Source organism: Sorex fumeus, unplaced genomic scaffold (assembly GCF_029834395.1).
Source record: "Sorex fumeus unplaced genomic scaffold, SorFum_2.1 ptg000003l, whole genome shotgun sequence".
NCBI classification, from domain to species: domain Eukaryota; kingdom Metazoa; phylum Chordata; class Mammalia; order Eulipotyphla; family Soricidae; genus Sorex; species Sorex fumeus.
Genome location: NW_026606060.1, coordinates 61,221,802 through 61,293,056, shown reverse-complemented (window position 1 = coordinate 61,293,056; position 71,255 = coordinate 61,221,802). Strand labels below are relative to the sequence as shown.

Sequence of the window (71,255 nt, the reverse complement as noted above, 5' to 3'; positions counted from 1 at the left end):
ATTCAATATGCCAAACACAGCAACAAGTCTCACAATGTTACTGGGCCCGCTCAAGCAAATTGATGAACAATGGGAGGACAGTGACAGTGACAGGACTGGAGAGGTAGTTTAGCAGGTAAGGCGTTTGCCTTGCACCTGACCAGCCCTGGTTCCACCCCTGCCACTGCACATGGTCCCAGAGCCCCACTAGGAGTGATCCCTGAGTGCCAGAAGTAAGGCCCGAGCATAGCCAGTGTGGCAAAAAGAACAAAACTAAATAAAGAAAATCTGGGCTGGAGAGTTAACACAGGTAAGGCACTTACTTGACTTGCATGTGGCTGCAATCCAAGGTACCACATATGGTCCCCTGAGCGCCACCAGGGGGCACTCCTGAGCACAGAGGCAGGAAAAGCTGCTGAGCACTGCTAAGCATGGCCCCTAAAGCCATAATAAGAATGTCAAGTCGGGGCCAAAGTCATAGTCAGGGGGTAGGGCACTTGCTTTACACATAGCAGACCAGCGTTTGATTTCCGGCTTGGGGGTGAACCTAACTGGAGTGATCCCTGAGGGCAGAGCCAGGAGTAAACCCTGAGCACAGCCAATTGTGGCCCCCAAACCAAAAATAAATAAATAAATAAATAAATAGAGTGGGACTGGAGAAATAGTACAGGAATTAATGTGATTGCATTGCACCCAATTGACCCTGGTTTGATACCGGGCATGGCATGAGGTTCAGCGTCAGGAGTGATCCCTGAGCACTGAGCCAGGAGTAAAACCTGAGTCCTGCTGGGTGTGTCCTAATATATATTTACATATATGTATATATGTGTGTGTATATATATATATGGGCTGGAGCGATAGCACAGCGGGTAGGGCATTTGCCTTGCACACAGCCAACATGGCCGACCCAAGTTCAATTCCTCCGCCCCTCTCGGAGAGCCCAGCAAGCTACTGAGAGTATCTCGCCCGCACAGCAAAGCCTGGCAAGCTACCTGTGTCATATTCGATATGCCAAAAACAGTAACAAGTCTTACCATTTGTTGTGAGATGTTACTTGTGCCTGCTCGAGCAAATTGATGAACAACAGGAGGAGAGTACAGTACAGTATATATACATATATACATATATGTACATATATACATACATATGTGTGTCTATATATATATATATATGAAACCTGGAGCAGGAGTGAATATTTAAAGGGTTGCTATGCCAGCCATGTATATATTTGACACCCCAAATGTAGTCCCCAGCACCACAGAGCCCTTGGAGACTATCCGGTATCCCCTGAGGAATGCAGAGAGTTCCCCCCACAAAAATGGAGATGTTCAAAACAAAATATTTGGGGGCTGGAGCAATAAATATTTCAGCAGGTGGAGCATTCGCCTTGCAGGTGACCAGCCCAGGTTTGACCCCCAGCATCCCATATGGTCTCCCAAGAAAGTCACGTAGAGCCAGGAGTAATTCCTGAGCATGGTCGAGTGTAGCCCCCAAACCAAACAGTTTATCTTTTAAACGTGGTTTTTGTTTTTAACTGCAATGTAAGACGAATTGCAAAACCAAGATGTTGCCATTCACAAGACAATCATGGACTGTATAAAATATTAGTTCATAGCACAGCACAGAGATAATGCTTAGATTTATGATGGTTCCTTTTTGTCCACATTCGAATAGCTCAATAATTATATATCACTGTATCACTGTCATCCCCTTGATCGTTGAATTATTCAAGCAGGCGCCAGTAACGTCTCTATTCCTCCCAGCCCTGAGATTTTAGCAGCCTCTTCTTACTCATCTTTTCCCAACGATTGGAGGCACTTTCAGGGTCAGGGGAATGAGACCTACTGTCGTTACTGTATTTGGCATATCGAATATGCCACGGGGAGCTTGTCAGGCTCTGCCCGTGAGGGCGGGATACTCTCGGTAGTTTGCCGGGCTCTCCGAGAGGCATAAGTGGGTAGGAAGTGTTTTATAATGTGTCCTGCAGCCGCATTATCTGGGTTCCATGGGACTTCATTCATGCATGAGGCTTGGCCTGAGTGTCTGGAAAGCGGCCTGGAGCGTGACAATGGTTGGGCAGTGAAGGTCGGCTGCCGGGGCTGGGTCCCTTGGGGTGGGGAGAGCTCTCACCCGCCCCTCAGCCTGGCGTGGAGTAATTATACATACAATCTTTTTTGGAGACATTAAACAGATAAAATTGAGATGATTTGTAAATATAAGGTTTAGGGTATAGTCTTTTAGATTTCCCTTCATAATAGTTTCTAAATATTTACCACCACCTAAATAAATACAAGTTAAAATAATACGCATATATACCTGGGGGCTATTCTAGTGTTTTTTGTAAATTTCATGGGAAGAGAAGTGATTTAGCAGTGAAACTCTCATAATTGCTGTTGCAATTATTAATTGTATAATTAAACTATTTTGTTTTCTTTAGGAAGTGTCACTACTCCATAATAATTCCCAGACTCACATTCAGTTGCCTTTCGGAATGCATAACCTGGCAGGAAATGGATTTTATCTGCGGTTCTTTGGGGTCACTGTCACGTGGCACCTCTCCCATCACTGTCATAAACTCATGGAACTGCATGGTACGAGAGGAATATAATGAACCTTAAATCCAAGTTGTTTTCATTCCTTTAATTGATCTCTAATCTTTATTATTGTCATAAACTCATGGAATTACACAGGAGGAGGAAAAGAAAAAAACAAGGACCCCTAAATCCCAGTCATTTTCGTTTCTCTAATTGAGCTCTAATCTTCATTAATGGACACACACATCCTTAACCACCAGGGTTTAAACACTGGCCTGTGTTCCTTCGCAGATACACACTTCCCTCTGTTGACATAGTCCTCACCTCTGTCATTTTTAATAGCTATGTAATAATCCCATTGTTTGCTTAGTCATTTCCCTAATAGATCCTTGGACTGCTTCCAGGTTTTGTCACTATTCGGATGAGAGCTGCTGGGAACATCTGTGGAGGCCTCCCCCACTGCCGGCCAGTTCTTTGGGGAGTCTGCACAAATGAGAAATAGACAGCAGGGAGTGAACACTTTCCTCCTCTCTCTTGCCCTTGTTATATTCCTTTCCCTGAGAAACAATTTATAACATCTTTAGCTCTGTAAGAATTCCCTGTGCAGGTTTTGAGAGCACACAGTTTACTTAGAGGGATGGCTAAATTGCCTTAAAGTGCTTCGAATGTCTCCCGTGAGCCAGGCACCATGCTAGCATCTGAGGAGTCCAAGAAAAAAAATGCAAGAGGTATCACCTCTGCCCTCCCAGAACCCGCCAACTCTCGGAGGCAAACGGTTTCAGGTGTGCGCCTCTGACAAGCACAGGTGTGTGAGCCTCGGGGGTCCTGGGGAAGGTTTTCTGGTACTGAGCGAGAAACTGAGTTGCACAAAAGTTACTTGGATGAGAATTAGGAGGAAAGGGGTCAGAAAGATAGTACAGCAGGTAGGGCACTTACCTTGCACACAATAGGCCTAGGCTCAATTCCTAGCATCCCATTCGAACCCCCCAAGCCAGCTAGGAGTGAGTGCGGAACACAGAGCCAAGGAATGAGCCCTGAGCACTGCTGGGTGTAACCTAGAAACAAAAAAAAAAAAAAAAAAAAAAGGAAAGAAAATTAGGAGGAAGTGCAGGACGGGCTAAGGGAACAGGAGGGACAAAGGCCACAGGAGTGTCCAGATCTTTGGGCACTCGGAGCTGGTGGGGAGAAGTGGGGAAGCTGGGAGCAGCGAGAGATGAGGGAGGCAGGGGTGGCTCTCAAAGGCCCTGTGCAGAGGTGGAGGCGGAACCAGATTTCAATCTCTGGCTTCCTAGAGACCTTCGGACATGGCTGGCAGCTGCGTGAAGAGATACACCCCTAAAAACCAGGTGATGAGTTCAAAGGCTACTGAAGAAGAGGAATGAAATTATCATGAGGTAGGATCATGTTGGTAGAATGACATGAGGAAGGAAGGAAGGAAGGGAGGGAGGGAGGGAGAGAGGGAGGAAGGGAGGGAGGGAGGAGAGGGGGGAGGGAGTGAGGGATGGAGGGAGGGAGAGAAGGAAAGTAGGAAAGAGGGAGGGAGGGAGGGAGGAGAAGGGGGAGGGAGGGAGGGAGGGAGAGAAGGAAAGTAGGAAAGAAGGAGAGAGGGAGGGAAGGAAGGAAGGAAGGAAGGAAGGAAGGAAGGAAGGAAGGAAGGAAGGAAGGAAGGAAGGAAGAAGAAAGAAAAGATGGGAATAAAGAGGGCAAGAGGACTCCTTGAGGCGGGTCTCTGTGCCTGGAGCTTGAGGGCTGGTTCTGTAGCTGCTGTGGGAATCTGGGCCAATCTTTAAACCTTTGAGAGCCTCCACTGCCTGGCTGCTGAGCACACCGATGCCAGAGCATACCCACAGGGGCTCACAGGGGCACCGGAGTTCATTGGCATGAATTGCAGTGCTGGCGTCGTTATTAAATTATAAAAATTAAATTTGCTATTAAACTGATTTTAAAAATATGGAATCCTTTCCAAAACTATCAAATGGAGAGAAATTTATTATTATTTTTTTTATTGAATCACAGTGAGATCTACAGTTAGAAGGTTGTTCATGATTGGGTTTCAGTCATATAATGTTCCAACATCAATCTCTTCACCAGTGTACTTTTTATTTATTTATTTATTTTGCTTTTTTGAGGTCACACCCGGCAATGCACATGGGTTACTCCTGGCTCTGTACTCAGGAATTACTCCTGGCGGTGCTCAGGGGACCATATGGGATGCTGGGAATCGAACCCGGGTTGGCCGCCTGCAAGGCAAACACCCTACCCGCTGTACTTCTCAGTCCAGCCTCACCAGTGTACTTTTCCCACCACCAATGTCCCCAGTTTATCTCCCCTCCTGCCTGCCTCTGTGACAGACACTTTCTCTCTCTCTCTCTCTCTCTCCCCGCCCTTCTGTATGGTTTCCAATACAGATACTGATAAGTTATCATGTATATTCCTTTGCCCACTTTTAACACTCAGTTCTTGTCCAGAGTGATCGTTTGATCATTTCTAACTATTATTGTCATACTGTGACCCCTGCCTACTGGAAGATGGAGGATCTGGGTGGGGGATGCTCAGCCCCGGTCCGAGCAGGCTTGGAGATCTCAGCCCCGGGACCTGCATGCCTTTTTTCCTCTGCCAATACCTTCATGCGTGTGGAGAGTGGTCTCAGCATGGTTGTGGCTGCTTCTGGAGGTCTTCGGCTGCTGGAGATAAGTTCACCTTCTTGCAGCTAGAAGGAAACTCAACCCGCCCCCCTCCAAGGGGCCCCAGCGAGGTCCCTTCCCCTTCTCTATCATAGAGAGAAATTTAAACGTGATTCATACCCTATTTCAAGACTATTTGTAATTTCTGGTGAGTGGTTCTATTTCAACAGTCAGAAATTTATCCTTTGCAATCCTGAAAATCTCTTCTCTGATTTGCCAGCTGGGTTTGTTTTTATGTCAGTGCTTTCTTCTTGTCTCAGTGTGGTTCCCTAGGAAATGCCTTGTCTATTTTTCAGTTATAAATTTGTTCAAAGTGAACTTTTTGCTGATCAGTTTATAATTTCTCTGCCCTTTGTGGAACTCTGCTCGGTAGCTCGGAAACATATACTCTACCTGGGAGCTGATAAGATCTTTGTTTCCATCCAAAGCATCTCACTGACTTGTCAGGGAGAGCCAACTGGTCCCTTTAGCCAAGTGATAGAAGTGGACACCCTTGGCAAATGTTGCCAATCAGATTCTTTCTCCTGGGATTTTGGAATTTGGGCTGAGAGATAAGTTCGCCTTCTTGCAGCTCGAAGGAAATTGGGGCCCTCAAGATGTGTGGGCCTCTACATTTCATTTTGCTTACTATGTTTTTTTTTTTTTTTTTTTTTTTGCTCCTACCCGGCAATGAACAGGGGTTACTCCTGGCTCATTCACTCAGAAATTACTCCTGGCAGTGCTCAGGGTACCATATGGGATGTTGGGAATCAAACCCGGGTAGACCGCATACAAGACCAATGCCCTATCTGCTGTGCTATCACTCCAACCCCTCGCTTACTATGTTTTCACCTCCTAGAAGTAATACTGACGTTTGCTACATGTCTTGACCAAATGTTTACCATTATGCAAATCTGTGGCCACGATTCTTTAAACTTAAAAAAGCCTATTGGGGGCCAGAGCAATAATAAAGCAGGCAGGGCGTTTGCCTTGTACGCAGTCAACCAGGTTCGATCCCTGTCATCCCATCTGGTCCTCTGAGCTGACCAGGAGTAAGTCCTCAGCAGAAAGCCAGAAGTAACCCCTGAGCATCTCCAGGTGTGACTAAAAAACATAAAAAAAATTAAAATAATTTTTTTATAAAAAGGTCTATCATTGTACATGTTACTATACACTTTTTAATTCCATTAAAAAATTATCAGGGGGGCTAGAGTGATAGAATAGTGGGTAGGGAGTTTGCCTTCCACACAGTCGACCCAGGTTCAATCCCCAGCATCCCATATGGTCCCCCAAGCACTGCCAGGAGTAATTCCTGAGTGCAGAGCCAGGAGTGACCCCTGAGCATTGCTGGGTGTGGCCCCAAAAGAAAAAACAAAACAACAACAAAAAAATTATCAGGGCTGGGGATATGTCTCAAAGGACTCGAGCACATGTCTGGCATGTACAAAGGTCCAAGTTCAATTCCTAGCACTGAATGACCCCCTAAGCATTTCCAAGGAAATCCTGGTAACCTCCAGAACCTCTAGCTAGGTATGACTCTAGTGACTGCCAACTCAAGAGGGTCCTAAGCACTGTGACACTGGCTCTGAGCTCCGAGCTGTCAGGCATGTGTCCTCACGCTAAGTATCACTGGAAATGAGCCCCCAGACACTCCCGCACCCCCACTGCTGTCTCCCTACACTGCTGGCTGAGGCCCCTAGAAAAACAAAGCACGTAAACACTGAGACCCTTCTCGCCCGTAGGTCTGCTCTTGCCCTCACAGGCTCATTCCTGCCTCCTCAGGCTCTCTTTCCAGATGTTTCTGGTTGAGGTCAGCCCATGAGAGGCCTCGGCGAAACGGAGCCTATGAGAAAAGCTGATGGCCCTCACCCCTGCTTTCCCTGCCCCAGCTTCCATTGTCTCTGGCAACCTCTGTGTTCCTCATTAGTTGCAGTTCCATGGTGTCCCTCGTTAGCTGCAGTTCCATGGGTTGGCCCTGCCCTGGGGTCCCACATGTCACTGGAATCCTATCGTAGATGTTCTCTCCCTTGCTCATGTAGTCCTAAGAACACAAGTGGTTTTCCACTGCTGCCTCTCTCGTGCGTCAGTGCGGCCTCCAGATGGAGACCCTTCCCCCATCCCCACAGGCTCTGAACCATCCGGGATTCTGTTCCCTGCCAGGACCTTTTCTCAGACAGCTGCTTTCCCAAGGTCCTCGCTGTCACGCACGATGTAGACAGGCCATCATTTATTTAACTATGACTTTATTGATGGCTATTTATCCTATTTTCAGTGGAATTGTTTGCTTAAAACAATGGTGCAATGAGCATTGTGGAGATGGGAACTTTCTGTAGGAAAGGTTCCTACAACTGAAACTGCTAGAACCAAATGGCAGTTTGACCAGTATTTTTTCTCCCTTCATGGGAACAAAACATTATTCCTCTCCCATGAATGTACTTATATTCTAATGGGCAAGAGACCATCTATCGCTATGATAAATGAGAAAGCAAAGGCTCTAGTAACTGTGCGTGTTCAGATGTTTAATCCAAAAGAAATTATGACTCTTTTTAAACCTAAACACAGAGTAAGTCTTTATAAAGAGTTTCTGAATCCTACAGCTATTCCGTGTGATCCTTCAATCAGCTTTATTTCAAGGCAAGAGAACAATTTCTAATTGTTTAAACTAATCTGACCAGAAAAAAAATATTTCACTGGTCTCTAAGTGTATTAGACTAAATACATGATTAAGAACACAATTAAAAAAAAAAAACGGTCTGGTGCTAAGTTTCCAAATATGTTCACATCATTTGCGACTTTGTTTTGGACCCAGGTACCAAGATGTTTGCTCTCCTATTCTTGGATTAAATTTACAGGGTTTAAATATTTCCAAAGAAGAAATAGGCAGACAGAGATGTTCACTGAGCATGGTGTGCAGTAATAAGTCTAAAATAATCTAAGTTGGAGCTGGAGTGATAGCACAGCGGGTAGGGTGTTTGCCTTGCACGCAGCCGACCCGGGTTCGATTCCCAGCATCCCAAATGGTCCCCTGAGCACCGCCAGGGGTGGTTCCTGAGTGCAGAGCCAGGAATAAGCCCTGTGCATTGCAGGGTGTGACCCAGAAAGCAAAATAAATAAATAAATAAATAAAATAAAATAATCTAAGTTTCCACTGGTAAAGAAATAGTTAGTGGAACTCCGGCACATCCATACCAGAAAATACTGTGTAGCAGCTGTGAAATATTTGTGCTTGATAATTAGTAAATTCCAACATCTTTCCTATGTCTCAGATCTGCTGTTTGAGGGTTGTGTGGGGGTGCATTCCCCTCTTCCTGAACCCCCGTATTTGATTATCTGTTCATTCCTATGCCCACATGGCTACTGCCTTGCCTCTTATCCACCTATAGAATTTTTACATAATGCAGATACTAATTCTTGTTACCCATGTCATAAGTATTTCTTCTCCTTTGTCTGCCTGTCTTTTCTTGTTGTTTATTCTGTTTTATACAACTGACATTATAGAAACAAGTGAAAGATTCCTAGGACCCTTTCTGTATCAAGCAAGAGATTAGCAAGAGTTGTCCTCCCGTTGTTCATCGATTTGCTCGAGCGGGCCCAGTAACTTCTCCATTTTTCTGAGACTTGTTGTTACTGTGTTTGGCATACTGAATACATCATGGGTAGCTTGCCAGGCTTTGCCGTGCAGGTGAGATACTCTCAGTAGCTTGCCGGGCTCTCCGAGAGGGGCAGAGGAATCGAACCTGGCTCGGCTGGGCTGGCTGCGTGCAAGGCAAACACCCTACTGCTGTGCTAGCTTTCTGTATCATAGAATAAATTAATATCTGGGGCCAGAGGGATAGTACAGCAGGTAAGGCATTTGCCTTGCACGCAGCCGACCTGGGTTCAATCCCCGGCATCCCATATGGTCCCCTAAGCACCGCCAGGAGTAACTCCTGAGTGTAGAGCCAGGAGTAACCCCTGAGCATCACTAGGGTATAATCCAAAAAAAAAAAAGCCAAAAAGAAAGAAAGAAAGAAAAAGAATAAATATCAATGGGCAGTTAAGAAACAGAAACTGATGACCTCCTTCAAATGGTAGGCCAGTTACACCATTATATTTCCCAGAATTCCCCACAAATGTCTTCCAGAGACTGTAGTCACCCACACTCCACACTCAGAGCTGTGGACACACACCCTAGATACACTGACCAGTTTTTAGTTAACCCAGGCAGCAAAAGGTACAGATGATGCGTCCACCTCCTCCAACTTTAAATAGACTGAATGCTTGAGGAGCAATATCCAAAATAAAATGGGGGGAGCTGTTTCTAGTAGAAAGTGCTAGAAATAGTGGCTGGAGGGTCAAAAGGACAATCTAGGGACTAAGGTTTATGCCTTGACTCTAACTAACCTGGTTTGATCCCCAGCACCACAGAGGTCCCGACGCATCTTGGGGTTTAATCCTACAGACCACCCAGCATCACAGAATCCAAGCAGTTCTACACCCCTTCAACCCTTGCACCGATGTGCCAGTCTGGTTGGCCAAGAATCACCAGGAGGGGGCCCCCAAGTCCATTGAGCATGGCTTGGGAGACCCAAAAATAAATATAAACAAACGCAGCAAAAAAAAAAAACAACAGAAGATGATGTGCACAGCATAACCTTACAAAGTCCCCTGTTTCTATTCATTCTTGCATCTGAACTCCATTTTCTCACATTCTTTACAGCTCATCATACCCGCCGGGTGGGAAGTTTCCCAAGACAGTTAGAGTTACATCACGGGTCACGGGAGGACACATTCACCAAGACAGGATCACGGAGCCTGGATCATAGCTGCCATGATCGGGAGCCCATAGATGTTGTTTAAATCCCAAATTCCTCAGCTACAACAACTTAGCAGTCACCTTTGGAAGTTGGAGGGACACTAAGTTAATATATTGAAACCCACTAACGAGTGACAGCATTGTCCTGCCTTACCCTCCCAGGGCAAAGAAGAGGAAATAGTTGCAAAATTCTGTGAATTATATTAACACAATCATTGACTACATCCTTCACCCTTGTATTAGTGTAAGAAGCAATCAATAGGGGCCGGAGTGATAGGCACAGTGGGTAGGGCGTTTGCCTTGCACGTGGCTGACCTGGGTTCGATCCCCAGCATCCCATATGGTCCTCCAAGCACTACCAGGAGTAATTCCTGAGTGAGAGCCAGGAGCAACCCCTGAGCATCACTGGGTGTGACCCAAAATGAAAAAAAAAAAGAGAGAAGCAATCAATAGGAGATGTATAGATATATAGATACAGCAATCAATAGGAAATATTAATATATATATAAAGCATTAGGTATGATAGAACATTAGAGCTCTATATACATATAGACATATTTATTATATATAGGGCTGGAGCGATAGCACAGCGGGTAGGGCGTTCGCCTTACAAGCGGCCAACATGGCCAACCCGAGTTCGATTCCTCCGCCCCTCTCGGAGAGCCCGGCAAGCTACCGAGAGTATTCGATATGCCAAACACAGTAACAACAAAGTCTCCAATGGAGACGTTACTGGGCCCGCTCGAGCAAATCGACGATCAACGGGAGGGCCTTTTTACCTTTTATTATATATAAAATATTTTATTATATATAAGACGTATATTTTTATATAAATATATTATATAAAGAGAGAGATTTCTTTTATTAATTTGACTGCTCCCCCCACCATGGGCCACCAAGCCTGAGCTGCGGAGCAGGCTGGCAGGCTAGAAATTGCCCCAAACTGACATTGTCTGGAGCCCGGGAGCTGCAGCCAGACACACAGGCAGAATCGCAGCTGTGCAGGAAATTGGCCTCGGCTTCTGGGTCAGGAGTGAACTGCAAGAGGCCCAGACTTCCAGGGTAAGTGATGTGCTTTCCCCAATGCCTATTGATTGGACTGGAAACCACAGATGGATAATTCCCTTCCCAGTGACCTTCCAGGCTGGTTTCTGACCGCAGGATGGAGCAGACACAAATAGTCGGACTAAGCCCTCACTATAGCTCATGGTCCTTTTGTAAAGGCCAACAGTCCTTCTTCTTCCTGCTCCTCCAGAGAGCAGGCATGGACCATCCCAGGTCTTTGCCAGGCCAACACCACAGCAGCGAGAAAGGCCCATCACCAAAATGTCTCCTTCTGTCTCTCCCCTCACTCTCCCTGACAGAAAGACAGACAACCAGTTTGCAGGCTCCACCCAGTATCCCTGCCAAAATGTCTTTTCAGGGCCTAGGAGATGACAGGGCTGAAATATCTATATTTTATATAAATAAACATTTATATATAATATATTTTTTTCCATAACCAATTTTGAGGGGGCTGGAGAGATAGTACAGTGGGTCGGATGTTTGTTTTGCACGTAGCCGACCCAACTTCAACCCCCAGCACCCTTATATGGTCCCCTGGGCTTCTCCAGTTGTGATTCCCAAGCACAGAGCCAGGAGGAAGCCCTGAACATCACCAGCTGTGGCCTCAAAATAATTTTGTTCATTTTAGGTTGGAGAATCTCTATGACTTCAAAGATTCCATTTTTACCCAAATGGAAGATTCACAGGATGACTATACTTACTACAGAGAGCTTTATAACGTTTGTTTGAAGGATGTTGTTATGGCAGGGAGAGAGCCCAAGTGTCAGGGGTTATGCTGAGCACTCCTGGGGCCCTAGTCCTTTCCGAGCAGTGCACGGACCCAGAGCGCCACCAAGTGTGGCCTTGAAGTCCTGGAGCTGCCCTAGTCATCCTGGGATGCGTACTAGGGCGCTCTCTCCAGTGTGTGTTCTCTCTGTCTCTCTGTCTCTCTGTCTCTCTCTCTCTCTCTCTCTGTCTCTCTCTCTCTCTCTCTCTCTCCCTCTTTCCCCTCTCTCTCTCCTCCCCACCCCCGTTCCTCTTTCCCCTCCCTCCCTCTTCAAAACTTGCAAATAAAATCTGCTATACTTCAAAAAAAATACTTTTCTTTAAAAAAAGTTATTAGTTGGGGCTGGAGCAATAGCACAGCGAGTAGGGCATTTGCCTTGCACGCGGCCAACCCGGGTTCGATTCCCAGCATCCTATATGGTCCCCTGAGCACCGCCAGGGTTGATTCCTAATGCAGAGCCAGGAGTAACCCCTGTGAATCGCCAGGTGTGACCCAAAAAGAAAAAAAAAGTTACTAGTTTACTGTTATTTTCCCAGCTCTCAGAACAGTGTCTGGTATCTAGTAGAAGCCCAACAAGCATTTGGTGAATGATTCTGTTAATTTAGCAAAAAACAAACCCTATAACGTTAGTCACTCTTGCCTTCTAAGGTAAGGTCTGATTCGCCGGGATGTCTTATTGTTTCAGCACATGTCTGAACATGTCCGAATGAAATTTCCCTGATTCTTCTCCGCTCCTGCAGGAACAGACCCTGCTGTGTGTCCGCTTGTCCTAGATCATGCAGGAGTTAGGACAGGTCAGCAGGATGAAAGCACGGCTTAACAGATATGCTGGGCTCTGGAAAACCTGGGGTAGGAAGGGAATTTTCTGTCCCTTTCCTACTTAGAAGAAATCATTGCCAAATATAAGGGTTATGAGCCATGTGGGAGGGTATTTCCTTGGCAACCATTTTTCTTTTGTTTCATTTTGTTTTCAATTTGGTGATTGGGCCACTCCTGGTGGTGCTCAGGACTTACTACTAGCTCTGTGCTCAGGGATCACTCTGGGTGGGCTCAACGGACCATATATGGCATCGGGAATCAAACTTGGGTCAGCCACATGCAAGGCTGGTGCCCTGCCCTCTGTACTACTTATCCAGTCCCTTCTCTGCTTTATTGATCTTACTTGAGCTTTCTATTTATTAATGACCCATTTTTTCTAATTTGAAAGATCTGCACTAATTATCCATCTTATCAAGTATTTTATATTATATGTATGTATATATATATTCTAATAATTCTTTTAAGATCTCATGTATGAGAACTCTTTTTATTCTGGTGTTAATTCTTTTTCCTGACTAAACTTGCCAAAAGCTTATCTAATTGTTCTTTTCAAAGATCTGTCCTTCACTTTCTATTTTCATTAGTTTTAGTTTCCAAATCTAGATAATAAAAATCTAGTAGGTATGCTGCCTAGTTATTCGTTTTGTTGTTATTTCCTTCCTTTTACTTCATTGGGTTTACTTTTGTTTATGTAGTTTGGTTTTTTCTTTTTTTTTCTTTTTTTTTTTTTTTTTGCTTTTTGGGTCATACCCAGTGATGCTCAGGGGTTACTCCTGGCTCTGCACTCAGGAATTACCCTTGGCGGTACTCAGGGGACCATATGGGATGCTGGGAATTGAACCTGGGTTGGCTGCGTGCAAGGCAAATGCCCTACCCGCTGTGCTACCGCTCCAGCCCCTTTAGTTTGTTTTTTGAACCACATGCATGCAGTGCTCAGGGATTACTCCTGGAGGGCTCAGGGGACCATATGGGGTGTCAGGGATTGAACCCAGGTCTACCACGTGCCAAGCAAGTGCCGTGCTTGCTGCACTACTGCTCTGGCCCCAAATATTTGTGTTTATTTTGTTGCTATCTTCCAGCTTCTCGTGTTAAAAATCCAAGGCACTTTTATTTTTTCAGTCTTTTTTACTTTCTGAAAAAGTGCATTTAAAGAAACATATTCTCTTTCTGGGTCCTTTTCCATGGATTTTAATATGTATTGCTTCTTTTGGTAAAACGCTAAATAACTTGTAACTTCTATTTTTACTTTCTTTTTCACTCAAGTCCTTTTGGTTTGGTTTTGTTTGGGTTACACCCAGGGTGTTCAGGGCCTGCTTTGGACTCTGGGCTAAGGCTCTCTTCTAGTGGTGCTCAGGGCTGGAGGGTGACTGGGATTGTCAGAGTTGACCACATGCAAGGCAAGTGCTCTACCCACTATGCCTTCTCTCTGGCCCCTGAGAGTAAGATTTTAAACTCTTTATAGGGTTTCTCTTTTGCGTCTATAAATATGGATATGGTTCTTTTTATCTACTGTTTCTAACTGTGTTACGTTGTTATCATTGCACCAAACCAAAAATTTGACCCCAAGACCTCACCCAGGCAAAGCATGTGCTCTGCCACTCCGTCTGTCCCCAGCCTGTTGAGACTTTATGACCCACATACCGGATTCCTGGACTTTTTGGTATTAGGCTATATTTAGAAAATTTTATTTGTGCATCTCATTGGGATAAGCTAAAAGGAATTTAGAGCCCCAGGCGGCGGTCAGGCGACAGTGCTGGGTCTGTGCTCCAGCCTGCGTCCCACTCACTCGTCACCACGGGCCACAGGCTGAAAACGCCTTCCACACGCTCAGCTTTTGTGGCTGGTTTTCCTCTTTTCATTTCTTTACTTATTTCATCTTTTGCTAATTTTGGTCCCCACTAACTGCATAGTTCCCCGAGCACTGCAGGGAGCCATCCCTCCCCCCCGCCCATATACCACGGGGTGTAGCCCTAAAACAAAAAACCAAATATTGGGGGGGGGGGAAGCATCAGTAGGAAAATGTGCAGCTAAATTAGAGTTTACTAAAAAAAAAAAAATTAAAAAAATAAAGAAAGAATATCTTGAAAGAATTCATGAACATATTATGCCTAATCCAGAGAAGTACAAATTGATGTATTTGGTTTGGAGGCCACAACCAGCTGTGCTCAGGGTATTCCTCACTGTGCTCAGGGATCGTTCCTGACAATGCTTAGGGGACCCTAGGGCAGTGTCAGGGATCGAACTCGGTTTGGCCTCGTGCAGGGCAAGAGCTCTACCCCAAACTATCTCTCCAGCCCATGTTACAGGTTTTTGAAAAGAATGTTGTTTGACTGGGATGATAGGACAGCGGTAGGGTGTTTGCCTCGCACGCGGCAGGCCAGACGGGCCCAAGTTCGATTCCTCCGGCCCTCTCAGAGAGCCCGGAAAGCTACCGAGAGTATCTCGCCCGCACGGCAGAGCCTGGCAAGCTCCCCAGGACGTATTCGATATGCCAAACACAGTAACAACAAGTCTCACAATGATGGAGACATTACTGGGCCCGCTCGAGCAAATCGATGAACAATGGGAGGACAGTGTTACAGTTGTTTCTTTACTACTGTATATAAAATTGCATGTGTCTGTAGATGGTTGATTAAGCCTTCAGTTGTCCGATTTAAAACCCCTAACCTCTTGGGATCCTTTCTTCTTAGAAGGTATTTCGTCCCCCTTCCCCACTAGCTTTCACATTCTGTACTTCTCACTCCTTGCTTTTGTTATGCTTTAATAACAATGCAGACATTCTAACAGATGACTGTAGCGTTCTTCTGCCTGTCTTGTACATTGTATAAATAACAGCTTTCAGAGTGTACTGTTCAGCAATTCTTCGTTCAATATATTTGTGCTCCAGACCACTGAGCTCACTCTCTGGCCCTCTAACATATCTTCCTTACAACAACAACAACAAAAAAAAAAAAAAAAAAAAAAACCATATATTCCTGGGGCTGGAGCAATAGCACAACAGGTAGGGTATTTGCCTTGCATGCGGCTGACCCGGTTTCGATTCTCAGCAACCCATTGGTCCCCCAAGCACCGCCTGAGTGTAGAGCCAGGAGTAACCCCTGAACATCACCGGGTATGACTCAAAAACAAAACAGAACCAAAAAATCATATATTCTTAACAATCCCACTTCTACGGTGTTGCTGGCAGTTTGATGTTTAGGTCAAAGTTGTGTAGCTGCTCAGGTGCTACAGAGCTGATCACCACTGGGAGAGGCCCTGAAGAGAAAAAAAATGTGGGTCAAGGGCCAGAGAGATAATACAATGGGTATAGGATGCTTGCCTTGTATGTGGCCAACTCTGGTTCGATTCCCAGAATCCCATTTGGTTCCCTGAGCCCACCAGGAGTGATCCACCAGGAGTAATTTCTGAGCAGCACTGGGTGTAGTCCTAAAATGACTAAAAAATAATCAAAACTAAAAATAAAGGTTTTTTTTTTTTTAATTTACGTTTGGGTCTTTCTCTAGAGCTCATTTCAGGTATGAGGTGTGGTAAGAGATGAGGTTATGCATCATGGCTCTTAGATGTTCGTGCTGTTCTTTCCCTGCCCTTCTGAGTGTCAGCTTTATATAAATCACATTCTCACAGATGGCTCTGTTCCTCATTATCACATTTTCACAGATGGTTTCTGTTCCTCATTGTCTAGCCCTTCATCCGTACACTAATATTCACACTATATTAACAGTAATAATTTCATGCTCAAGATGGACACCTATTAGAAAACACTGCCCTCTTTTGTCCTTCTCTTTGGTTGGACCTAAGAAAATCCAAAATTAAAAGTTATTTTTCTTGGGCTGGAATGACATTATGGCAGGGAGAGTGCTTGCCTTGTACATGGTTGGCCTGGGTTTGAGCTCAGGCACCGCCTGGGGTCCCCCTCCTGGCCCCCCCAAGCCAATCAGGAGTGATCCCTTAAGCGAAGAGCCAGGAATAAGCCCAGAGCTCTGCTGGGTGTGGCCCCCAAAACAAAAGCAAAATAAAACAACATTTTTAAAAAGCTGCCTCTCTTAACAATTTATCTTCCTATAAATGTTTATAATAGAGCCTTGCTCGTGAGAAGTCCGCTATGTGACTCTCTTTCCTTTGCAGGCCAACTGCTTGTTTGCTCTTGGAATTCTAAAGGATTTCCTCCATTATGTTCACAAATCTCATTTTTTCATAGAGACCTGTGGGTCCTTTCAATTTGCGGAAGTAAAGCCTGTTTGAATAATTTACTGGAAGGCTCTGCCTCACAGGGCTGATGTCAAGACCCTCTCATGAGTCAGACTCATTATGTGAAAATGATCTAGTTAACAGCACTTTCTTCTGATGTGGTCTCTCTTTTCTCTTTCTGTGACTCTTTTTAGATGAAAGTCAGAGATCCAGCTTGATCTCTCACATTTCTTTGTTTATATCTCCCCTCTCTTTCCATTTTGGGAACTACATTCTAGGAGAATATTACAGCTCTGTTCATGTTTTTTCTTCAGCAAATTAATTTATCCCTTCTATTAAATTATTTCAATGGTCATGAATTCCAGAAGATCTAGTTGATTCTTATTTATATGTATATTAATCTTTCCCCATGTCTTTGATCACAAGTCCTTCCAAAAGCTCTAATCTTGCTCTATTAACCTTTTTTTTTTCTGATATTTTATACCTAACTTTGTTTCTAAAAAAATGTTCACCATGGACCAGAGAAATAGGATAGGGGTTTAGTTCAACCCCTGGCGCTGCATGTGATCCTCTGAGCACCGTTCAGGAGTGATTCTTGAGCACAGAGGCAGGAGTCAGCCCTGAGCACCACTGGGTGTCACCTCAAAAAAAGATCAACCTTCCAGGCTACCCCCAGTGGTGCTCAAGGATCCTGAGATGGTGTAGTTCAAATCAGGGTTGGCCGCATTTAAGCGTGTACCTGAACATCTAAAACATCTCTCTGACCCCTCCAGGAACTTTGCTGAAGAGCTAAGTATGAATCTTAGATTTTTGTTCCTAATATTTTTGGGGGCAGGGGGTGTTGTTGAGGTGACTTGGCTATAGCAGTGTTGTTCGTGGTTTTGACATACAAAGTGACTGTCCCCCACCACCTTCTACCACTATCTCTTCCACTACCGTCTCTTCACCCCCTATTGGCTACCCCAGTTCTAAAGTCAAAATCCAAGGGGGGAGGGTTTGGATTTTTAATATATTTTTAATTTTAAAAAAATCACCATAAGATACACAGCTACAAAGTTGTTCATGATTGAGTTTTAGTCATGCAATTCCACCATTTGTCCCTTCACCAGGGGACATTTCCTACCACCAATGTCCCCAGTTTCCCTCCTGTCGCGGTCCCCCCCCCCAGACTTTCTTATAGCAGACACTTTTCTCTCTCTCTCTCTCCCTCCCTTTCTTGCTTGCTCACTCTCATTTGCTCTCTCTTACTCTCTCTCACTCTCTCTCTCACTCTTTTGCTCTCTCGCTCGCTCTCTCACTCTCTCGCTCTCTTGCTCTCTCTCTCACTTGCTCTCTCACTCTCTCCCGCTCTCTCTCACTCTCTTTCACTTGCTCTCTCTCGCTCTCGCTCGCTCTCTCACTCTCATTCACTCTCACTCGCTCTCTCGCTTGCTCTCTCGCTCTCTCTCTCTCTTGCTCTCTCTCACTCGCTCTCTCGCTTGTTCTCTCTCTCGCTCTTTCTCTCGCTCACTCCCTCATTTTCCTTTTAGGCACTATGGTCACTTCCCTTGCTTTATTCTCTCCAAATGCAAATGACAGTGTGAGCATTTGTGCTTCTCTCTGATTCATTTTGCTTAACCTGAACTCCGTCTAGTTTCATTCAAGTTGTGGCAACAGCAAAACGTCAGTCTTTCTAATATTGCATTATGATACACACCACAACTTCTGCATCCATGCATCTGTCATTGGACAGTTAGGTTCTTTCCAGGTCTCTGCTGTCATAAATGGCTTTTCAGTGACTTTTTTTCAGGTGAGCTTTCCTCTTTCCAACGTATCGTTTTTGTCGTCTTGGATTAGATGCCAAGAGTGGAACTACCTAGTGGCCAAAGCAAGCAGCATTCCCACCAATATTGAAGGAGGCTTTCTTCTGGGCAGCCTCCCCCAATGCAGGCTGGTTTGGACTTTCTGAAGTGAACCATCCTCTCTGATGTTGTGTGCCCCTTCATCATTCTGACTTTCGTGTCCGGATAATCCGTGGTGATAAACCCTTTCCCAGGAGCTTATGGGCTGACTGCATGTCTTCATTACAGAAGAGTGTGTTTCTGTTTTGTGAATGGCGCCTCATCATTTTTGTTTGTTTGTTTGTTTGTCTGTTTGGGGCCACACCCAGCGATGCTCAGGGGTTACTTCAGGCTTTGCTCTCAGGAATTCCTCTTGGCAGTGCATGGGGGGGTCTTCATGTGATGCCAGGCGTCAAAGCCGGGTAGTCCACATGCGGGCAATCTCTTCCCACTGGTCTATCTCTCTGACCCTGGTGCCTCACCACTTTCGATGGCAAGTTATGATCGATCTGCCCTAATGAAAGCCCACAGAGGTTTTCCCTGTCTCGGTCAGCAGTCAGGTTGGATGTGAAGATGCCTTTCTCGAATTCCATAGATGCAGCCTGGACCTTCCGGCATCACCATAACCTTGCCTCTTGCCCCCACCCCCTTCCCAACACCACTTCCAGCTCGACGGCATCTTCTTAGACGAACCCTTGACTATCTGTTGGGTCTCTCATTCCCCTTTCTTGCCGGCATTCTTTAAAGTTTGGACATACGGGACTTTTCTCTCCCAAACACAGTAACAACAAAGTCTCCAATGGAGATGTTACTGGGCCCGCTCGAGCAAATCGATGAACAACGGGAGGACCGTGGACCGTGGACTGATTCTCTCACTCCCTAGTGGACATTTCTGGTTAAATCCATGGGGCACTTCTTAGCCTGTTGGAAAGGCAGGAGAAAGAGCAACGGGCGATTCCTTCATGGCCAGGGCTCTGCAGTGGGATTTCCCCTCTAACCAGATATGTCAGACATTGGGGAGGGGGGGCACTGCCTTATCTTCCTCTGCGTCGGCCTCCCCTAAGTTTGGCTTCACAGGACATAGCACCCATTACTCCTGACTGACGTAAGGGGGAGAGAGGCAGTGGTGGGGGGGGACCAAGCCTTCTAGATCTTTCTCAACATCCACGGGTTGGTTCCCTCTAAGCTTCCTCCTGTAGCTAGCAGCCAGGCCTTGGGATAAGGAAGTCCTGAGGCCTTCCCCCACCCCAAACCGCTGTCTCTATTTTTGCTGTGGTCTCTCTCCATCGCGGATGCTCTGACCTTTGGGCTTGCTCACACTCTCTGTTCCTCCACACCCTCCACCCTCCTGATTGTCGTCATTTCTCTTTCCTGTGATGTAGAGACACTGGAAGAAGCGATTGTATGACTTTTGTCAATTCCTTCCCTTAAATACACCCTCCTGCTCGGCATGAGTATAAGGAGAGAAATGGGACAAAGAAGAAACTTATGACCGTCTTCTAAGAAAATCGATGAAAATGAAGTGAAATCAAAAGCATGAGACATTGGGCCTAGGAGATGGCTCAAGCAGGGGCTGGCGCAATAGTACAGCGGATAGGGCATTTGCCTTGCACACAACCGACCTGGGTTCGATTGCCAGCGTCCCACATGGTCTCCCGAGCACCACCAGGAGTAACCCCTGAGCATCACCGCTTTTTGTGACCCCAAAAGCAGAGAGAGAGAGAGAGAGAGAGAGAGAGATGGCTCAAATGGCAAAACATATGGCATGTGTGAGACCCTTGAGCTTGACCCACTGCACCAGATCACCACTGGGTACAGCCCTAGTGACCACAATCAACATCACGGGGCCCTAGCACCGAATCGCAGGATTGGACCTTGTTAAATAAATGTAAGAAATGTGTACATTTTAAATTCACGTGGCACGACACCCGGAAGGAGAGAGAGAACAAAAGGGAGTGCCCTGCCACAGAGGCAGGGTGGGATGGGGGGGGAGGAATTGGGGGTGGGAGGGATACTAGGATCAGTGGTGGTGGAGAATGGGCACTGGTGGAGGGTTAGGTACTCGATCATTGTATAACTGAAACCCAAGCACAAAAATTTGTAAATCTACAACTCGTGGTGTTTCACTAACAAAAATTTTTTAAAAAATTGTAAATGATGGAGAATGGGCACTGGTGGAGGGATGGGTCATTGTATAACTGAAACCCAAGCACAAAAATTTGTAAGTCTACAACTGTACCTCATGGTGTTTCACTAATAAAATTTTTTTTAAAAATTAGGCTGTTCTCATAAAGATTAGTTTTTACCATTGGAAAAAAAATTCACGTGGCATTAAAGTTCAGAGAAAGTTTTTTTAAAAATAAACCGATCTAAGGGGAGGCAGATTTATGGGAGGTATCATTCAAAGATATCAAAGTCCAAATTTATCTTCCCCAAATTCTTACTGTGTTCTGGCTTTGCTAAGGGGATGTTAATGTCTGTGTACAATGAGCTGTCATATCAAAGACATTTCCAACAGCGCCTCCCACACAGAAAACAGTAACAGCACCAGCCAGGTCTGGGCCACACCACTCTCCTAACGTGTTGATAGATTTAAAATTTTTTTATGAAGTATCATAATTTACAACAGGATTGGAGTCATTTTCCAGCAGCAGAGTTGCAACACCAATCCTCGGCCAGGGTCCCAGTGCCGCCCCTCTCGGCCTCCGCAGTTCCACTGCACATTTCTCTGGGTTTGCTTCCTCTGGGGTTGGTCTAACCTGCTTTTCTTTCTTTCTTTCTTTCTTTCTTTCTTTCTTTCTTTCTTTCTTTCATTCTTCTTTCTTTCTTCCTGGGAGTACCGCTATTTATTGGGCCACTGATTACATTGACTGAACCTGCTTCATTTCCTTATATTCTGCCTGTGAGAAAACTCACTCAGTATTGATCTTTCACTCTCTGACTCACTTAACCTAGCTTGGCACCCTCCAGCTCCATCCAAATTGGAGCAGGCTGCAAAATGCCATCCTTGCTCATGGCTGAGTAGTATTCCACTACCTGCATAAACCAGAGGTTCTTTATCCAAAGTCTGTGACTTTCATACCACAGACACGAAGTGCCATGGTCTTTCCTCATGGAACATGGGCTTTCTCCCCCCACAAGAACCAGAAAACCAGCTAATTCCTTGAAGACAGCTTAGCAGCCAACTTTTATACCCAGGAGCCATCCTGAGGGTTGCCCTGCGAATCTGAAGAGACCACAGCCTCAGTGAGAGCCAGTCTGAGGACACAAGTTCAAACAGAAATCTCTGAGGTCTTGGCCCATCTCCTCACCCTGACACCCTGCACCAGGCTGTCTGTCCCCCAAGAACTGGCCCCCTCCCAGAAAAGCAAGGGCATTCCTCTTTTTTTTTTTTTTTTTTGGCATTTTGGTTCACACCTGGCGATACATAAGTGTTCCTCCTGGCTCATGCACTCAGGAATTACCCCTGGTGGTGCTCGGGGAGACCATATGGGATGCTGGGAATCGAACCCAGGTCAGCTGCGTGCAAGGCAAAAGCCCTACCCGCTGTTGAAAGATTTGCATACAAGACTCAGATGCTTAAGAAATTGAAGTTTATTGTAGCTGAAGCAGATGGGTCTGGAGCCCTCCCCGATGGCACCCTTTACCTGAGTAAGATGTCATTTGTCCTGGCCCCCATGCCAGGTCTGGAGTGTGACGTGCTAGTCCTGTTTCTGCACCCTCTTCCTAACTGCAATATCCAATGACACGGTCTTTTCCCCTCACAGTCCTCTATCATTCATGGTCTGGAATCTGCTGCTGAGATCCTGTCATCTATATCCCTTGCTGGGACTTGATACTCTGGGACCTGTCACTTCACTGGACCTCCCTAGGTCCATAGCCCTGTGGTTCCCTGTTCCCTCTGCTCTCCTTGGGCCCCGCCCCTGTGTTCATGGGTGACAGCCTCTGCTATCCTGCATCTATCAGGGTGCAGGTAAAGTGGGAAAGAGAGTTGGGAGGCCGGAGCAATAGTGCTGGTCTTGCACACAGCCAACCTGGGTTCCATCCCAGGACCCCATATGCTTCCCAGAGCCTGCCAGGAGTGATCCTTGCATGCAGAACCAGGGGTAACCTCTGAGCACTGCTGGGTGTGTGTGGGGAGAGAGAGAGAGAGAGAGAGAGAGAGAGAGAGAGAGAGAGAGAGAGAGTTGCCTGGCTGGGGGCTTCCTTTGACCTGCAACTTCTCCCACTCCCAGCCATCCATTATGTGATGCTAAGATGCCGACTCAACTCCCTGGTGTCCTGGCTCACGTCCCTCAGCTCCCATTCTAAGGCCCTCTGACATCACCTAGAAACAAGCCCACAGCAACACCACCACAACCACCGCGTCCCCGCTATCTTCTCCCCACACCCCCATCTCCATCCCCAGATTTAATCTGAGGCGGGTCTCCCCTCCTTGAATCCATATGCCTCTAGTAACAGACGCCCTCCTCACTCAACTCTCACGATCTTGATTCCTAAGCGCCCTCAGCTCTCCACGGGCCTCTCAGAGACCAGAGGAAAGCCACACCTCCGAGGTTTCTCCCACCTAGCTCAAACCCCATCCCATCCCCACCCCACCCCCTTTTCCTGGCAGCCACGAGGACAAAGTGGCTGTGGCGGCCAGAGCGAGTCTAAGAGTCACATGAGCTCAAACCTCTCTGCCCTCTTTGGCCCTTGAAGACGGTTGAAAACAAAATAAAAGAGGGATTAAAGTCAGGGCTGTTTGTTTATATTACCCACCTAGACCCAGCACTCGCGCATTGAAAACTAATCTCCGGCTATTGCTCTGTGGCCCAGAGAGAACCCAGCTGCCCCGCAGATTAAAAACAGCAAATATTTTCCTACTCCTTCAGTATCTCGAGAGACGGGCTAGGAAAGCGAGGGAAAGGCGGCTTCTCTCTCCCCACCATCCACTCTGGCCTCAGCGAGGCCTCTCCAGCCAGCCAGACCTCGCCCTGCTCCTCCCAGGGCCCCTCAGCCCAGCCAAGGACCTGTTATAGCCTCAGAGGGGAATTTTCGAGATCTTTTTTCCTCCCCGGCCACAAACGTTCTGAGTCAAGTGGGGCCCATTAAACAAATAATCATAATCAATAAGACTTACCTGACCCATAGAAGCTGATACACTGCCCAGGTCAAAATGCGCTGCACGCCAGGGAAACAAGACCCCAGGCCCACAGCCGAGTCTTGCCCCCAGCTACACCCCTGCTATGCTCCTAGTCCTTCACCCCTGCACAACCCTGGGCCGTCTCCTCCGTTTCAGTTTCCCTCTCGGCTCTCAGACCCATTCTGTAGTGGGATGCCGAAGGAGCAGCCAATGGACCCTTCCTCCTCCCCTCAGTTCCAATCAAATTAAGAAAGGAGATTGGGAGGTGGGGGAGAGTACAGTGGGCAGGACGTTTGCGTGGCTTGCGGCCAACAAGGGTTCAATCCACCGGCGTGGGGTCCTTCCAGGCGGAGCCTTGCATGGGTTCAATCCCCGGTCCCCCAGATGGTCTCGAGTGCAGAGCCAGCCCTGAGCCCCGCCAAATGTGGCCCCCAAACAAACGAACAAATGAGATCAAGGAAGGAAAGAAGAAAAGATTCTTCTTCGCTGATAAAGGGGCGAGAGGCGGATTCCTAGTAAGCAGGTTTGCAGAAAGAGCCACAACACTGCAAAGTCCACTGGCCTCCCTGGACAATGCGGGTGGGGCGGGGTAGGGCACACCCTGCCCCAGAAACAGATGGCACGTGAACTAGATCATAGAGGGAAGTGGCCCAGAATGAGCTGAGCATTTGCACTTTATTTCCATCCGGTATGATCTGTGCATCGCTGGTCTCCCAGCGAGTGGGGTGGGGCGGGGCGGGGCAGGGAGGGAGAGCACTGTGCGCATGCTCCACCCGGGGGAACACTGCGTGTCCACCGCGCCCGGCCTGCTTTCCTCCACTCCGGAAGATTCTTCTGTGGGGTAAACACTTCTTTGGGGTTTGGGGGATTTGGTTTGGTTTGGGGGCCACATCCAGGGTGCTCAGGGGTTGCTCCTTACTCTGTACTTAGAAATCAGTCCTGGCAGGCTCGGAGGACTCTATGGGGTGCTGGGGATCCAACCCTGGTCGGCTGCATGCAAGGCAAATGCCCAACTCGCTGTCCTATGGTTCCAGCCCCTGGGGGAAACACTTCTGACTCATTCCAAGTGCTCAGGGTAGTTGTCATCATCAGTCACGCTCTGCTGGCCCAGATCTGGCCACAAAAAATAGTCAAGGGGGGCTGGAGCAATAGCACAGTGGGTAGGGCGTTTGCCTTGCACGCGGCCGACCCGGGTTCGATTCCCAGCGTCCCATATGGTCCCCTGAGCAACACCAGGCGTAATTCCTGAGTGCAGAGCCAAGAGTAACCCCTGAGCATCACCAGGTGTGACCCAGAAAGAAAAAGAAAAAAGATAGTCGAGGGATGGTCACGTGTGCCGAGCGTAGCTAGACTTTCTCCAGTTGGTACCACAGGGGACTGGATGACCGGCTCACAGGCACCCCTGAGGTGGGTCTGAGGCAGAGCATTTGCCTTCCATGTGTGAGACCCTGGGCTCAGACCCCAGCACTGCAAAAGTAAGTTACCGTCCTCATTTTCACTCCTCCCTCTGGTCACACCCTTGGCCATGTGTGTTGGCAGTGTGGCTTACTCTGGAGTGAATGAAGGTCTTTGCGTTTCAATGTTGGGGTTCTCTGTGTATCTGCTTTTGCAAAGAGAATAAAATGAAAGTGGCTGTGCCCATTCTGTCTGAAACTGAAGTCAAGGAACCGTCCAGAATGTAAAGGCTGTAGGGTCTTTGTTCAGCAGATCAGGGGAAGCTGATTCTGCCTTGAATGAAGACTGAGCTTCGATTCAATATCAAATCAGAAAATGTTCACCCCTGAAAGGACATGGTAAAGGGGAATGTTGATAGATATGAGCGAACTTGTTGGCCAAACAGGAAGCCCAGGACTGAGTCACCTGGACACCTGAAGGTCCCTTATTAGACCTGAGGACCAGTGTGACATCACAAAAAGCTGCCTTTTGACTAGACATCCCCTCATCACATGTGTCCAACTGCACATCTTTGCACTGTTACATTCTGTCCCATCCCTGTTTACCCCTTCTCAGCTAACTCTTGTGTTGATCAACATTTTTCTCTGTTAATTTAATTTAATTCTTTTATTGAATCACGGTGAGATACACAATTACAAAGTTGTTCGTGATTGAGATGCAGTCATATAATGTTCTTACTTTGGACAAACTGGCTGGCTACTATAACCTGCCCACACGGCAGAGTCTGGCAAACTCCCCGTGGCGTACCCAATATGCCAAATACCAGTAACAACGATGGGTCTCATTCTCCTAACCCTGAAAGAGCCTTGAATATGGCACTTTTTTAAAAAAATCTCAGGGCTAGGACGAAGGAGATGTTACTGGGGCCTGCTCAAGGCAATCGACGAACAACAGGATGGTCGTGATCGTCGTGATCTTTTATTGAATCACGGTGAGATACACAATTACAAAGTTCATGATTGAGATGAAGTCAAATAATGTTCCAACCCCGTCCCTTCACTGGTGGACATTTCCCACCACCAATGTCCCCAGCTTCTCTCCCACCCCCCACTGCTGCTATGGCAGGAACTTTTCTTCTCTCTCTCTCACTCTCTCCTTTTTTTTTGCTTTTTGGTCACACCCAGCTATGCTCAGGGTCACTCCTGGCTCTGCACTCAGGAATTACTCCTGGCAGTGCTCAGGGGACTGTATGGGATGCTGGCTGGGAATCAAACCCAGGTCGGCCGCGTGCAAGGCAAACGCCCTACTCACTGTACTATCACTCCGGCCCCATCCCTCTTTCCTTTTGGTAACAACTTTCTCTTGATTTAATTACTCAGCTACTCAGCACATTGTCATGCCCTTTCCCTTCTTTAGATGAAAGCAATCTAGTTTCTGCTCTTGAATCTCAGCCTGAGAGCTGAGGGCTGACCCCTTTGCCCTTGCTGGCCCATATTATTCCAGCTCGTGTAGGAAGCAGGCTCTGAAAAGGAATCAGACATTCAGACACAGAGAGGGAAAGTGTGTCTGTGAGAGAGGAGGAGCCCCGGGAGTGGGCTGGGCCAGAGTGCATGTGGCAGGCAGGAGGAAGGCTGCATGGAGGACTCCCAGCACACAGCAGATCTAACTGGAGTTTCTGTGGCTGTGAGCGAGCCCTTGAGCCAGAAGCCATCTGCAATCCCTGAATGTAAGCTGGGCCCCTCCCGGAAAAGAAGTGAATGGAGTGCCTGGGGCCAACGCTGCTCTGTTGCTCTCCACCTGATTTCTTCTAACTTGGACCTCTCGCTTCCTTTTTTTTCCTCTTGGGGTCACACCCGGCGATGCACAGGGGTTACTCCCGCCTCATGCACTCAGGAATTACTTCTGGCGGTGCTTGGGGAACCATATGGGATGCTGAGAATTGAACTCTGGTCGGCCCCGTGCAAGGCAAACGCCCTACCTGCTGTGCTATTGCTCCGGCCCCTCTCACTTCTTCCTTTTCCCTTTCCAAGTGTCCTTCCCAGCCCAGACTAAACTGGTCGCTCCGCTGTTCTAGTCTGGGCGGCCAGCAGGAATGAGCTTTCCATGCAGGAGAAAAGAGAGGAGGAACCCCCTAAACAAAAGGGTTTTTTTTCTGTGGTTCTGGAACTTCAGCAGGATTAGCCAGAACTGGAAACTCAAGCCACAAAAAAAAAAAAAAAAAAAAAAAGAGTTTTGCAGGTCCTGCTTTCTTCTCACTTAGGCTGATGGGAGCATTTTGTTTATTTTGTTATTTGCAGAGCTGGGTGACCCAGCCCAGAGCTTCACACATGCCATGTCTATGCTGCACTGTGGGTCGCCGCCTATGTCCACACAATACTAAGAGTGGATCTGTAGACATCAGCATCTGCCTGTGTCCACATGACACTAAGGGTGGATCCGTGGACATCAGCAGTTACCAGCGCATCGGGGGCCCTCATCTTTCTCACATCTCCAGACAAAGAACGGACTGGGCAGTGCTCTCTGCCAGCCTCCAGGGTGCCACTCTATGAAGAAGGGAAATCCTTTTGTCTCCATGGAGCGGGGTTTTATGGCCCAAGCTGCAGTGGAAACCAGACATGGATTCACAGAGGTGTGAGGGTCAGTCAGTCCAGTGTATCCAAGCCCGATTCCAGACTGACCCCCACACGCCCCTATTATGCCCTTTGCTTCCTCGCTGTCTGTGGGAACGTTCTGTTCAGTCACGTGGACGGCCCATCCCCGTCTTGTTCATTTATTTGGACCTGGACTGGGAAAATTCCTATCTTGCCACCCAGACTCTTCCCACGATGCTCCTCACAGTCATTTATTATGTCTGAGACCCACAGACTGGTGCCTGCCTTGTAAAATCATGTAAGAACATGGTTTTATACCAAATGTTTAGAGTCCCGCATGGTCTCAATCCCTTTTCGTTTGTTTTTGTTTGGAGGACACACCCAGTGGTGCTTTGGGCTTACTCCTGGCTCCACACTCAAGGGATTACTCTTGGTCCTGCTCAGGAACCCCTGTGCAGTGCTGGGGATGGGACCTGGGTCAGCCATCACAGTCATGGTCACAGTACTCCCATTGTTCATTGATTTGCTCAAGCGGGCCCAGTAACATCTCCATCTTGAGACTTGTTGTTACTGTGTTTGGCATATTGAGTACGTCACAGGGAGCTTGCCAGGCTTTGCCTTGTGAGCGAGATACTCTCGGTAGCTGGTAGCTTGCCGGGCTCTCCGAGAGGGGTGGAGAGCTCCCCTCTCAGAGAGCCCGGCAAGCTACCAAGAGCATTTCGCCCACAAGGCAAATGCCTTAACCCCTTTACTATCGCTCCGGTCTTTCAATAAATTTTTTATTGGAAGGAAGAAGGGAAGGAAAAAAATAAAACTGGCTGATACAGAATCCCTTTCCAGGTAACTCTTTGTTCACACTGCAAATGTGCATCTTTGCAGCTACTTTGGGTCCTTCTGTCTCACACCACGAATGAGATCCATGTTCCCGGTTAGTTCAATTATCTTCATGACTTGGCAAGATGACCACAGAACAGGTCATGGCAAGCACAAGTGTCCTATCAGGGGCTGGTCTCATTTGCTTACCATGTATTAGACTTGGAGGGTTGGAGTGATAGTATACCAGGTAAGGGGCTGGCCCTGCACACAGCCGACATAGACTCAATCCTAGGCACCACATAGGATCCCCTGAGCCCTGCTAGGAGTAAGCTCCAAGCACAGCTGGTGTGACCCAAAAAAACAATGTACTGGGCTTGGGGACAGGGCACTGGCCTGCAAGCGGGTCTCACAGCAGCCCTGAAGGAAATGCAGCTATTCTTCCAAGCTGGGTCTTGTTGCCTCAGACTATTAAGTAGTATTACAACATGCCCTGGGCCCTGAAATGGTCTCAAGTTCCTGAAGCGAAGAACAATGTGCAGCCAATATTCACTCAAAAGAGAGTCAGCCAGGAAAACAAACACCAAGTTCCCACTGCTCGAACGCACTGAGGTGAAGATATCCCACAGAGCCCAGAGGACGCAGATGCAGGTGGTGGGCCGGGGGTCAGTCTCCAAGGAGAGCATTTGCCACTTACATTAGACTAGACTTCCTCCCGTTAGACGCTGCATTAACTCGCCACCCCCTTAATCAGAGCCAGCATTAGGGAGTCTGTTCCTTAGCCACCATTTTCACACTTTTTTTTTTTTTTTGCTTTTTGGGTCACACCCAGCGATGCACAGAGGTTACTCCTGGCTCTGTACTCAGGAATCACTCCTGGCGGTGCTCGGGGGACCATATGGGATGCTGGGAATCGAACTCGAGTCGGCCGTGTGCAAGGCAAACGCCCTACCCACTGTGCTATTGCTCCAGCCCCTTTCACACATTTTAAGTTTTTTTGGCTTGGGTATTTTGGGGGGGATGGGAGGTGGGGGTTGTACCAGGTGTTACTCAAGGACTACTCTTGGCTCTGTGCTCAGGGTCCTTCCTGGAAGGCTCTGGCGTCAGGAGTCTCACTCTGAGCTCAGGACTGGCTTTATGCAGTCTTGGGGGCTGCTGCCTTAACCCCGGCCTCTCTCAGGCCCCGCAAGCGCCGTTTCTGAGTTCGAGATGGAAACGGAGCAGAGAAGCAATGACTGTTCATGCATCTGGAACTCATTTCTGCAGGGGGGTCACACACCACCGACAGAAGCCTGCCAAACGCACAGAACCACAATCGCCCTCCCAGGGAGCGGGCACGCTAGGAGGAACCCACCTGCACACAGAGCACCCCTCCGGGAACAGACTGCCTAAAATCCACGTGAGGACAAAGCCTAGAGTGCAAATCTATGCAATGCTGACCTGATGCTGGGAGCAGGGAGGCTAGGGAAGCCCAGGGAAGCCCCAGCGTGGATGGGCCTGGAGTAGCCGAGAACCTTCCCGTCGGCGGGTAAGCCTGAGCCTCATGGGAAGTATCCCCCAGAACAGGCCCTGCCGATTCCATGTACCAGCTGGCCTTGGGAGTAAAGTGGAACCCTCTTTGGGTATGTCTCTGTTAGCGGTGAGAGAGCTATTTGGGATTGGCTGTCTTGAAAGAAAAGGGAGCTGTGTAGAATTTTGTAAAATGTTTGATCAGGACCTTCTGCCCTGGCAAGAAGGGGGCCCCGAGAGATCCCTCCCAAACATCGATGCAGATGAAAAAGCAAAGGAGTAAGACAACTCAGTCTAAAACAGAATCCTTCGAGGGCTGGGGCGATAGTACAGCAGGGAGGGAGTTTGCCTTGCACACAGCAGGCCCGGGTTCAATTCCCGGCATCCTATATGATCTCCCAAGCACTGACAGGAGTAATTTCTGAGTGCAGAGCCAGAAGTAACCCCTGAGCATCGTTGGGCATAACCCAGAAAGTGAAAAAAAGAAAAAAGAAAAGAAAAGAAAGAAAGAAAAAGAAAGAAAGAAAAGAAAAGAAAGGAAGGGAGGGAAAGGAAGAACGAGAGAGAGAGAAGCAAAGCAAAAAAAGAAGGAAAACAGTTTCCTTGGGCCTTGGGGGCGTCTCTGGCCATGAGAGAACCCTAGTCTCTTGAAGCAGAGTTATGCCAGGTCCCGCATAAGTGAGGCCTGTCCCCCAAAGTGTCAAAGAATCCCACCCAAAGCAGCACTCACTATTTGTCTTCAGCCCCAAACCACTGTGTTTGGTTTGGTTTTGGGGGTCACACCGGGCTGTGCTCAGTGCTCACGGATCACTCCTGGAGGGGCTGGGAGACCCACTGGGGGGTGTGAACGGAAGTCAGGTTGGCTGCGTGCATGGAAGCACCTTCCCCACCGTCCCATGGCTCAAAGCCACTGTGGAAGGTGGTAACTGTTTTCTGTCTAGCCTGGGGAAAGGCACCGAGATTTTCCTGTAGTCATTCCAGAGTTTCGAAAGGGCTTTGGGGTTTGGTTTTTTTTTTTTTTTTGCTCTTAATGAAACAATTATTCAGGATTTGGGGGGGTATCGTTTTTCCATACATGGCAAGATACTGCTGGTCAAAAGTATTTTCATCACCATGCCTTCTTCCAATCTGGCAGGAGGAGAAAGAGACTGGGATCAAGTGTCAAGTTCCGCCCGCTGGCCCTGTGCACAGTGAGATTATTGGCTGGGAGCACCGGGCAGCCTCAGAACCCAGGCTACGAGGGAGCATTTGTTCAACCGAGGCATGTGACTAAGAACAGGGCCAAGGCTGTCTCCTCCTCCATACAGCTTGTTCTCAGAATTGTCTTCAGGATAGCAGAACAGACCTGGTAACTAAGTGGCTTAGCATCTCCTGAACAGACCAGCATCCATACTCCCTATTGTTACTTATTTAACTGTAAACATCTGCTAATCAGATGTCGGGTGTTTGGGTTTTCCAGACTGTAGCAAATTCAGCCCAGGCACTCCCTTCCGGGAGGTGCAAACCAAATTTTGATATGCCGAACGCTTTCTTACATTTCATTAAACACTGGGAACAATTTCTGGAGACCATTAAAACCGAGATCATTGAAATAAGAATTTTGCAATGATTGTCGAGGCTGTATCCTACTATTCAGAAGATTTGCCTTGGTTTGGTTTGGTTTGGTTTTGGGACCACACCAGGCATACTCGGGGCTTACTGCTGGCTCTGCCCTCAGGAATCACTCCTGATGGGACTCAGGGGACCATATGGGATTCCAGGGATCGAACCCAGATTGGCTGCGTGCAAGGCAAGTGCCCACAGCTCTGGTTCCAGAAGATATGCCCCATAATGAACTTTTTTTTTTTTTTCAAAATGAGGGGCAAGGCCTGAGTGATGGTACAGCGGGTTGGGCGTTTGCCTTGCACGCGGCAGACCCAGGTTCAATCCCGGGCATCCCATATGATCCCCCAGCACTGCCAGGAGTAATTGCTGAGTGCAAAGCCAGGAGTAACCCCTAAACATCGCTGGGTGTGACCCAAAAAGCAAAACAAAAACAAAAAAGGGGGGGGGCAAGGGTGGCGGTGCTTGTGAAGAACCCATATTTTCAGGTACCTTCTCCTTTCCATATGCCAGCAGGAAAAGGCTGAAGTCCTCCATCTTAAGGGAGCTGGGCCCTTGCACTCTCTTCCTCCAGGCTTCTAATGAGCTGTGCCAACCGGCCGGGGCAGGAACTGAGTACTGACGACCCAGTTTTGAGGAAACCGAGATGGGATCCTAAGTAAGTACTTCTAGTTCAGACTAAAGCTATGCTATATTAAGACGATATGATCATATTTTATATCCTATATAAGCAATAATTAAATGTCTTTGAGAGGGATGAAATGACCTGCCCAGCCTGAAGATGAAAAAGTTCCCTCTACAGAGACAGTAAAGAGTTGTGATTCAGTGTGATTACACGCAGCTTCCCGAAAGTTAATAAAAAGCCCTCCCCCACCCCCTTCCTTTTAAAATGTGTAGCTTATGAAATCATCTTCACCCTGTGGGTTGCGCCAAGGCATTTCTTTTTTTTTTTTCATCTTGTTTACTGTTACCATTCAGTAAGGGATACATTTCAAATGTATCTTGACTTGACCATCATCTGTAACCAAAGTCCCTTCCCTTGCAAAAGCCTGCGAGTTTAGAAAACATAATAACTTCACTTTAGCTTGACACTGATACTCTTTTCCTGTTCCAGCTTCCGGCTGGCTTCTTTTTAAGACACAAAGAGCACCCATCTTCTCCATCTCCCCAGCTTTCAGACCTCTAGACAATAGCAGAATGCAAATGACCGGGTACCAACACTGGAGCCTGTTGAAACAGCCAGCATCTAATAGCAAGTGTAGCAGAGGTGTCCTGGGAAAAAAACCAAATCAATGACCCGGGGCGACGACGGATGTGTTCTCCCCAGTGAGAGTCTCCCCACTCTGCAGTCCCACCTGCCGAGCCAACTTTTATCTCCCTGTGGCAGGAACGCCCCTCCCAGGCCGTCTCCTGCGAGCCAGCCGCAATCTGAACGGGTCTCTGGCTCCAAAGCGCTCAAGGGTTTCTCTATCAGTTCAGATTTGCATTTGGCAGCTAGTAAGAGAGCCTAGAAATAATAATGGTTTAAACGAGATAAACGTTTATTTTCCTTCGCTTTCAAGGCATGCTGGAGATAAGTAATGCCGGTGAGGCAGCGCCTGAGGCTCCTGTTCTGGGGTCCCACAATGCCCCCTCTATCCTCACGGACAAAGGAGCCTCCTCCGGTTCCTTGCGGCTCACCCACCTTCCAGGCGGCCAGAGAGGCCCAACCTGGCAGAGGTCAAACAGCTTTTCAAACGCCGTCAGGACCTTGCCGTCCAATGCACATGGAAATCTCCACGCGCGGGTCAGCTCTGCACACAGAGTGGCTGAGTTTGTCCCCTACGGAACTTCCCTAAGTCGCAACATTGAGTCTTGGGCACCAGATGAGAAATCTCTGAGGGTAGAACTGGGAAGTCTTCAAAGGACAGATGTGATTTTTGTTTGTTTGGTGTTGGTTTGGGTCTATTTGGGATTTGGAGGATCACACCTGGCAGTGCTCAGGACTGGCTCCTGGATTCTGTGCTCAGGGATCACTCCTGGCAGGGCTAGGGGAGCCTTTTGGGGTTATCCCTGGCTCTGTACTCAGAAATTACTCCTGACGGTGCTTGGGGGACCACATGGGATGCTGGGGATCATACCCGGGTCACGCCCTACCCACCTACCCACTGTACTGTAGCTCTGGCCACATAGTTTAAGTCAAGTTTTGACATATGAAAACATATGTTGAATTTGAAAGATACTTCTCACTCTCACACAGCAAAGACTGCCAAGATCTGGGCCAAGGATGGCAGAGTTTAGTGGTAGAACATTTGCCCTACATATGTGAGGCCCTGAATTTGATGCCTGGTCCCACAAAAGACAAAAGGAAGAAATGGGAGCCAGAGAGATAATACAGGGGTTCAAGTAGCTTCCTGAGCACTGATTGGGAGCCCCCCCTTAAAAAAAAGTGAAGGAAGTAAGGAAAGCAAGGAAAAGGAGGGAAGGAAGGAAGGAAGGAAGGAGAGAGGGAGGGAGGGAATGAGGGAGGGTGTGAGTGAGAGAAGGAAGGAAGGAAAGAAGGGAGGGAGGAAGGAAGGAAGGAAGGAAGGAAGGAAGGAAGGAAGGAAGGAAGGAAGGAAGGAAGGAGACAGGAGAAAGGAAGGGAGAAGGGAGAGAGGAAGTGGAAGGGAGGGAAGAAGGGAAGGCAGGCAGGCCAAGATGAGTCAGCATTTCAGAAAAGGGTCAAATGTTTAATCATCTTGGGGTTAATGTGAGTTCAGAATTTAGTTATTGCTCTAAGAAGTCCCCAAGGGAATAACGAGGTTCGTAAAGAGGAGAAAGAGTTGGCCCTGCACCACTGTCCTGCACCCATAGGCTGGTGGCCGGTGCAAGGCCTGCAAGATGGGACCTCAGGAAAGGGAGAAAGTACAAGTGAAAAATCAACTCCAGCCCTCTTCAGACCATGGCCAGTGTGGGGCCGACCTGGAAGTTCCACATCCAGGACTGGGTAACTCTGGGCTCCAGTCCTGGCTCAGTGACCCACAGCAGTGGGGGTCTTAGGCAGCTGACCCCCTCTCTGGGCTTCCGTTTCCTCCAAGGAGAGGTACACATGTGATAACACAAGGGCCCTGACAGTACTAGCAGACTCGGTTCACTTGTTTGCCAGCCCTGAGGAGGTAGTTGCAGGCGTGAGACAAACACTTGAACACGAGCTGGTTCCATGGGGAGGACCGGAAGTGGGGGCCGGCTGTGTGAGGTTCTACTGCCCTGCCCCCAAAGGCAAAGACGGGGTGTGCTGTCAGAAGGGCATCTGGGAGTTGGTCCGGAAGGCCTCCAGGAAGACCTCTTGGCTTGGGTGGGAGTCCTGGCGTAGTCCCGAGTGAAAAATACCAGAATGAAGCAGCCAACACACACATTGATAATTTTGAAATAGGCTTTGGGCTCGGTTCTGTTCTGGCCTGTTTGGTTGTTGTTGTTGTTTGTTTGTTTGTTTGTTCTGGTGGGGGCAGGAGTGTGAGGTACCAGAGATGGACCCCAGCGCCCCCATGTGCTTCGTGCTGGCATCCTTCATGGTATTTTCCAGGTCTGTTTTACTCTATATTCCTCACATAGTTCTTTCCTCTCCCCCTTCCTTCCAAGAAAACATTCTTCATATTGTGAAGAAAAAGGACCAGCAAGAGGCAGGCTTAAGGGGGCGGAGCCATCACCCTTGGGTAGAGCGATTGCCTCACACCTGGCCCACCTGGTTCAATCTGGGTTCAATCCCCAGCATCCCATATGGTCCCCTGTGCACTGCCAGGAGTAATTTCTAGTGCAGAGACAGGAGTATCCTCTGAGCATCGCCTGATGTGGGCCCCAAACCAACCAAACAAACAAAGAAGCAGGTTGAGATTGAGATCAGGGTGAGGTCTGAGAAGTGCCCAGCCCAGCCGTGAACAGGCCCTGGGCATATGGGCACCCACCCTCTCCGCTCTTGGACATGGAGTGTCTGTGCTTCAAACCTCACTGCACGAGAGCTGGAGCGATAGCACAGCGGTTAGGGCATCTGCCTTACACACAGCCAACCCAGGTTCGATTCCCAGCATCCCATGTGGTCCCCTGAGCAGCAGCAGGAGTAATTCTTGAGTGCATGAGCCAGGAGTAACCCCTGAGCATCACCAGGTGTGACCCAAAAAGAAAAAAAAAAGCAGCCTCACTGCACTCTTCTGCCGCTGGCTCCCATGTGGAATGAACCCATCGGCCCTTCCACAGAGCGCACAGCCCCATTGGGCCACACGGCCCCAATCTTGAGAGGGAAAAGGTGCTTGGAGATTAGCCGCGAGCACCCCCTGGCACCCACCCAGCTGCCATGCGTGGAGGGTTGTGTTATCTGCAGGGAGGGGAGGCGTGCCCGGGAGGTGGGGGGCAGAGAGAGATAGGAAACAAAGATGATAAGCAGAGAGGTGGCTCAGGTCTGGCTTTGTTCAGGGCTGGTCTTAGAGCTTTGATGTGCAAGAAATATGCAAGTATCACTTTCCCTCAAACTGAAACAGCCTCGAGTTTTAGGAGTCACTGCAAAGAGGGGCGGGGCTGCGAGTCCAGGAAACCAAGGCAGCCCCGAGCAGCGAATGTGCCCCAGAAGGCCAGACAGCTGAGGGCCCTGGACACTGACCACTCAACGCCCTTGTACCCCGGTAGCCAGCAGAGGTCTCTCTTTCACTGATCTTCAATTAAACACAATTTTTCTTTATTTTCTTTCACAATTTTATTTTATGAAAGCACCATGAGTTGCAAAGTCTCTCATGGCTGGGTTTTTGACGTATAATGTCGCGTCACAATCCTGCCACCGGTGGGAAGTGTCGACTTCCTTCCACCAGTGTTCCCAGGTCCCCCCCTCCCCCCCACCCAACCCTAATTTCCCTCCTGACAGGCCTCTTTTAAATATGGCTCCTAAGGTTTGGATCTCGAGATTTCAGTGTTATCACTCTGTCATTTGCATATTCAGCTCAGTCATTCCTCCTCACCATCAAGGTCCCTGGGTCCCCTGGACTTTGCCCCCACAGCTTCTCATCTATCTCTTCTCCCCTTCCCCTTCACTCTCTTTCTTTCCTTCTCCCTAAATTCTGGGGCCAAGGGCTGGAGAGATAGCACAGCAGGTAGGGCGTTTGCCTTGCACGCGGCCGACCCGGGTTCGATTCCCAGCATCCCATATGGTCCCCTGAGCACCGCCAGGAGTAACTCCTGAGTGCAGAGCCAGGAGTAACCCCTGTGCATCACTGGGTGTGACCCAAAAAGAAAAGGTAAAGGTAAAGGCCCTCCCGTTGATCGTCGATTTGCTCGAGCGGGCCCAGTAACGTCTCCATTGGAGACTTTGTTGTTACTGTGTCTGGCATATCGAATACTCTCGGTAGCTTGCCAGGCTCTCCGAGAGGGGCGGAGGAATCGAACTCGGGTCGGCCATGTTGGCCGCTTGTAAGGCGAACGCCCTACCCGCTGTGCTATGAGGGCTGGAGCGATAGCACAGCGGTAGGGTGTTCGCCTTACAAGCGGCCAACATGGCCGACCCGAGTTCGATTCCTCCGCCCCTCTCGGAGAGCCCAGCAAGCTACCGAGAGTATTTGATATGCCAGACACAGTAACAACAAAGTCTCCAATGGAGACGTTACTGGGCCCGCTCGAGCAAATCGACAAAAAGAAAACAAAAAAAATTCTGGGGCCAAGAGTCATCTAGGCATCTGGGGCCCTTATGTTAGGGTAAAGACACTCGCCACCCGTCAAGGAAGACTCCAAGAGACTTTCTCATGCAACACGCATGGGGTTTATTGTCCAAGCATCCTGTGAACACAATTGTTTTTTGGTTTGGTTTTTTGTTTGTTTGTTTGTTTTTCTTTTTAGGTCACACCTGGCAATGCACAGTGGTTACTCCTGGCTCTGCACTCAGGAATTACCCCTGGCGGTGCTCAGGGAACCATATGGGATGCTGAGAATCGAACCCGGGTCAGCCGCATGCAAGGCAAACACCCTACCTACTGTGGTATTGCTCCAGCCCCATGAACACAATTTTTAAATGAATAAAAGTAGAACCCTTCGTGATCCCTCCTACAAAGACTCATTCCAAAACCAAACACAGAATGAACCATTTGACCGGAATATCCACGGACCCTGAAACCCGTCCCACAGGAAACACAAGCTTGAAGCCCAGAGCTAGTGGAAGAAAATTATTTCAGGTCCAGAGCGTTGGGATGGCGGATGGGGAGGCACTTGCCTTGACACGGCCAGCCTGGGCTGACTCTCCAGCATCTCATATGGTCCCCGACGCACCAGCAGGAGTGATCCCCGAACACAGAGCCAGGAGTGAACCCTGAGCACCACAGGGTGTGGTCCCCAAACAAAAACAAAATAAAGAAAATGATTTGTGCAAACCCCCAAGCCGGACTTGCGCCAAGGGAGGTGGCAGAAGGCAAGACACGGGCAGGCCCCCTAAAGTAACACAAGCAGCAGTTTGTTGTGTGACAAGAGAGAATGCCCACAGTGTGTGATGGAGCAGGATGGGGGAGGCCTGCCCCTCCCACCCCACTGCCCCCTCCCCCCAGCCCAAGGCTGGACCCACCTTCAAACCCTGCAATGGACCTCTGGTGGCCTGTATTGGCTCTGACAGCGCAAGGATTTCAAGTTCCCTTCACACACTCTGCATGCTCAAACCGTTTGATTCTTTAAAAAAATTTTTTATTGGTGGGGGCTGGAGCGATAGCACAGCAGGTAGGGCATTTGCCTTGCATGCGGCCAACCCGGGTTCGATTCCCAGCATCCCATATGGTCCCCCGAGAACTGCCAGGGATGATTCCTGAGTGCAGAGCCAGGAGTAACCCCTGTGCATCACCAGGTGTGACCCAAAAAAGCAAAAAAAAAAAAAAATTTTTATTGGAGCCTCAAAGGGCCCTGCAGCCCTGGGGCTCGAACCTGAGCTTCCCGTGTACAGCGCATTCTTTCTGCACGCAGAGCTCTGTCCCACCCTCAAGCCTCCTTCCCAAGACGTGTTGGATGAAGAAGGCCCGTCTCCCCTTCCTACAGCCAGCGGGAATGACCCCAACAGGAGACTGAAGATTTTCATTTGGATTTGATAAGATGAGGAAAGCGATGGATTTAATGGCAAATGAAGAAAACGAGGAAATCTATGAGTTTAACATAAGCTGCTCAAGCCAAAGCCCTCTATGCTCTTGAAGAAAAGTGCAGTCTCCCGAAGGCCCGCAGCAGGGGTCGCAGCACCCCTGCCCTCATGTGCTTCTGCCCCATAGTCCCCTGTCCCAGAAACGTCCCTGGGCACTTCCCCGCCCCCCCCCCCCCCCCCGCCCTCCCCGACTTGGGCTCTCCCAGGGAACTTCCACTTCTGCTCCTCACAGCTGAAGGGCATTTCCCAGGAGGAACTGTGTCCTTGCCCGTCCTCATGCCCCTAGAATATCCCACAGGACAAAACAGCCAGTGTTACCCAGGGCACTGGGAGCAAGCAGCACCCCTCCACACACACACACACACACACACACACACACACACACACACACACACTCTGCCAAGAAGGACACACGCTTCCAGGCGCCCCCCCTCGCCAAGGAAGCAACTTTTACCGACTTACTTTGCATTGTGAATCTTTTCTACAATGCAGTTACTGGCAGGGTTTCATGGGAACAACACCTCACCCTCCACACAACGGACTATCACGTGGCTATAGAAGAAGTCGTGGAGCCAGGATGCTAGTACACCAGGCAGGGTGCTTGCCTTGCACGCAGCGGACCTGGGTTTGATTCCCAGCACCCCACACGGTCCCCTAAGGCCTACAGGAGTGATCACTGAGCACAGAGCCAAGAGTAAGCCCTGAACACTGCTGATAGTGGCAAGGAAAGAGGGAAGAGGAGGGAAAGGGAGGGGAGGGGAGGGGAGGGGAGGGGAGGGGAGGGGAGAGGAGGGGAGGGGAGGGGGGAGGAGGGGAGGGGAGGGGAGAAGAGACAAAACTATGCAATTTGCTACTACTTGGATGGAACTGGCTCCCACTGACTTCATTCAGCTCCTTCCTGGCTTCCAGTTCCAGAATGATCTCTCACAGTCAGTGGGGGTCAGGGGGCTAGATCCAGAATGATCTCTCACAGTCAGGCAGCAACAAATACCCAAAGGGAACCAAACCTGGGAGCAGAGGCAGAGCACTGTCAAGCCAGCTTGCCGCGGGGACGGGGGATTCTTCGAGGCATCAGAACGAGAGAAATTCAAATGCTCTCGTCTCTCTAATGAAGACCGGGGCCCATGTTCTCCCACACAGGAATTCTCGTTTGGAGCGAACCCAGGGGAATCGGCCTGGACTCCAGCATCCGTCGAGCACCTGTGTCCAGGAACCCCCCTCCCCCTGCTTGCTGGAGTTCGTGGCACAGCTCAGAGGTGCCTCCTTCACCCCAAAAGGCGATGCCTCTCCCTGAGCTTCTCTGTGTCTGAGGCACACGGGCTGCAGAGCTGCCCCTCAAGAGGGCACGCAACCCTGGGTAACACCCACCCCACGTGCCTCCACCTGCTTTTTATTCCCTCCTGCCACAGTTCGGTGGCCACCATCCTAGCATCATCTTCCTGCCACTCGCTGACTTCGTGGTTTGCAGGCCCCGAATCAGGGAATCGAGCTTCCCTGGAAAATAACCCGCCTGCGGGGACGGAAGGCGAGCTCTGGGAGCTGGAATCCCAACATTTTAACGGCAGGATAGCTCACGGCTCACTCTGCTTAACTTCCCCGCTTGACAAGAAAGCAGGAATGAGAACGTTCCCGTCTCTCCTTAGGAAGGCTGAGTCCGAGCTCTCCCACACAGGAATTCTTGAGTTTCTCAGATTTGCCCCAGGTCAGCCCTATGTGGAGACAGCTCCAAAGTCTGCTGCTGGCTTGGAACTGCAAACGATCTGCCCCGCAATATGTCGTAAGTAATAAGATGACTGAAGTAGAGCGGGAGCTAATCTGTTGAATTCCAGGAGGAATCCCAGGGTGTGCCGGTGCCAAAGATCAAGGAATGTGAGGTTTGGGATAATGTTACCAGCAAGATCCCATGTGGCAGGAGGGTGGGATAGGCTCAATTTTCCCTGGTTTGTTAAGATATCCCCGAGCTAATGCAGATACTTATACCTCCCTCTGGTACTCTCAAAGCACAAGCACATAGCCAAAGACACACACTCCTCAGACCGAATATATTCAGAGAGTGAACAGTGTCTGCAACTGAATAGGCAGGGGAAAAAAATCGAAGAGAATGCCTGTAAAGGCTGCATGAGACCAAGAGAAAGTTACTGTGTTTGAAAAACTATGAAGTTCATCAGTTTTCAAATTTGGAACATCTTCACCATTTTTCCTGGGGGTCAGAATGACAGGCAATGAGGAGGGCACTTGGCTTGCTCGCACCTGATCTGGGTTCCATCCCTGTCACCAGACTTGGTTCCCCCCGAGCACCACCGGGAGTGATCCCTGAGCACAGAGCCAGCAGTAAGCCCTGAACACAGTTGGGTGTGCCACCCCTAAAAAAAATAATAATGACTTCATGATTTTTTGGAGGGGTCACACCTGGCAATGCTCAGGGGTTACTCCTGACTCTGCACTCAGGAATCACTCCTAGCGGTGCTTAGGGGACCATATGGGATGCGGGGGATCGAACCCGGGTCAGCCGCGTGCAAGGCAAATGCTCTAACCACTAAGCTATCGCTCTAGCCCCATGACTTCATGATTTTAAAATGCATAATTTGGGACCGGAGTGATAGCACAGCCCGTAGGGCGTTTGCCTTGCACGTGGCCGACCCAAGTTCGATCCCCCGCATCCCATATGGTCCCCCAAGCACTGCCAGGAGTAATTTCTGAGTGCAAAGCCAGAAGTAATCCCAGCATTGCTGGGTGTGACCCAAAAGCAAAAAAAATAAAAAATAAAAAAATAAAATGCGTAATTTGAAATGCAAGTCTAAAGAAAATTTTGCGAAGTAAAAGTAATTCCATAATTCCGCTTCAAAAATAGTAAATATGTATGTCAAAGGTATCATTCCGGCAGTTTTAGGCACATACATGGGAATGAAATTGTTTTTGGTTTCTTTTGCTGCCACACCTGACCGTACCCAGGGCTGACTCCCTGCAGTGCTTGGGGACTCTACGAATCTGGCAACACCGCTAGGCCTCAAAGCATTTGCTCAGTCCATTGAGCTATTTCTCCCTTGGGTGGGGGCAGGAATTTGGAAGATGAGATTGCACCACCAGAATCACTGTGACTGCTTTGATATTACGGGCAATTTGTCCTGTTAATAAAGACAGTTATGGGAATCTTTTGAGGTGCAGGTGGCCGCTTCAGTGGGGCTGGGGACAAGCAGGTCTATGTCTCGTGAGGCCGGGGACCCAAGCTGTTCCCCACACTTAGCAAGTGCTCCCCAACCCCCATCGGAGTGGTTTGAGATCAATGATCTGTGGTCTTCCTGGATATACTATAGTTTCCCAATTAGATCACCAGCCCTGCATTCCCCTAAGGAGTCATGTACTTGTTGTCGTTGTTAATCTAATACATTTAGGGCCAGAGGGACCATACAAAGGTTAAGGTGCCTACCTTGCATGCAGCTGACCCTAGTTCCATCCCTGGCACCACTGTGGTCTCTGAGCACCACCTGGAGTGACCCCAAAGTAGAGAGCAGGAGTAATCCTTGAGCACCACGAGGTATAACCCCAAAAGCAAAAATAAATAAAATTTACTGTCAAGGACACAGGTTGGGGAGGTGGAAGGGAAACTGGTGTCATTCTGTAGGGAGTACAGACACTGGTGGTGGAATTAGAGTGGAAATATTATATGCCTGAAACTCCAGCCTCAAAATTTTGCCACTTATAATGCCTAAAGAATACCAATAACCCACTATCTCTAAGCTTATAATGATCATCCTGGAAAATATATCTTTACTTATATCTGTATCTAGATATCACATAGTACATCTGATTATTTCCAAGAATTAATTTGTAGAAGAATTACTAAATCACAGTACAAGATGCAGAATGTGGATTGGTTTGTATAGGAGGGACTGAGCATTTCCCCATGGGGTTCACTGCAACTTAACCCCATCCATGGTATAACAGTCTGTCTCTGCTAATCTGACTTGTCACGTTGACAACAGAACAAACTCTGCTGCAAGCATTTGCAAGAGAATCGAGAATGTACGGGAAGAACCCGAGTCAGGTGACGATATTGAAGAGGTTCAGGTTTTCAGCCCACACAGAGTCAGCAAGAGCGGGAATACACAAGACACAGAAGCTCATGTACTTGCTCCAAGGGGCTGGTTTTGGAGGTTCCCACGGGCAGAATCTGCCACACTAAGCTGAGAAGTAGATTTTACACTGAGCCTGGGCTCTTGGCATGGCCTCACAACCTACAAAGTCCTTGCTTTCTCATAGCACAGTGGTAGGGCGTTTGCCTTGCGCACAGCCGGCCCGGCCGAGCCTGGTTCAATTCCTTTGCCCCTCTCGGAGAGCCCAGCAAGAGACCAAGAGTATCTCACCCGCATGGCAGAGCCTGGCAAGCTACCCGTGAGGTATTCGATATGCCAAACACAGTAACAACAAGTCTCACGATGGAGACTGGGCCTGCTCAAGCAAATCGATGAACAACGGGAGAACAGTGACAGTGACAGTGAACCCACTCAGCCTTGGATAGAAAAAAGGGAGGCAACTAGAATTGTTCTATTGATTGGCACCAATCGCAAATCTATGAACCTGAGCATGTATGTTCTTTCTGTTTGGTTGGTTGGTGCTCAGGGCTAACTCCTAGCTCTGGGCTCGGGGATCATTCCTGGCGGTGCTCAGGGGACCATATGCAATGCCGAGGATCAAACCTGGGTTGCCCCCATGCAAGGCAAGCACCCTACCTGCTGTACTATTGTTGGGACCCAAATGGACAGATTCTTTACCTAATTTCTGTTTCAATCTTCTCAAGTGACAATCCGGCAGGTTTTCAGATTCCAGAGCCTTTTTGTGTTGCCTTTTCTGCAAACTGCTCTTATAGCTTGCTCATTCTCCTGCTGGCTTGTTGGCTCTTTCTCACTTGTAGAAACCTTTTAGCAGGAAAATCAGTGCTTTGCTATTTGGACCAAAAACATTTTCTGGTTTGGTATTGTCCTGCGGTGGGAGGTGTTACTTCATAGCACAAAAAAAGGTTCTTTCTGAGGTAGCTGGAGATGACCCTACACTGAACAATGCTTTGCTTTTTAAGCTTTAAAATTACACAGAGTGGGCGTCAGGTAGTAGAGTGGGTAAGGCACTTGCCTTGCATGCAGCTGACCCAGGTTCCATCCCTGCCCTCACATATGGTTCACCAAGCCCTCAGGGAAAATACATATGGTTCAGTCACAGAGCCCTTAGCATAGCTAGATGTGGCCCAAAAACATATATACCAGAGACCTAATACAGAGGCTAAGGGGCTGAGGTCATTCCCATTCCCAGCACCACGTGATCCCCTAAGCCTCGCTGGGTACAACTCTGGAGATAGTCAAGAATCCCCGTGGTGATCCACAAAATCTCTCCCCCGTGGCCTGAACAGTACCACACCTTAGCACTGAACCACCTGGCCAAGAACAACAGGAAAAAGACCTCTGGGTCTCTGAACCCCCAAACAGATCTCGATAAAATTCACTACTTCAATTTCTCTTTTGCAATATATCAATTACGTCTCCTAACTCCCCTCCTTCAATGTCCTCTATTTATCTTGTTTGGGGGCCCACACCCAGCAGTGCTAAGGGATGACTCCTGGCTCTGTACTCAGGGACCACTCCTTACAGGGTTTGGGGGGGGCATATAGGGTGCCAGATATTGAATCTGGTTCGGTCATATGCAAAGCAAGCACCCTGCCCCCTGTACTATCTCTCCACATGCCCTTTTTTTTTTTATTGTATTTTGTGTTATGAGTCAGTCCCGGGGGTGCCCAGCTACCAATGGAGATGGGCAGGAAGTGCCAGAGTCCCACTCAGGACACACACACACACACGCGCGCGCACACACACACACACACATACACCACCGGCAGGCATGTGCTCCGTACGCTGAGCCACAGCCATATTTCTTCTTCCTAAGGGAATAACTGCACTAACTAAAGATGACAAGCTGGGCAGTTGCTGTGGAGGACACACTTCCCATGGATGAGGGGATGAGGCCTGGTTTCAATCCTGGGCACAAAAAAAGAAAGAAAAAAACATATTCACGAGGTTCATATCATGCCGGCTGTGGCTCCTTGAGAATTCAAGAAGAGCTCAATGTTTTGTGAATCGTCATGAACGATCGGTTTGAGGCCCTTCATGTTCCCGGAGCGAACAGATGCCATTGGGCTACACTAGCACGAGACAGGGACAAATGGAGACGTTACTGGCGCCCGCTCGAGCAAGTTAAGTGATTAAGTGAAGTAATAGGTTTGGATTTGGTTTGCTTTTGTTTCACTTTGGGGCCACATCCAGCTGGCAGTGCTTGGGGCTTATTCCTGGCTCTGCACTCAGGAATCACTTCTGGTGGGTCCCAGGGGATCATATAGGATGCAGGGGACTGAACCCAGGTGAGCCATGTGCAAGGCAAGTGTCCTACCTGCTGTACTATTTCTCCACCCCCTATACTGTTTATAAATGTTTGCTAGTCAAACACACAAACTGTCCTCCTGTTGTTCATCAATTTGCTCGAGTGGGCCCAGTAATGTCTCCATTTTGAGACCTGTTGTTACTGTGTTTGGCATATTGAATACGTCACGGGGAGCTTGCCAGGCTCTGCCGTGCAGGCGAGATACTCTCGGTAGCTTGCTGGGCTCTCCGAGAGGGGCGGAGGAATCGAACCCGGCTCGGCCGGGCTGGCTGCGCACAAGGCAAACGCCCTACCGCTGTGCTATTGCTCCAGCCCAGTTTGCTCATCATCACCTGTTTATGCCACATCATATGCTAACTGCTGCATGTGCATCCCACTGACCAGTTGCTCGGTGTGGGGGTCACACCTGACCATGTTTGAGGGGGACTCCTGTGTCCTTGAACTGCTGGGGGTGAGGAACACCAGGTGGTGCCGGGGATCAAACCCAGGCCTCACACACGCATAGCACACGGGTGCACACACTCAGTTATCTCTCCAGCCCCCAAGAAACTTTGTCTCTGGCCTCCCTATAACTTGAAAAAAGTCTCATAGATTTAAGTGAGGCAACTGTAACTCAAACCCAGGTTGATTCCAGAGCCCAAAGAGCCCCACCCAACCACCGTCTGTCCTTCCTTCCATCTATGCCACTTGTCAGTCATCATGGCTATAAACCTACATGAAACTTACCCCATTCTCCTTGTTTCCTCTTTGCTTTTTAGCTGGGGGCTCTCCTTGGTGATGTTAGGGTTCTGCTAGGCTGGCATTGCTTGGGACCACCGTGGCCATGTCTGGTGGTTGGGGGCAGGGAGACACAGTTGGGAAGAATGATCTCAGGGCATGAACTGGGCATGAGCTCTATCACTTGAGCCCTTTCCTAGGTGCTGGACATGTGCTGGACATGTGCTCTGCCACTTGAACGCTTTCCCGTTCTCCACGCTGAGCGTTCTTAAGTCTCCAATTCAGGGCACTAGGTTCGTTCATATTGTTGGAAAACAATCACCCCCAGACCATTGGCTACCGACTTTATGGAGATTTTATTCATTTCATTCATTTATCAATTATATCAGTATTATAGCTTCTAGGTTCTGCATTGTGTCATAAAGACCTGCCCCACGCTGAGATTAGATTCTTCTGACACCCTTTGAGGTTTCTTCTGGTTGGATGAGTTCATCCAAGGCTTCTTTCTTTCCTTCCTTTCTCCCTTTTTTTCCCTTCTTCTCTCTCCTCCCTTCTACATCTATAAGAGTTTTAGGAATTTATCTTCAGGAACTTTTAAAAATTTATTTCTAAAAGTCAAAAAGGCCGAAGTGATAGTACAGCCGGTAAGGCATTTGCCTTGTACACGGCCAATCCGGAATTGAGCCCTGGCATCCCATACGGTCCCCCAAGTAATGTCAGGAGTAATTCCTGAGTGCAGAGCCAGGGGTAACCCCTGAACATCACCAGGTGTGATTCCAAAAGTCAAAAAAATAAGTAGAATTTAAAAATAAAAGTCAATAGGGGGGCTGGAGAGATAGCACAGCAGGTAGGGCATTTGCCTTGCACGCAGCCGACCCGGGTTCGATTCCCAGCATCCCATCTGGTCCCCTGAGCACTGCCAGGAGTAATTCCTGAGTGCAGAGCCAGGAGTGACCACTGAGCATCTCCAGGTGTGACCCAAAAAGCAAAATAAAATGAAATAATAAAATAAAATAAATTTAAAAAGGGGGGGGCAGGTGCACAGAGTGACAGGACCATATTTAGGGTACTTGCTTTGCATGCTGCCAACCCAGGTTCGACCCCTAACCCTAGCCAACAGTGATCCTTGAGTGCAGGTTCGACTCCTAACCCTAGCCAACAGTGATCCTTGAGTGAGTCCTGAGTACCACCGGGTGTGGCCCCCAACACAAAACAAAACAAAAAAGGAAGTGGAAAGGGAGGCCAAAGAGATAGCACAAGGGTGAAGGAATTTGCCTTGCAAGTAGCTCGCTGGGTTCAATCTTGGCACCCCACGTAGTCCCCTGAGTTGATCCCTGAGCTCAGAGCCAGGAACAACCCCTGAGCACCACCAGATGTGACCCAACACCCCACCATCACCACCACCAAAACAAAGAGTCAAAGGACTGGTTGTGAAACAGACTTAGTGCTACTGGCAATGAAAACACATTCTAAATCTGAAGTTAATTGAAGACTATGGCCCTGAGTACATGAACGGATGGACCAATGGAACATTGGTGGTGAAACTTATTAAAATTTAGTGTAAAATTAAAATAAATTTGAAATTTAGGTTAAAGAGCCAGGAGACAATATCAGTTTCGGGGGCAGGCCTAGAGTGTGTGGGACCCAGGCAGGCACCACACTGACCCTGAGCGCCCCAGTCCTGGACTCCCCAGCCAACCCCCAGCATTGCAGGGTCAGAGCAGCACCACATCCTCGGGCTTGGCCTCTAACCTCTGGTCTGATTGGCTGAATCACTGGTGGGGCCTCCAGGTCTCTGTGCACCACTAGGGAAACAAAAACAAGCCCAAAACAAACTTAATAAGAATTTACTATAGGCTGGAGCAATAGCACAGTTGGTAGGGCACTTGGTTTGCATGCAGCTGACCTGGGTTCGAATCCAGGCACCTCCTAAACCCCACCAGAGTGTCCTGAGCACAGCCAGGTATGGCCCAAAAGTTAAAAAAAAAATAGTAGAAATAAGTTAGCGTCCTTTCACTGGCCAAAAATGTGGTGGCCTCCCGGGTCACTGATTCCTCTGTGAGAGACAGCAATCTCAGGACACACGACCATCTTCCCAAAGCAAGGCAGGAGAAAGGTTCTGGGCATTTCAACCACACTGCACTCCCCCATCACAGATGCTAAGAGCTGTGCTCACATCTGGCTTCGTCAGACACAGCCATTAGAGATGAAGCAGTGGGGGCAAGTGTTGGCAGATCTGTTTACAGGGCCAGAGGCTGAGCTGGGGGAGGATTCTCACGTGGGGAGTGAGCATGGCTGCAGATTCTTCAGTCTCACTGGCCACCACCCGCCACAATGGAGCTTCCAGCTGGCACAGGGATTGATTCAGAACAGCAATGTCTAATAAACATACAACGCGAGGCTAGGGGATGGTTCCACCGCCAAACACTCATGCTTTGCCTGCAGGAGGTCTGGTTTGATCCCCAAGCACTCTGGCAGAAGTGGGCTCCCCCCAGCACCAAGCTGGGGGTGGACGCTGGAGCAGTGACAGGTAGGTCCCAAAAGAAAAACAAAACAGAAAAACAACAAAGAAACAAACAAAAACACAAGTGGGGCTGTCGAGAGAGCGCTGGGATGAGCACAGGCTTTGGGACAGAGGTGGCAGCTCCATCACAGGCATCTTGTGATTTCCCAAACCCAGAGTTGCCCAGAGAAGGCCTCAAGCACTGGAAATGTGGCCCCCAAAACAAAACAAACAAAATAACTGCAAAACAGGGAATGGAGGCCAGGGCAATAGTACAGCAGATAGCACACTTGCCTTGCACACAGCTGACCCGGGTTTGATCCCCGGTACCCCATAGTGCTTCCTGGGGCCAGGCAAGAAGAGCCTGGCTCTTCTGAGTGAAGAGCCCAGAAAAAGCCCGGAGAGATGCAGGGTGTGGCCCCCAAACCAAACAAAGAGCACAGCGAATGGGGAGAAGCTCCAAGGGCTGGAACACATGCTTTATATGCAAGAACCCGGGTTCATGGGCCCTGGAGCACCACCAGGACTGATCCCAGAACACAGGGCAGAAAATGACCCTGAACACCACAAGCTGTGACCCCCCCAAACAACTATATATATATATGTGTGTGTGTGTGTATGTATATATGTGAGTATATGTATATATATAAATAATATATATACATAAACACACATATATATGTATATGCATATGTATATATATCATGCAATTTGGCATATTGAGTATATTGGCATATACTCAATATGCCAAATACCAGTAACAACGATGGGTCTCATTCTCCTAATCCTGAAAGAGCATTGAAATGGCTCTTTTAAAATCTCAGGGCTGGGGCTGGAGCGATAGCACAGCGGGTAGGGCGTTTGCCTTGCACGCAGCCAACATGGCCAACACAGGTTCGATTCCCAGCATCCCATATGGTCCCCCAGGCACCGTCAGGAGTGATTCCTGAGTGCATGAGCCAGGAGTAACCCCTGAGCATTGCCGGGTGTGACCCAAAAAAGCAATAAATAAATAAAATCTCAGGGCTAGGAAGAAGGAGATGTTACTGGTGCCTGCTTGAGGAAATTGACGAACAACAGGATGATCGTGATCGTGATATATCATGCAGATCACACCTGTAAGTTAAAACTGCTCTGCAATGGGTCTACTCTAGGGGCAGGCTTGAGGAATGTTCCGGAAAACTGGAAATGATGGTGATAGGAAGATGCAATGGTGGTGGGATTGGTGCTGGAATATTGACGTAATTGACATAATCATCATGCACAACTTTATAAAAATAATTTTTAAAAATCCTATAACTAAAGAACATGAAAAGAAACAAATAACTGTTATATTGAATGATACATTTTATTTAACCCAATACATCCAAATGTGACTTCAATATGCAATGCCTGTAAAAACCACAGAAATACTTGACCTTTGAGGGGTTTTTGTTGTTGTTGTTGCTTATTGGGTTTTTGGGGGGGGGGACTGGGGCTTGGAGGGTTGGTTGTTTTTTTGGGGGGAGGTGGTTTGGGGGCCACACTTGGTATGGTTCAGGGTTTACTTCTGGCTTGGCACTCAGGAATCACTCCTTACTGGCTAAGGGAACCATATAGGGCGCCCGGGATCTAACCAGGTCTGGCCATGGGTAAGGCAAGGGTCCTACCCACTGTATTATGCTCCAGCCCCCATGTAATTGAAAGCTGGCATTTATGTCCACCCCATTCAAGCACCCAATAGCCACAGGGAGCTTCTGGTTCTCAATTTTTTGGACAGGAAAGCTCTAGAAAATGGTGGTGAACAGGAGCAAGCACTTAATTTATATTGGGGATGCAGAAATCCCAAGACGAAAAGCAACAGCCTCTTAAAGGTCTGAACAGGGTGGAGAGCCACATGGCCCAGCTGAATTCTGCCATTCTTCTGGCCTGCAGTGTCCAGTCCCCGCTTCGAGGTCTTCTTAAAAGAAATGATTCCCCAGGCTGGAGTGATAGCACAGCAGGTAGGGCGTTTGCCTTGCATGCAGCCAACCAGGGCTGATTCCCAGCATCCCATATGCCTCCCTGCACTGCAGCACTGCCAGGAGTAATTCCTAAGTGTAGAGCTAGGAGTAACCCCTGTGCATCGCCAGGTGCAACAAAGAAAGAAAGAGAGAAAAAAGAAGGAAGGAAGGAAGGAAGGAAAAGGAAGGAAGGAAGGAAGGAAGGAAAAGGAAGGAAAAGGAAGGAAGGAAGGAAGGAAGGAAGGAAGGAAGGAAGGAAGGAAAAGGAAGGAAGGAAGGAAGGAAGGAAGGAAGGAAGGAAGGAAGGAAGGGAGGGAGGGAGGGGAAGGAAGGAAGGAAGGAAGGAAGGAAGGAAGGAAGGGGAAGGAAGGAAGGAAAAGGAAGGAAGGAAGGAAAAGGAAGGAAGGAAGGAAGGAAGGAAGGAAGGAAGGAAGGGGAAGGAAGGAAGGGAAAGGAAGGAAGGAAGGAAGGAAGGAAGGAAGGAAGGAAGGAAGGAAGGAAGGGGAAGGAAGGAAGGAAGGGGAAGGAAGGAAGGAAGGAAGGAAGGAAGGAAGGAAGGAAGGAAGGAAGGAAGGAAGGAGAAGGAAGGAAGGGGAAGGAAGGAAGGAAGGAAGGAAGGAAGGAAGGAAGGAAGGAAGGAAGGAAGGAAGGAAGGAAGGGATTCCCGGTATAATAAGTAAGGATGATTAATGGTGGAAGGGGAGTTATTGGGGTTTATGGGGGGCGGAGATTTAAGAACTGGACGAATATCTGGGTTAGGAATTGTGAATTCAAAGTTTGGGGTTGGACATTTGGTTGAAATTGTTAGCGACCTTGAACAAGAGTCCTGGCCAAAGCAGCTAACTGCTAACTTCACTAATCGGAACCGAGAGTGGTTTTGAGGAATCACTTGAGTCATTACAAAGTTGAGGGTATTTTTCACAGTCAAGTCAAAGATAACTGGGTTAAAATGAATACCACTTCTATCGGACCTTAAAGGACTGTGTGCAGAAAACACATTCCCAGACTCAGAAGCCAACTTAAAAGTCATATCCCCAGGCTCGAACTTGTTTGCACATTTTTCCCTGCTCAAATGAACTCCGGGATCCAGAAACAGATGAAGCCTTTATAAAAATTCAGGGGGGGAATGACACCGAGAGCCTGAACGTACAAGGTTCCGACTGGCTGGTCTTGAAATCATACGTTTACTTCACTTGCATTTCTCCTGTTTTTTCTCTCATTTTTGGTAGTGAGCTGCTGCTTTTTCCGGGCGCCCTTCACCGCTCCCGCGGTCCCCAACTCTGTCCTTCCCCTCAAGGGTAGGTGCGTCCTTTCCCGGGTTCCCACCAGCGCCCAGGCGCGCCCAGACTATGCTTTAACGTTTCCTACTACACCCGGCCCCGCGAGCTCAGTTCCCCGGGGTCCACCCCGCGGCCCTGAGCGCCCCATCAGCCCAGCGCTGCCCTGCGCACTTGGGGGAGGGGGGGGTACAAGAAGGAGCCGAGGCTCCACCCAGCCTCCTTCCTCCACAAAACCAGCAAAGACACCCCCACCTCGAGCGACCGAGGCCGGTTTGGCCACTAGATCTTGTATTTTTTTTCGTAACAAAACAAGCCTCCTCCGCCCCAGCCCAAAAAAAAAAAAAATTCAAATTGCAGGCGCGGGCCAATGGGAAGGAGCGGGGCGGGCGGAGGCGGGGCGGGGCGCGGCGGGCTCGGCGGGCGGGGCCGCGCCCCCAGCACGGGCTGCGGGGAACGGGGAAGAGGGGGGGGGAAACGGTACCCTGGGAGTTCGTCTAACAAAAAAAAAAAAAAAAACGCTCTGGGCCCCAGATTTCAGGAGCGGGGGTTTTGGTGTCCTTGTTAATTTTTTTTCCGTTCTTTCTTTTCTGACTCCCCCCCCCCAACCCTTTTCTTGTTTTGTTTTGGTTTTTTTCCATCCAAACCGGCTGAAGCGCGAGACTCCGCCCCTGGCCGCGGCCTCCCGGATCCACCTTAAATCTTCTGCGGAGCCGGAGCAGGGGTCAGTGGGCGCAGCCAATGCCAATCAAGTTTACAACCGCTAGCCCGGTTGGGGAGTGGGGAGGGTGGGGGGGGGGGGAGAATGGATAGAAAAAAAAATGAAAAAAAAACCCGCCGGTCGGAGTTGCGCGGCGCGCACACGGCGGCCCCCGGCGCACGCACCCCAGCGCGCGGCACACAAAAGGCGCGCGCGGGCGCGGAGAGGGCGCGCCGGAGAGAGGGGGGCGCTGTGCCCGGCCGGGCGGCGGGGGTGCCCGCCGAGCGCCCCGGGATGGCGCGCGGGGACCCGGGCGCCAAAATGGTGGCCGCGCTCCGGAGCCCATTTTCTGCCGGGGGAGCCGCGGTGATGCAATCCCCGGCGCCCCGCCTGGACCGAACCTCCGTCTGCGGGAGCGTTGGAGCTGCGCGCCGCGCGCGCGTCCAGTGCTGTTTGTTTGCTGGCGCGGGGGAGGGAGGGCTCGTTCAAAGCATTGGGAAGGGAAAGAAAAAAAAAAAACACCAAAAACGCCCAAAAAACGGCTGGCAGCCTCGTTCCGTGCGGGTCCCCACGCGAGACGGGGGCGCGCGGGGAGGGGGCCCAGGTACAGGAGGCCGCGCGGCCCCCTGGGCAGACGTGTCCCTGCACTTTCGCTTCTACCCCCTCTCGGCCCACCCCACCCCACCCCACCCCACCCCCACTGGCGCAGAGATCCGCGAAGTTTCTCTCACATCCTCCCGGGGGCGGGAGGGGGGTGTCGTATTTTGGTTGCGGGCCTCTAGCCCTCGCAGCTTGGTTTTGCAGGGTTTTTTTTTTTTAATCGGATTTTTTTTGGGGGGGCGAAGGTGGGGTTTGGCTCAGGTGAAGGCGATGGCATATTATTTTTTAATTTTTTTTTTATTTTCTGGAGTAGAAATCAGATCTTACTAGACACTTTTTGATTTTTTTTTTTTTAAAAAACACCTTATTGAAAAGCTAAAAGGCTTGGGCAGGGCAAGTGTCAAAGCGAACCAGGATGGAGATGAAATGGCGACCCCAGGCCGCCGGGGAAAGGTCGCTGGGCGCGGTCAGGGCGGTGGGCGCCCCGGGCCCCGCAAGATCGCGCGCCCCTCTCCCAGGCGGTGCAGCTCGGGGCTCCCTGCTCGCGCCCCCACCCCCACCCCCCTTCCACGACCACCAGCCCGGGGCCGTCCCTGTCCGCGTTTCCCGCGCCAGGCGTTTGGGGATGCGATGGGGACGTTGCAGAGAGGCCGGGAGGGAGGCGGGGACCCCCCACCCCCAGCGGCGGTGGCTCCAGGGCCTTCCCGCGCTCACGTCGCCGTCCCGGGCCGCCGGCGAGCGGGGGACGCTTTCGAAATGCGCGGGGCCGCGGATCATTGGAGCCCGCGAGGGGTGGGAGCGCGCTGCGGGCCCGGGAGGTTCTCCCCTTAGCCGCAGCCCCCCGGGCGCCCTGGAGGGGGCCGGGTACGGGTGTGTTTTGGGGGGTCTATCGGTGGAAAGGAATCGGGGGGGTCCTTGGCTTCTTTCTCGGTGCAGAAGAGAAAGAGAAGCGGGGGTGGGGGGGGCAAGTTTCCGAGAAGCCGCCCAGTCTGGCTGCGCTGGCCCCCGGGGCGCAACCGGCCGGCACGGCCTCGGGCGTTCGCTCGGGGCGCGGGAACTGCACGCAGCAAGCGGGGCGCGGGGGCGCGGGGGCTCCTCGCCCTCGCGATCCCGCCGGCGCCGCTGCGGGAGAACGCGGGACGGGGCGGCGAGTGACCAGCGCCCGTGGCCCGCGGGGCGGGCAGCCGCATCTCGGCCGACGGACGCGGGCGGCGGGTCCCGCTCCCCGAGGTGGGGTGGCGCCCCGGATGGCGGGGTTCGGGGAGCCCTGCGGGAGACCCCGAGGCGGGGAACTGCGTTCCGGGGGTACGTGCAGGGCGCGGCCGACACCCGAGTCTTCGAGGCGCGGCGTTCCCAAATAGCGATCTCCAAAACCAAGAACGACGCCTCTTGGGGGTGGGGGAGAGGGAAACCGGGAACCTGCAGCAATTAAGAGGATTTTCCGCCCCCCTCTCCGTTAGAGACACTTTTTGGGAAGCCTCCTTTGGGGTTTAGAGAAACTGAAGTTTGATTTCCCGACTCTCCCTCCTTCTACCCCATTTTGAATTGTTTTTCTTGCTTTCTCGTTCTCTTCCTGAAATACACCCGTGTGCGTGTTTGGAATAGAAACATTTGAAAAAGGTTGAGTCTTTAATTAAATCTTTTTTAACTTGTAAGAGGTAGCTCAAGTCATCAAAAACAGATGACAGACAGGCACACACACACACAGACACATACACACACACACAAGCTTCGTATCAGTTAACTGAATCTATCTTGTCAAGAACGCTTACTAGGAGTGCAACCAGGTAAGTCAGATATTTATGAAGGAAACGATCTAACCTAAAGCCACGTTTTTGCCACTCAACTCTTAACAGATTCCTCGAAAAAGTTGCTGACTCCTATACCTTATTAAACCATTTTTGAAGACAGTGAGCAGTTACAGAAATCATTTTCAGCGAAGCTAACATTAAAATGCCGTTTACACTTTTAAGTGAAATCAGAATCTCTGCCCTGTGCATATGGGGACCCCAAATCCTCAGATTTAGATGAACCTGTTTTCAGTTGTGTAGATAACTAGGAAATTTAGAACTTGAGGCATTTAGGTGACAACCAGTTTGTTTTTGTGTGTGTGTGTGTGTGTTTTTTTTTTTTTTTTGGCATAAGTGTTCTAACTGTGCATACACGCCAGTTCCTAAAGGATCTGTTTTGGACAAACAGTATAGTCGAGATGGTGGGAGCACTGTTGTTGCATTTCTTCACAACTTTGCATGTGTGAATCCAGAGTTTGGAGAAGTCACCGAGTTACTTTCATTTTCAATCTTGCCAAAGTGTGATCAGTCTACACTTACGTAAGAAATTTTGGTTCTGACACACTCATATCCTAGAAGACGTAAATATTTGAATGCCTAGAGATTTTGACAATCTTTTTTATGTGAAAATGCGGTTTCTCCACATCTCCGGCATCACTGCACTCATACAGAAGCAAGTGGAAATAGTGACGGCGACATCGGGGCCCACATAAACAGCTTGTGAGTTGTGAGCCTGACTTTTCTAGATATTTGTCACTGTCTATTGTTATTTGTGTAAATATAACTAGTCATTACCTCCAGCTTAGTAAAGCACAAAGCACGCTACAGCTCAGTGAATAGCTATGAAGTTTTCTTTATTGATTGCTTGATGTGTAACAATAATCGGCATCTTTTTCACACATTACAAAAAAATTATACGTGGCTCAGTATGCAATCTTTTAAGCATAGCCGTATTATTTAACAGAAGAGGGGGAAAAGAAACCTATACTACCCAACACAGCATTTACAAATGCACAAAACATGCCACTTTGGCTTGTATATTGTCTAGATTAAAAAAAAAAAATCTCTTTTAACATAAATAAGTTAGTATAATTTTTCAGTGTTTTTACAGAGTTATGTACACAGGTACATTTAAAATGGTTTGTTTCATACATACACAGGAAATGTAAAAATACTGTTTAAAAATGTAGTATCCATCCCCCCTTTTCCCCACCAGTATGCTGACTCTCCAGGCACTTTCCTTTAAAAACACCATTCTCCTTTGGGCAAATTAACAAATCAAATGAGACACTTTCAATTAAAAAATCATTTCATTTTTTTAATGACATTATTTCTAGATCTTAAAAAAAATGCCAAGGATTTAGAATTATGGCGACTGTCTGCACAGCTCAAAGTGAAAAAGACATTTTCTCAACAAATCTGGTAAAACTTGGATAGTCATTTTTGAGCATTCAGAATTCCCCTGATGCACCCCAGATTTTTTTTGCCCAGAATTACCTGGAGTGATTTTTCCTAACTGATGAATAATTAACTGGTAAATTCCAACTTGAAGCAAGAATGGGGGCAGGGGGGAGAAACACTGAAAAAAGTTTTTTTCTTTTAAAAAAAAAAAAAAGACTTTTACTGTCATGTAACGGAATTACCAGAGCTCCGGAATGAGAATATACTTTGTAAGTCAATATTGGTATTTGGATGAATTTTGAATCAAGTATCAGTTCTCACCGAAAGGAAGAAAACAATTCAAACCCTTCCCCCAAACCGCTTCTTTTAACACAAGTCCACTATTTTTTTTTCTCCTTGCTATAAATCAAAGCAAGCTCTTCGAATCCCCCCCACCCTGCCAATTTCTCCAGCCCTCCCTGCCCTCCCTCCCTGAAGTTTTATGTGCTACATAAAAGGTAAAAACTATATACACAGGTAGTACAATGAAGCAAATAAGGAACACCTAGTTGCACAATGCTACATCCATCGCTTTTAGAGGCAGGTCATTTAAGAACGCCTAACATTTTAGTGTTATCATGTTGTTGCTTTTCAGTGCTTATACAGGATGTCCACTCCTCGGAGTCAGCAATACGTATTTTAATTTTTTTTCCACTTTTATCTTCCTTGCTTCATCAAGCAGTGATGTAGCCGATAAACAAGGAAACAGACCCCAGTTCTGCAAAAGAAACAAAGCAGCAAGAATTAGGAGAAGAGCGCTGGCCAATGTGGCCTAGTCTGAGCCCAGAAGCCCCAGCCCGTGGAAAGGAAACGTGCCCACGGGAGCTGCTGCCTGCATCATCTCTCCACCCGGGGTCCTTCCTGGCCTCTGTGTTGTGCACTTTCATCTACAGCGGGTTTACAACAGCGAGCAACTGTACCTCCCAGGGGGGATTTGGCAATGTTTGGAGACATTTTTGGTTGTGCAGCACTGGGGGTCTGGGTGATGGGAGGGTGCTGGGGGGGCGGTGCAGAAGAGGCCAGGGATGCTGCTACAGCACACAGGCCAGCCCCCACAACAAAGAATTATTCTGTCCCAAATGTCAGGAGTGTAGAAGACTGAGAATCCTAGTTTAGAGCAGGGCAGAGGTGGAGGAAAATTCAGAAACAGGTACACTTTCACAGCAACAAAATGCTCTAGATTTGAAAAGAAACTAGAATCATAAATAGGAAAAACATAATTGGCACTCACAAGGAAACTTTTTTTTTCTCCCTTTTTCTCCCCCAGAGCATTCTGGTGTCTTAGTCATCTGTAGAATATAGCTACTCCCATTTTGACTAATCTCTGAACTGGCGATACAGAGCAACAAACGCCAGGGACGGGATGGTGCCAGGCCAGAATGGACGCCTGCCACACTCCCACTGTGGCTCATCTGATGAGCTAGGCCACAAGTCACAAACCAACATGCAGCAAATAGGAATGCTGTTTCAGGAGACATTTTCCCACTGCTACAATATTGATTCCAGAATGCTGCTTTGTAGTGTTTCTGAAAAAACATCAGTTAATGTGAGTAAGGGGTGTGTGTGTGTGTGTGTGTGTGTGTGTGTAAGGATCACAAAAAACAAACTTGAATTCCCATTTAACTGTTGTGTTGGTAGGCTGTGAAAAGCAAGGTCAACGTTTATTGAAAGTTCTTTCTATGTTAGTGTATTTATTGGGGAGCTGGGGGTGGCCCAAATCTCTAAGATGTTTACAAACTACTAATGTATGTGCGTTTGATCATTGGGAGAGCCAATTCATAGGAAGTGGGAGGGGGCTGAGTTATTCAAATTAGTTATGCATGTTAATCAGTGTAGTAATGGAAAAGTCTCCACTTCCCTTGTACGGGCCAGCCCTGGCCAGCCCTGATATCTACTCTCCATTTCCCCTACAAATAGCCAAATCATCCTGTTCTCCAGCGATTAGCATACACATGCTGACGTGTTCCTGGATTGCTTACTTACTCCAGCAGAGTAAATTTTACTTCTGCTTTACAACTTCTGGGTAGAGAAATACAAGAGGAACTTAAGTATTTTTTGAGCTTTCCTTTTAGACTTAAAAAAAAAACTACACCAGTTCCCTTCACGTCCACTAACTTCTCAGTAAACAAGGAAAGGGACAGTTTTTCTTGGGGGGGGGGGGCGGGGGAAGGGAAGAAAACCGACTGAAGAATGTAACCTACCTCCCTTTCACTTTTAAAATCTTTTGATCCTCCAAAGAGGGGGCCCACCTTGTGGCTAACCTTCCCCTCCAACGTGGACCTGTAACCACTGCCTGCCATTCCTCCCTGTCTCCGTCAAAATAGCGCTCCAAGGAAACCTCAGGGAAATGTGGGGTTGAGTTGATTGCCCAGGTCTCGGTGGGGGGGAGGGGGACGCCTCTTCCCAGCACGTCTGGGCGGTGCTCACGGGGACTGGGTCCAAGCCCAAAAGCCCAGGCCACTTGTCCTCATGTCAGATTCCAAGGAAAAGTGTCTCTGGTCCAACTAACCGTTGGCTTTACGTCTGGCGTCTTCGCATCCCCGGCTTCTTGGGCGTCTGCTCCACGGAGCCGCCGTTGGGGGAACCGTCGGGAACGTTTTCTTCTGTTCTGTTGGCTCTTTTGTTTTGAGCACTGGAATCTGGGGGCGAGGAGGAATGAGCACACGCATGAAATCCCTAGCAGCAAGGCACAAAGGGCTGACACAAGCCGGCCCACTTAGCAGGGCGCCCCCAGACCCACGGTGTCCACCCACAGTCATGACCCGTCGGGTCCCAGTCAGTGGCCTTTACGGGCCCGCAACAGTGGCGGTGTGTCTCGAACTGAGGGTGCATTCTACAGCCCGGGGGTGGGGGTGGGGGATGGGGGGGTACGAGTGGAGAGGGAGGCCCCGCTTCCCCCCCCCTCCGCTGATAAACACCCCAACCTTGTCAGCGCCCTGCGCCTGGAGGGGTGGATCCGTAGTGATGTTTTTCAGTGTAAGAGCAATTATCAGATAACACAATCTCAGGCTTCCGACTCAAAAATCATAAACAGGCGCCGCGAGTCGGCTCGCGGGCGTTGCAAAGCGGAGACGAGGAAAGTTTCACAACCACCAGCCCCCCCCCCCGCCCCTCCCCGTCCCGCTACCGCACCCCCAGCAGAATCGAAGGCGCTGCAAAACAAAGTCGACGTAAAGACCTCAAGGAGGCAAAGCTTTCCCCTCCCCCCCCAACCACACACCCCAGGACAGACGGGACGGCCGGAGGAGAGGAGCAGGACAGGCATTTCTCGCTTGGGGGGGGGGGGTCCCCTACCTTCCGCCGCAGGTCGCTTCCTGCACTGCTCGGCGAGCCCCGTCTGGCTGTCCGCAGCATCGCTCTTCTGCTCCCCCAAATGCGTGTCCTCTGAGTTTGCCTGGGACCCCATTAAAGGCACCGGCTGGCGATGCCCGCTGACACCCTGGCTCTCCGGCGCCGGCACCTTGCAGGCGCCCTTCGGGGGGCGCGGGGGTCTGTAGTAGAACTCGGGCAAGCTGCTCTTCTCCACCTCCTGCCACTCGTACTTGCCCTCCAGGGGCTTGTGGTTCTGGAAATCGAAATTCCACTTGCGCTGGCTCGCCTCCTCCATGTCTCGGCAGTGCTTCTCCAAGTCCCGGGTTAACTCTTCGTGATTGACCGGGCCGAAGAGGTTCCTGCAGGCCGACGGCTTGGGGTACTCGGCCGCCCGGCCGTCCATCCGCTCCAGGCTCGGGCTCCCGTTGGGCACCCGCACGTTTGACATCTTCCTTCCCCGCCTCGGCGCGGCCGCTCGGAGCGCGCGCGATCCGAAAAAAAGCAAAACAAAACAAAAAAACCCAAAACCCGAGCGAGCCCAGCAACGCCCCGACGCAGCCCGCAGCTCGCTCGCTCGCAGGCTCCTCCGGCCGCCGCTCGCCCGGCGCGCCAAGAGCAACAACACACGGACGAGTAACTGCGCGGGCGTCAGGAGCGCGCGGGCGCGGGGGTGGGGGCGAGGGGGGAAGCCCCGGCCCCGGCCGGCCCGAGTCGCGGCGGATCAAGTGGACGGGGAGGGCGGGGAGCCGGGATGGGAGGGAGGGAGGGAGGGAGGGAGCGGGGGGCGGGTGGCCCGGCCCCGCCGAGTCCCGGCCGCTGCGAGCCCGCGGGTCCCCACGACCCCCGGCGGCTCCCCCAAACCTTGGCGGGCGGTCCCGGTACCGGAGCGGGCGAAGCGCGCCCGGGAGCGCGCGCGCGCGCGGGGGAGCCGGGGAGGCGGGCGGGCGGGCGGGCGAGAGAGGAGCACCCCGAAAAAAAGGCGAGCCCCCTTTTTTAAGTGGCCAATATGGCGGTGGAGGGGAGGCTGACGAAGAGGAAGATGATTGACAGCGCGAGTCTATTTAAACAGAGGCCGCGATCCATTGGTCGCGGCGCCGGGAGCCGCCCAGCCCCGGGCCGGGAGCGCGGCCTTAAGGTGGCCCCGCGCGCCGCCGCCGCCGCCGCCGCCTCCCCGCCTCCGCCCGCAGATTGGCTGCTCGCGTGATGGCTGGAGGGCGCCGGCTGCCAGCAAACCTGCTCCGGCTGGCCTCGGAGAAATTAAAAATAAGACAAACAAACGAGCCAAACGGCCGCGGGAGCCGGGGAGGGGCCTGCGCGGCGCGGCGCGGCGGCCGGGGCCTGCGCTCGGCTTCCCCGCCGCTGCCCGGAGCCCCGAACTCCCGCGCCGGGTTGCGTTGGGGTGGGGGGTGGGGAACGAAGGGGGGCGCGCCCCGACGGCCGGCCCGGCCCGGCCCTCCGCCTCGGGGAGTTTGGGGCCCCCGCCCGGGAGGTGCGGGCGGGGAGGGGAGGGGAGGGGACGTTCACTGCGCGGCGGCGCGGGAGTGTGGGGGTCCCCCCCAGGCGAGGGTGCCGCCGCGGCGGGGGGGGGGGGGGATGAGCAGTGCTTCGCTCCCCCTCTTCTCGCCCAAGCGTTTGCTGTCCGCGAGGGAGGGGCACGGAGCCTCGCAAGAAGCCCACGCGAACTTTCTCGACTTTAGCTCGGAGTGGACTTAAGTGCCGCGCTTGGGAACGGCTGAGCCGGAGCTCGCCCTTCCTAGAAACCCAAGTATTTCGGGCTACAAAAACAAAAAGCTCGAGTCCCTAATGATGTTGCCCAGAGTCAGTTCGCATCCCCGAGGTGTCACCCTCCCCCTCCTATCCCCCCGCACCCCCCCCCACTCGCGCCCGTGGCTTCTTCGAAGGCCGGTGGGGGTGCGTGTGGGAACTCTGCAAATTTTCTCTCTTTCTGGGGGGGGGGGGGGGGGGGTTGTAGCAGTTCCCTCTACTTGTGCCGGGCTGCCAAGCGCAAGGTCTGCACCACCACCTTTTAGGGCCTCCAGATTCACCAGAATCACCTAGAATAATGTCCAGGCGACCTGCTGTCTCCCCAGGGCTCTGAGGCCTTGGAGAGTGAAAACAGCGTCGGGACGAGGGATTTATACAACCACTGCACCTGTGTGAACTAACTCTAGAATTTCTGCTCTGCACCTTGGATCTCTGTGGTCCTGGGCAGGGTGGTGGGAATTAAAACAGAAAGAGCAGGTCCACCCGGGCAGAGACAGCTCCACAGGGCCTGCCCCGGCCCCATGGCCCCTTATGATCTTGGTCTGGGCCAGAGTCCATTCTTTGGGCTGCCAAGAACCACCTTTAGTTCTAACAATCCTGAGTGTGGCCACTAGCCCCCAGTGCCCCTGGCTGCCAAAAGGTCTACTCTCTAACTTGACTATTTGTCCACTCTAGGTGGGGAGTGGGGGGGGGGGCTCCCCTCACACCCTTCCAAAGAACTGCCAGGAGGGCCCTTGTGTGTCCCCACCCTCTCTTTTTACCAAACAGCAAACTGTGTTCCTTGAGATGTTTCCTGTTCAGGGACACAGAGCCGGTGGGTAGCCCAGCCAGGACGGCCTGGGAACACTCAGACTGGTTCTTTGGCTGTTCCTGTCCTTCCCGGTGGCCCCAGCTGCCTCGAGCTTTTGTCTCGAGGCACCTGTACCTTCGCTCCCCAGCTCATTCAGAATGCCCCCTGCCTGCTGCAGCTGTTTCCTGCGTGTGGCCCGGGGTCGCTGAGGCCTCAGGCAGCCGAGGCAGCTGTCTCTGCCCTTTGGTGTCACTCTCCACTCCCTCGGCTGAAATGCAGATTCCCAAAGGGGAAAAGCCCAAGAGCAGGGAGGAGGCCGGTGTCCAAAGTCTCCCTCTACCCCGAGCCCACAACAGAGGTATCTGCAGTGCCCGCCTCCAGACCATCATTTGCACCCTAGCGCTGGTACTAAAGCCTTGTCCAAAAATAAATAAATAAATAAAATTTTTTTTGGATAATTGCTGGGCTATACAGGAATTCTGTGCTATCTGGAGGCATAGCTCCGCAGACATAAAATCCTGCCACCAAAGTTGAAGCAGAACCTCACCACCCAAGCCTGATGATCATCTCTTCACCGGGCAGCAGGATCTCAAAATAGAGAAAAGCAATCCTGTGATCCCCACACCCGCACTTGCTGGACCCCTCCCCTTCCCCAGCTCCAAGGGAGGAGCCCCATTTTGTGGCTTTGTGAATCTTGGAAAGTAACCGGGCCACAGTCACGCCACCTTAAGACACGGGACTGTGTTGACAGCGACCACGCCTCAACTAGGTGGAACAAAACGCTAGAGTTTTGTTGACTGCGGCGGTGGCAGCGGGCTGTCCCGCGCCGGAGGAGCGGGTCCCCGGCGGGTGCGAGGGATGCAGGAAGGGCAGGGGGTGGGGGTGGGGCAGCGCCCAGTCACCCTCCCCGCGGATAGGGGGGCGGCGGTGCGCCAGCCAAGTTTTAAAGTTTGGGGTCGACGGCAGCGGCTAGGCGGGGCCCGGGCGGGAGGAGGTGAGGGAGGAGGAGGAGGAGGAGGAGGGTGGGCCGGTTCCCTCTGGGTGCTGCTCTAAGATGGATCTTGCGTCCCCAACACCCAGTCCTGCGGCCGCTTTCTTTCCCGTATGCCAGGTGCCCTCTGAAAGTTGCCAATGTCACTGGGCACCTGAGATTCCTGTGTCCCCTGCATGCCCGGGAGAGGAAGCAAAGCGACATGAAGCACCTGTGTAAGAGACCAATGTTCCCGTGGGGGCGCGGGAGACAGCCCCCTGGGTGGATGCCTACCCATCCAACCCTCCCCCCAGAACCCTGATTCCTCCTATGGCGAGGGTCGGGGTCCCTCCTGGGAGGCAGCTTTCACTCCATTTCAATCTCACGGATCAGACGCATTGAGCAGGCGCTATGAAGTTGAGGGCCTGTCCTTCCCGCCTGCCCTCTTTAGACAAATATTGACCCGCGGGTCTTAAATATGGAAGTAAGGCAGCATCTGGGGGCGTCTGAGTAAACAGATTGAAACGTGGCTGAAACTTACAAAAGGGAGAGGGGAGAGAAAATAAACACAGTGCAAATATAAGATATATACAATGTAAAGCCATGGTTGGTGCTTTGCAGAAAATAACAAGCAGGTGGGGGAAGGGAGGGGAAGAGGGTTGGGAGGGTTTGATGCAGTAGAAGGCTCCAGAAAGTTACTTTGGAGAGAGCTGGGCCCCCTTTTCACATCTAAAGACATCTGAGGAGTCCAGACGCGGGAGGAACCAAGGCAAAGGTGCCCCCTTGCCTCTCACCCATTCTGCCATGGGGTCTCACCAGACCTTCCGGGTCTGAAATGGTCCTTGACATTGGGGAGGGAGAAGTTCAGCTTGGAAGGAAGTGATCACCCAGTGTGGTATGCCTCAAAGTGTTCTTCTCAGTTGCTAGAGAGTGAAAGAAAGGGTACCCAGGTCCAGCCCTGGCCTCTGGGGAGTGCCCCGTGACCTGGAGACAGCCAAAGCAGACAAAGCTTCAGTGATAGAAAGACAAAGGAGGGGGCTGGAGTGATAGCACAGCTGGTAGGGCGTTTGCTTTGCACGTGGCCAACCAGGGTTCGATTCCCAGCATCCCATATGGTCCCCCGAGCACTGCCAGGAGTAATTTCTGAGTGCAGAGCCAGGAGTAACCCCTGTGCATCGCGGAGTGTGACCCAAAAAAGAAAAGAAAGACAAAGGAGGAACAAAGACAAAGGAGGAACAAAGAAGAAGACTTCCTGGAGAAGGTGACAGGCCTAGCTAGAAATCAGCCCTTGCGGAGTGAGGCTAAGTCAAGATTAGAAGGTTGTAGCAAGGGGGCGGGGACCCAAGGGAGGCCATGGATGGTAGGTAACAGAATAAAACCCACGCATTCAGTGAGGGGACTGAAGAAAAGAATGCCACCACCTTTCCTGTAGAGCCTCTTCGACAAAAGCACCCCTGGGCTGTGGGCCTGCTGAAAGAGGGTTAATGAGACAGTGTCCAGGGACAGAGCTAATGAACAGCTGGGCAGGCAGCAGGCTAGGGTCTCACAGGGGAGCCAGAGGGGACACAGCGGCCTGTGACAGGGTCCCAAGAGGCAGATGAGGTGCATGAGTGCATGAGCCAGGAGTAACCCCTGAGCATCGCAGGGTGTGACCCAAAAAGAAAAAAAAAAGAAGAAAGAAAGAAAAGAAAGACAAAGGAGGAACAAAGAGGAAGACTTCCTGGAGGAGGTGATAGGTCTAGCCAGAAATCACTTCTTGCAGAGTGAAGTTATCTGTCTTGATGCACAGAGAGGCGTCCAGGGTCCTGCGCTGCCTGAACCATCCAAGCTTTGTGTTCAGAAGTGGCCTTGCCAGTGGAAGAAGGGATGGGTGGGGTGTGCGGGGAGGCTGACCCTACCAGGAATGCTGGAGGCTGATGGGATCGGCTCCAGCAAAAGCCACTCAGCACCTGCGCCCGGGCTGCACAGAAGGAGGGGAAGGGAAGACACACACAGAGAGGACAGAGGAGGGCCTTGGGGAGGGGGGGTGAGGGAGGAGCTCTCGGTTTCAGCCCAGTGGCTGAGAGACTAAAATCAGAAAAAGGCAGCTCAGGATGGGGCTGGAGCAATAGTACAGCCGGTAGGGCATTTGCCTTGCACGTGACTGACCCGGGTTCGATTCCCCGTATCTCATATGGTCCCCTGAGCACCGCCAGGAGTAATTCCTGAGTGCAGAGCCAGGAGTAACCCCTGTGCATCTCCGGGTGTGATCCAAAAAGAAAAAAAAAAGAGGCAGCTCAGGAGCTGGACCCGGGAATGCTGGTTTCCCTCCCGAGTCCTTCCCTTCTGGGTAGTTAGAACTGGGCCCCCGCTGGCTCCTGAACGAAATTACCCAGACTCCTTTGTTTAAGGGATAACCTGGCCAGGTGATTAGAGAGTTCCAGCAGGAGGGAAGCAAAAATGACCCGTGTCTCCCCAGCCTGGTGCCCAGTTGATGTCCCAAGAGCTCTTTTGTGCTCTCCTCCTCCTTCCCTGGGACGAAATATTCAGGCACCCCCCACCACCACCACCACCACCTCTGCAACCTGGGGCAATCAGAGTGGCCTCCACCTGCTCCCCGGGGTCCCTGACCTGACTGCAGAGAAGACTTTTCCTTGGACCATTTTGCTTTCCACCTGCTCGTTTGAGCAGCTGACCCCTCATCCCAGCTGATAATGACGGGACAGTTTGGAAGCTAACGATGTAATCCAGGTGAGGGGCTGCAGCCGCGGCCCTGCCTTTCCTGGGTGAGGTCTCAGTTTCGGTCCACAGCGCTGCCCCCCAAAAGAATTCGGATCACATAGTGTGTGCGTTGAAGTTAATTGGAGCTGAGAGAGAACGGGAGAGTCTATCCCCCAGAGGGCAATAGAAACCACATGGCAGGCAGGAATAGCTGCTGACCCGGGAGAGGAAGGACACTGCAGGAGGGGACGGGAGGACTCGACAGGGCTCTCCAGGCTTCCATATCACGTGTGCCTGCTGTCATTATTTCTTTGCACTGTTGTTTTGGTTTTAATTTGGGGCTACACCCCGCTTGCCTGCCTCCCCCCCTCCCCGCCCCCAGTGCTCAGGTATCACTCCTGGGACCTTATGTGATGCAGGGAACCTGGGTCAGCTGCCTTCAAGGGAATTTCCTTGGGTGCCCTACTGTCACCCCACCCACTGTCACCATTTCTACCCTGTCCCTCATTCTCCTCTCCAAGAGCCTGCTCTCTTGGCACCTCAGGCAGCAAAGGACATGGCGAAGAACCCCATCCCCTTCCTCCCGTGGGTCCGATGGGAGAAGACTGGCAGACGTGACTCCAACTTGGCCAACCAGAGTTTCTGTAAAGTTAGGCTGAGGCTCAGAAATTTCAGACCGAAGATTTATCAGGTCGGGCCACAGCATTAGGACAGCAGGTAAGGCACTTCGCCTTGCATGTGGCTAACAGGGTTCAGTCCCTGGCACCACATAGGGTCCCCGAGCCCTGCCAGGAGTAATCTCTGAATGACAGTCAAGAGGGCGTCCTGATGGCTGGAGTGATAGGACAGCGGGTAGGGCATTTGCCTTGCACGTGGCCGCCCTGGGTTCGATTCCCAGCATCCCATATGGTCCCCCGAGCACCGTCAGGAGTAATTCCTGAGTGCAGAGCTAGGAGTAACCCCTGTGCATCGCCGGGTGTGACCCAAAAAGCCAAAAAAAAAAAGAGAGTCCTGAGTCCAGGTATGGCCCCCCAAACACAACCAAAGACAGGGGCTTGAGTGATAGCACAGAGGGTAGGGCATTTGCCTTGCAGGAGACCAATCTGGGTTCGATTCCCAGCATCCCATATGGTCCCCGAGCACTGTCAGGAATAATTCCTGAGTACAGAGCCAGGAGTAACCCCTGTGCAAAAAAAAAAAAAAAAGATAAAAGCAGAGACTGTCAGTTCAAGATGAATAAGCTAAGGTCCATGTGGAAGGCAGAATTAGGTCCATGCCTGGTAAGGATTGTAGCGGGGGGAGGGGTCCCATTCCTCCCCAAGATGCTCTTGATGTTCCACTACCTGCTCTTGCGTTGCAAGCTCTGGCCTCGGTATCTAAAGCCCTTTCCCCCAGACTCCAAACTGTATGCAGGTTTCTGTTGGCGAGCCCCAGACACCTGCAGTGAGCACAAAGCTGTGTTCACTAGGGTCACAGTCCACCTCCATAAAACCACATTTGCAAGACAATGCGGTTCTTATCCTCTCTGGCAGATGAAGACTGAGATAGGACAGGCCAAGCTTTCTAGAACCACAAAAGACAGCAAGCCCATCTGACTCCGCGCCTGCTCTCTGAGCTGGTTCACGGCTCAACTAGAAAGGACCATGTGTGTGGGGGGTGGGGGGGAATTACAGATGATTATCACGGAGGCTTTTTTTTTTAAATTTGCCCACTGCACACGATTCAGCAAAAGAAAGTTCTGGAAAAAATTTGGTTTGAATTCTTTGAGAGAGAAAAAACGGCATCTTTGAAAGAAAACTGAATTCCAGAAGGGCTTAAAACCTATCTGGACATTATTTAAAGAAATAAAACCTCATCAGGCACTGAAACTTAGATAAAAACCCTTCCTTTTCCAGTAAAATGCCGTCAGCAAATGTAGGTTCTCCAGTATTTCTGGCTATAAACATAGGAAACAAAGTTTCAAAACATGGGTGCCTGACCACATACATGATTTTATCTCCACCCTGGAGCCTCGACCCAGGGTGACTTGAACCTGGAATTTGGAATAATAAATGAATTCCCTCCCAAGTCGCCATTTTAAGCAGCATCCAGTTATTGGACAAGGAGAAAATACACCGAAAAAGAAAGCCTGGCTCAATTCTGATGGCTGCCTTCGGTTTATGCAAACGCACTCCCCCACCCCAAAATCAAATAAACCTTGAAATTGCCCTTTTTCTGCCCCTGTCCACTCTCTGAATAATTTTTCACATGAAAATGTGTTCATTCCTTCATTCATTAAATGTTTAATGAGCTTGTACCAGATGCCAAACTCTCTGGGGACCCCGCGGAAAACAAAGCTCGCCTAAGTCCCTGCTGTCCTGGCCCGTCGCTGGCCCTCCACTGTGGACACAGACAACACACAAATACAGCAGCGGAGCGGGGAGGTGGCTGTAAGTGCCAAGAGGAAAAATAAAATCGTGGAGGTCCAGGAGTAAGGCGAAGGCAGATACAGATGTCCACAGGGAAGGCCCTTTGAGAGAGGGCTCGGGGTGGAGACTCAGATTCAGGCCCGCAGGTCCTTGGGGATGCTGATAAGACTCCTGTGGTCCAAAGCAGAAGGGAGGAGATGAAAATTAAGGAGGGCCGCGCACTGCTCGCTGTGCAGTGTGGTGAATGAAACGCCCATCCACACATCTCACCCAGGCAGTAAGGCGGGAGGGTCTAAAATTAGGCTCCCTGCGGGGTTCTGGAGAGATAGCACAGGGGCTCACCACTTCTGGGACCCCTCAAATAATAAAGTGTAACCAGACGCTGGGGCTGGAGCAATAGTACAGTGGGTAGGGTGCTTGCCTTGCACGCGGCCGACCCAGGTTTGATTCCTAGCATCTCATATGCCAGGAGTAGTTCCTGAGTGCAAAGCCAGGAGTGACCCCTGTGTATTGCGGGGTGTGACCCTAAAAGAAAAAAAAAGTGTAACCAGATGCAATCAGACAGCCCGGCTGGAAGGAGGCCAAAGAAGTAGGGGGTCAGCCCTACCTACAGGCTGTAGGGCGTGGGTGGAGGGACCCCCAACCTGAGATTTTCCCACCTGGTTCCTCCTGTGAGGCCACACTGCTCCCTCAGAGGTTTTACTCTGCTTCCATGAAAATGGTCTTGTCCACCATTTCCCCCAATCTCTTCTCAAGGAACAGCATTTGGAAATGGTGTGAAGGAAATGAATGCAGAGTTGGTGTCACGGGTGAGTCTCCTATTTCAATGGCTACTATTGGTCTCTTCTGTTCCCGTCATAAAAGACAGATTTACCAGAGGAACAATATAAGGCGAGATGGTACAGTGGGAGATGGTACAGTGGGTGGGGGGTAGGGCACTTGCCTTGCATACAGCTGACCCAAGTTCAATCCCCATGGTCCCCTGAGCCCCAGCAGAAGTGATCTCTGAGCATAGAGCCAAGAGTAAGCCCTGTGCATCAAAACATATGGCCCAAATTCCAAAACGAAAAGAAAAAGAAACAGTGTAAGACTTCATGATAAATTATTAGCATATTAATCATTCTGAACAAGAACTGAGTGCTGAAAGGAGGTAAAGTGATATACGTGATGACTGTTCGGTAACAGTATTGTAAATCACAGTGCCTAGAAGGAAGATGAGAGAGGGAGAGAGAAAGAAGGAGAGAGAGGGAGGGAGGGAGGTGGGGGAAAGGGAGAGGGAGAGGGAGAGAAGTGTCTGCCATAGAGGTGGTGGAGGAGGGAAACTGAGGACATTGGTGGTGGGAAATAGACACTGCTGAAGGGATGGGTGTTGGAACATTGTATGATTGAAACTCAATCATGAACAACTTTGTAACTGTGTATCTCACTGTGATTCAATAACAAAAAAACTATTAGTATATTAAATGGGTTAAATATTACAGCAAGATGAAGCGTTTCCTGCCCTGCTGTAATGACTTTCTCCTTCCAAATCAAATCTGATGAATGTCCTGAGGATCCTGCTGGCCCAGGGGGCCAACGCTATTTCCTGTGTCAAATGCAATTTGCAATCTGTCCTTCACACAGGATGCAATTTCTGACAGAGACTGCATCAAGAAGCTTCCCTTCTCTTATTGCAGAAACAGAGAGCTCCGGAGGGGTGAGACTTCTGTGGCCACAGGAGAACCGGCAGAACTGGCAATCCTGTAGAATTCTCTCTGGAGCTTTCATGTGGCATGGTCACAGCTGACCTGCTATGCCACTTACAAAGCCTGGAGTGGGGCCGAGAGATAAAACAGCGGTTAAGGCGCTCTCCTTGCATGCCTCCCACCCGGGTTTCATCCCTGACACCTTATATGTTGCCCTGAACCCAACAGGAATGATCCTGAGTGCAGAGCCAGGAATAAGCCCTGAGCACTTTCGGATGTGTCCCCTACACCCCCCCCCCCAAAAAAATCCTGACCACTCCAGGTGGGGCCTCTACCTCCAAAAATATACAGCGTGAAGGGACAGCTCAAGGCCAGAACTAGAGCCCTGGGCCTGCAAATATCCCGTAACCCTATTTCCAATCTACCTTTCTCTATTTCTACACATTTAATTTAAAATTTTTAGTTGTATATATTTATATTTTATCACTGTCACTGTATTACTGTCATCCTGTTGTTCATAGATTTCCTCAAGCAGGCACCAGTAATGTCTCCTTCGTCCTAGCCCTGAGATTTTAGAAAGTGCCACATTTGAAGGTCAGGAGAATGAGACCCATCATTGTTACTGGTTTTTGGCATATTGAATGTGCCACAGGGAGTTTGCCAGACTTTGCCGTGTGGGCAGGATACTTTTGATAGCCTGCCAGTTTCTCCAGTGTAAGAACTAGATAATAAGATGTCGCGTGGCCTCGAATGCAGCCACGCGCTTCCGGGATGAGTTTTATAGTCCCTGGGTCTTGGCCACTGATGGGATTACACGGGTGCCGGAAGCAGTTGGTGGGTGTAATGCCTACATTTTGGAAGATGGGGGATCTGGGTGGAGGAGGCCCAGTCCCAATCCGAGCAGACTTGGAGATCTATATTTTATACTTTTAGTTATCTTTTTAAATTGGATTTTTTTAATTGGGGGGGGTTTCATCCCCACCAGATATATCTGACTGCATTCTACCAAGTAAATATTTTCATTCCAATCAGTAATTTGATAGAGTGATTCTGCTATAATCTTAGTTTAGGAATTATTTTATAATTACAGTGTTTAAAAAAAAAGTGTTCAAGGGCCAGAAAGATGGCATAGTAGGAGAGGCATTTGCCTTGCCTGCAGCTCACACATGTTCAATCCCAGGCACCATGTATGGTTCTTCTGTATATGGAGTACCATAAAGAGCAAGCCCAGAGACACTGCCAGGTGTGAGTGACCCCCTCTCCAGCCCCTTCCCTGCACCTTTTATCAGTTGACACTCAGGTCTCGTGCATCACAGGCATGTGCTTCAGAGCAGAGTATTTTAATCATTGTCTGTGTAATCAAAGTGAGTATAATCCTTAATAAGTGATAAAATAGGAATAAAGATAGGAGGTGACATTTCA

At 50.0% G+C, this 71,255-nt stretch overlaps 1 protein-coding gene across 1 annotated transcript; it reads right to left on the bottom strand.

Moving 5' to 3' along the window:
* Window positions 1-58,686: 58,686 nt before the first annotated feature.
* CDKN1B (cyclin dependent kinase inhibitor 1B) lies at window positions 58,687-60,041 on the bottom strand. The gene is made up of 2 exons (XM_056117119.1): window positions 59,499-60,041; window positions 58,687-58,843 (listed from the first exon to the last, which is right to left on the bottom strand). Exons 1-2 carry the CDS (start codon window positions 59,962-59,964, stop codon window positions 58,722-58,724), a joined length of 588 nt encoding a protein of 195 aa, XP_055973094.1. The 5' UTR covers window positions 59,965-60,041; the 3' UTR covers window positions 58,687-58,721.
* Window positions 60,042-71,255: the final 11,214 nt, after the last annotated feature.

Bases quoted from the DNA above. Each gene is read 5' to 3' on its own strand.
- CDKN1B (XM_056117119.1), bottom strand. From the start codon at position 59,964: ATGTCAAACGTGCGGGTGCCCAACGGGAGCCCGAGCCTGGAGCGGATG. The intron at 58,844-59,498 runs GTAGGGGACCCC...CCTCGCCCCCAG, and splicing joins GAAGCGACCTGCGGCGGAAG to ATTCCAGTGCTCAAAACAAA.